Source organism: Nicotiana tomentosiformis, chromosome 6 (genome assembly GCF_000390325.3).
Source record: "Nicotiana tomentosiformis chromosome 6, ASM39032v3, whole genome shotgun sequence".
In the NCBI taxonomy this organism is placed as follows: domain Eukaryota; kingdom Viridiplantae; phylum Streptophyta; class Magnoliopsida; order Solanales; family Solanaceae; genus Nicotiana; species Nicotiana tomentosiformis.
In genome coordinates, this window is record NC_090817.1 from 3,917,703 (window position 1) to 3,989,791 (window position 72,089).

Genomic DNA, 72,089 nt, shown 5'->3' on the forward strand with positions numbered 1-72,089 from the left:
TTCTTAGGAAAAAGAAATAATTACTACTACAAGAATTATTTAAGGATCTTTTCTCCACATTAATGACAAAGATAACAATGTAGCAATACTATTTTGTTACATTACAAGAATTATTTAAGGTTCTTTTCTCCACATTAATGACAAAGATAACAATGTAGCAATACTATATTGTTTTTTTATTGTTTCAGCTTACTTGACTTTATAAGATTAGATCCATTCCTGCCTGTTCTTTGATGGGATAAAGAAGGTAAATATTTACTCGGCACACCATATTTATACCAAATAAAGCAATTTAAAAAAATTAAGCGACAATGTATATCATTTCATATATATATATATATATATATGTGTGCGCGCGCGCGCGCGTGCAAGACATTTGTTTTGTATTTATTGATTTGGCGTAAACACTGGGTATAAATAAATTCTATGCTATATAATTTTTTTATTGTATATATTTACAAATTGCTTGGTCCAATATATATCCTGTGCCAGGTCATCACCGATTAGTACTGAAAACGATTAATCAATAGTATGTACAACACAATTTATTCCAATTATATTGTTTTTTTGCAGTTGTAGCATTCATCCAATCAATTTAAATACATAGATTCATGTGTTAAATTAGCTGGTATTACAGAAGCTGACTCCTAGGCAATCAGCTAGCCAGCTGTGACATCTTAAGTTTAAGGGAAAGGTTTTAAATTTGCCATGTACGTTTAGAAATTGCTAATATTGCCGTCAATCTATCACACTTTTGGTTTATTCATACCCTTGTTATTACCAAATTATCTCATACTTACCCTTATCAGTGACAGTGCCTAATGTGAAATGAGTGGACTATATGTGATTTTTTCGAAAAAAAAAAGATCCAACTTTACTGCTCAAATATTAATTATGGTTTAAAATGATCCTTAAATTGAAGTGTTATTAGGAGTCAAGGGAAAAATTGAGACTTGAGCGAGGTAATATTAGACAACAAAATGTACGAGAAGGTAGAGTTCTATTTCAGATAGTATAAGAGTAAATTTGACCCTTTTTATAAGTTTGATAATTCTGCACTCATGACTTCTTTAATAATATGCTCAATTATTCTTATTAAAACACTGCTTGGTTAGAATTTTTGTCATTCTTTTCGCTGTAAGATTCTTATATGGTAGTGGATAAGCACATTCTTTGGTTGCTAATACTTAAGTTTGATGTTTGAAAATGTAAATAACTTATGTTTGCATTTACTTTACAGGGTCAAGTTCTTCTTTTTTCACTGACACTGTTAGTTTAAAGTTAAACATATGGGATCAACATGCAATTTTATAGTCAGAAAAGTTAGTATTTTGTTTGTCTGATAGGCAAATGTAATTTTGCTTTTGGCCAAAAAGACAGGATTGGAAAGGTAAGATTAGACACCTATATCTTCCTTTTGATTATTTAAATGGAACTAATTGGAAGAAAGCAGTGAAAGATAAGAAAACAACTAGTAACAAACATAATCTTCTTTTGATTTGGCTGTCTTAGCACTGTTTGAGCTTCTTTTTAAATGAAAGATGCCATACACAAAAGTACAATATATATCAAGTATAAATATGGAGTCAAAAGTTAAAACTAGCTACTTGCTTCCTTTTTTTAATTCTTTTTTTAAAATAACTATAGTGTCGCACACAAAATACGAATTAATTGTGTGAGTTGAAAATTATAAGGTCCCACACTTAAATATTAGTAGATAGAAAAAACATTAAGTGATTTTTTTTATCTGTCCAAGTATTGGTGAACGAAGTTATCTAGTATCTATTGCCCGGCTCAAGCCTAAGAGAAGTTGATTTTATATGCAGATCGATTCATAAAAGATCAGACTTCCTTAAATTATTGGAGGCTTCAAAGCAAGGGTATTGATAATATGAGTTGCATATTTTTTTTTTTATTGTTCCTTATATATAAAAGATAGAAATATTTTTTAAACTATCATTTCACATAAATATTTAAAAGAATTTTATTGAATATATATATTTTAGACCTCTTATTAAGGTTTAGCTTTAGGCCACCATATCTATTGAGCCGCCCCTAATATTTATGCTGGTGGGAGGTAACATGTATCTTGTGAAAATAGTCAAGCTAACCGGAATATCATAATTATTAAAAAAAGTGGTATCCAGAACAACTGGCGTGCATTTCAACTATTGCATCGAATATATTGCTTTCAATCATTATATGTACCGGATAACTCTGTCCAGCTCTAACTGAAAACTTATTTCTTTTCCTACTTTCTGAAAGCACATGCATTATTCATGTTGGTATTGCCTGCATGCAGTCAATACCAGAATTATTGGTATTGCATATATTCCTGAAAACTTATTCATGCATGCATGCCAGAATTTTTGCTGTTTTGATGCAGGAAATTTGGGTACTCATTTTACTTTCGGGAAGTTTCTTGGGATCTGATTTTTATGGGGAAACTATTTTGATTGTACAGTCAAACATATGCGTTTGTTTTGATATTTTTTGGATGTTATTGAAATGTTCTTATAAAGAACATATATTATAACATAACATAAAAGATTGGTTGCGAGAAAACTTGGCTTTTATATTGAATAACTATTATATATGGATATTGTTATAAAGATATCTCACTATATATTTTATTTCTAAGTTGCTTAAAATTTGTGTGCACGGTTGTTCCTTTGAACTCCATAGCACTCTTTTACAATATCAAATGTGGATCCAAAATTTAAAAACATATAATATTTTTAAAGCTATAGATTCGTATATACTATTTTTACAATTTTAATAGATTTTTCACTTAAATTTATATGCTGCATCGAAAGTAATGGATTAAAATTTGCTTTCAAGCTGCATCTGGCCCTGTACAATATAACAATTTCTACTTTGCTTATTTCGTTCCATCCCCCACCAACGCAGTGGCGAAGCCACATCTATCCAAGAATGATTTAATTGAATTCATTTTTGTTGAAAAACTATATTATGCATCGCAAAAATTTATGTATATGTATTAATTGTTGAATGTTACTAAGATAAAGAAGTCACCGTGCACAATTATACGAAATTTAAAAGATGTTTTAGATCATGCTTTTTGTTGAGATTTTTGTTATTTAAGATGAGATAGTCTTAAAATGAGGGTGAATGGGAAATGGAGGGAAAAATAAAATTTTTGAGTAAAATTTTAAGTTTCCCCCTCTTGACAATGAGACATTGTCCCATATTGGAAGAGGAAAAGATTTTTGGTGGGTATATATATAATTGCTTTTCTTGTAGCTCTTAAAGAGTTAAGAAGAAAGCAAGCCTCACGCCGTCGTCGTCGCTCGCTCTGCTCGGCTTCAGCTTCGGATTCGGTCGATTGATTGATTAATTTTTTTGGACCAGATTTATTTGTTAATAGTAAATATTGACGTAAGATTATCCGCATTTGTAACGGATATGTTCCAATTCGTGTATTGACCACCAGTTGCAATAGCAGCCGCCTAATGCTCTTCCCACCATGGCCAAGTGCTTGCTCCACAAACAAGCTAGTGCATGCTCCACTATGGAGGGTGGAGGGTCGTTCATCTTCAAAGCTGACTGCTATAAATATGTGCAGCAGCTGTTGAAAAAAGACACACCAAACTGAAAACGCTCAGCTTTGGCTATATAGTGCACTCCTTCCTCTCAGCATTTCCATACGATTTTCTGAGTTTCTACTCCTTTGTTCTGCATTGTTTTAACTTCAAACAAAGCAACTGTAAGTGTGATTTGCTACCGAACTTTGTGTTCGCTGAAACACTGGGGTTTGAAGTACCGCTACACCAGTGTGTGATTCGTTCTATCCTGGGAGGAAATAATCCATAACCTTGGGTACTAGGAGGGGATTAAATTTTTTAAGAAAATACTGTGAATTCAGTGGGCTCGAATTAATTACTGTTTCATTACGATAACTTATATTTTCAGAATTATTATTTACAAATACAGCAATATTGGCGGGACTAACAATCTTAAGGAATTTAATGTTTATTTCTGTATTTGTGTTATTCTTATTATTCTGCAAACTAAAACCTTTGTGGTTTTGTGTACTCCCGTTTTGGAGAGTAAAGCCTTCGTGGCGTTTTGTTGGAGATTAAAATCTACGTGATTTTTACTCCAGTTTGAAAACGTTTGTTTGTGTCATTCTTTTACAGAAAAAATGACGACTGAAAGCGAAAACCAAGCTGTTCCGACGGTGACTGCCAACGCATCGACAAGCCGAACATCGGCGTTGGCACCGGCAGAAAAACCCAAAAAAAATTTCGGGATTAATTTCAAGCGCTGGCAGCAGAAGATGTTCTTCTACTTAACTACGTTATGTCTATAGAAGTTCATCAAGGAAGATGGTCCTTATCTGCCAGATAAAACTCCAGAGAATGAACGCTTTATCGTGATTGAAGCGTGGAAGCATTCTAATTTTTTATGCAAAAATTATATTCTTAGCGGACTGGATGATAATCTGTATAATGTATACAGTGGCATGGAGACGTCAAAAGAATTGTGGAATGCGCTTGAAAAGAAATATAAAACTGAAGATGCCGGGATGAAGAAATTCGTTGCCGCAAAATTTTTGGACTACAAAATTGTAGATAGCAAGTCTGTTATTACCCAAGTCCAGGAATTGCAAGTGATTATTCATGATCTACTTGCTGAAGGTCTTGTCATCAATGAAGCATTCCAAGTAGCAGCAATGATTGAGAAGTTGCCTCCGTTGTGGAAGGACTTCAAAAATTATTTGAAACACAAACGAAAGGAAATGTCCCTTGAAGATCTCATTGTTCGGTTGAGAATCGAAGAGGACAATAAAGCTGCTGAAAGGAGAGGCCGTGGAAATTCAACAATAATGGGAGCAAATATTGTTGAAGCTAACAAAAAGAGGAAGAAGGCTTCTGGTCCGAAATACAACCCAAGCAAGAAGCGGTTCAGTGGAAACTGCTACAACTGTGGGAAAATCGGACACAAATCTACGGAGTGTCATGCTCCGAAGAAAGACAAGAAAAGGGGTCAAGCAAACATGGTAGTAAAGCATAATGATGTTGATAACTTGTGTGCCATGCTTTCTGAATGTAACTTGGTGGGAAATCCTAACAGTGGTGGTTTGATTCTGGAGCCACTCGCCATGTTTGTGCAGTTAGAGAAGCTTTTGCTACTTATGCTCCTGCTGGACCCGGAGAGACAGTTTATATAGGAAATGCTTCAACAGCAAAAGTTGAAGGATATGGGAAGATATTTCTGAAAATGACTTCTGGCAAGGTCATGACTTTGAACAATGTCCTTCATGTTCCCGAAATGAGAAAGAATTTAGTCTCTACTCGACTTCTTGTTAAGCATATTTTTAAGTGCGTTTTTGTGTCCGACAAGGTTGTCATAAGTAAGAATGAAATATTTGTAGGAAAAGGTTACCTCACCGAGGGCCTTTTCAATCTGAATGTAATGGTTGTGGAAAACAATAATAATATTTCAGCTTCTTCTTACTTACTTGAGTCAAATGATTTATGGCATGTACGTTTGGGTCATGTCAATTATAAAACCTTGCGGAAAATGATTAACTTGGAAGTACTGCCTAAGTTTGAATGCGAAAAATCAAAATGTCAAACATGTGTGGAATCTAAGTATGTTAAACATCCTTATAAGTCAGTTGAAAGGAATTCAAATCCTTTAGACTTAATTCACACAGATATTTGTGACATGAAGTCAATACCATCTCGCGGTGGAAAGAAGTATTTCATAACTTTTATTGACGATGGTACTCGATATTGCTATGTTTACTTACTGAATAGTAAAGATGAAGCAATAGACGCATTCAGGCAATACAAAAATGAAGTTGAAACACAACTTAACAAGAAAGTAAAAATGATAAGAAGTGATAGGGGTGGTGAATATGAATCTCCTTTTGAAGAAATATGTTTAGAATATGGAATTATTCATCAAACAACAGCCCTTACACGCCCCAATCTAATGGGATTGCGGAAAGAAAGAATCGCACATTAAAGGAGATGATGAACGCGTTGTTGATAAGTTGTGGTTTGCCACAGAACTTGTGGGGGGAAGCCATTCTTACGGCTAATCGAATATTAAATCGAGTGCCCCATAGCAAAACACAATCTATTCCATATGAAAAATGGAAAGGAAGGAAGCCCAACTTGAATTATTTTAAAGTGTGGGGGTGTTTGGCAAAAGTGCAAGTTCCTAAACCCAAAAGGGTAAAGATAGGACCGAAAACCGTTGATTGTGTTTTCATAGGATATGCGACAAATAGTAAAGCATATCGATTTCTGGTTCATAAATCAGAAAATTCCGACATTCATAATAATACGGTTATAGAATCAGATAATGCCGAGCTCTTTGAAAATATATATCCATATAAAAAGGAATGTGAGTCGTTTGGTGAAGGATCTAAACGACCTCGGGAAGAAACAAAAGAAAGTATATGTAATCAGGAGGATCCAAGACATAGTAAACGTCAAAGAACGTCTACTTCATTTGGACCAGATTTTGTGACTTTCTTATTGGAGAATGAGCCTCAAACATTTAAAGAAGCTATGACTTCTTCCGAATCATTGTTTTGGAAAGAGGTAGTCAATAGTGAAATAGAATCCATATTGAACAACCATACATGGGAATTGATTGATCTTCCTCCTGGAAATAAACCTTTGGGTTCTAAATGGATTTTTAAGAGAAAAATCAAAGATGATGACACTATTGATAAATTCAAGGCAAGACTCGTAGTCAAAGGGTATAGACAACGAGAAGGTCTAGACTACTTTGATACATACTCTCCAGTTACAAGAATTACGTGCATACGGATGTTAGTAGCATTAGCTGTAGTGTATGGTCTTGAAATTCATCAAATGGATGTTAAGACGGCCTTCTTAAATGGAGAGTTGGAGGAAGAAATTTACATAGAACAACCTGAAGGGTTTGTGGTTCCAGGTAAAGAAAAGAAGGTATGTAGACTTGTTAAGTCTCTTTACGGACTAAAACAAGCACCCAAACAATGGCATGCGAAATTTGACCAAACAATGTTGTCAAATGGTTTTAAGATAAATGAATGTGATAAATGTGTGTACATTAAAAATGTTCCAAATCACATAGTCATTGTTTGCCTATATGTGGATGATATGCTGATAATGAGTAATGACATTGCCAACATAAATGCTACTAAGCGTATGCTCAATAGCAAGTTTGATATGAAAGACTTGGGAGTTGCTGATTTAATTCTGGGAATTAAGATCCATAAGACTTCTCAAGGTCTGGCATTGTCACAATCTCATTATATTAAGACAGTACTTGAAAAATTCAAGCACTTGGGTTTTAAAGTTGCAAAGACTCCAATTGACGTGAATCTTGCATTAGCAAAGAATAAAGGCCAAAGCATATCACAATTGGATTATGCTCGTGTGTTGGGATGCTTAATGTATATCATGAATTATACACGACCAGATATAGCTTGTGCTATAAGTAAACTGAGTCGATATACGAGCAATCCAGGCCAATCTCATTGGATGGCAATGAAACGAGTTTTGGGATATTTAGAATATACCTAGAACTTTGACTTGTACTACAGTAAATTTCTTGCGGTGATTGAGGGATACTGTGATACAAATTAGATCACCGGTTCAACTGATTCTAAGTCCACGAGTGGATATGTATTCACTATTGGTGGAGGAGCGGTATCTTGGAAGTCGTCCAAACAAACATGTATTGCCCGCTCTACAATGGAGGCTGAATTCATGGCCTTAGATAAAGCCGGTGAAGAAGTTGAATGGCTCTGGAATTTCTTGGAAGACATTCCATTTTGGCCCAAACCGTTGGCACCAATATGCATACATTGTGATAGTCAAGCGGCAATTGGAAGGGCTAGGGAGCGTTATGTATAACGGTAAATCTCGTCATATACGACGAAGACATAAAACCGTTAAGCAATTACTCTCTAGAGGAATTATCACGATTGACTATGTAAAGTCAAGTGATAATGTGTCGGATCCACTTACAAAAGGCCTAACTAGAGAGGTAGTTGAGAAATCATCAAGGAGAATGGGGCTATGGCCGAGAACAAGTCATTGTGGCGGTAACTCTACCTAGAAGACTGGAGATCCCAAGATCTAGGTTCAAGGAGATCAAACAAAGTCATTAATGACGGTTCAACATTGTCAAATAAAATTCTAGTCCGTTCTCGTGATGAGAAAATGTTCAGTACCAAGGATAAAATATTAAAGCTTTTTAAGGATTTCTAAATTTGATACGGAGTATATCAAATAGTGTATCTACAGGATGATACGTTTAGGAATCACCTATGTAAGTGTGAAGTGTTAGCCGCTTCAAGGAGAACTTTGTAAGGTCAGTTCTCTATGCATTTATGAAACCAGGCGGTGTTCATGGCTGAAACGAACACAACAATGAGAACCAAATACGGTTAAGGGTTGATTGTGTGACTTATGTTTGTCTAGGTATACACCAAAGATCGACGGTTCAAAGATATCAAATCTACCGATTGACCGAGTATATCCGACATAAGTTCACTACGGAAAGTTCAAAGTGAAACCTACTTATCCAGATGCGATTAATCCTTGCTTGCAAATCACACAGTTTTTCCATGTATACTTCCGTGATATAGCCATTCCCCATTCATGTGGGGGATTGTTGAGGTTTTTGTTATTTAAGATAAAATAGTCTTAAAATGAGGGTGAATGGGAAATGGAGGGAAAAATAAAATTTTTGAGTAAAATTTTAAGTTTTCCCCTCTTGACAATGAGACATTATCCCATATTGGAAGAGGAAAAGATTTTTGGTGGGTATATATATAATTGTTTTTCTTGTAGCTCTTAAAGAGTTAAGAAGAAAGCAAGCCTCGCGCCGTCGTCGTCGCTCGCTCTGCTCGGCTCGGCTCGGCTCGGCTTCGGCTTCGGCTTCGGCTTCGGATTTGGTTAAATGATTGATTGATTAATTTTTTGGACCAAATTTATTTGTTAATAGTAAAGTTAACGTAAGATTATCCGCATTTATAACGGATATAAGATTATCCGTATTTATAACGGATATGTTCCAATTCGTATATTGACCACCAGCTGCAATAGCAGCCGCCTAATGCTCTTCCCACCATGGCCAAGTGCTTGCTCCACAAATAAGCTAGTGCATGCTCCACCATGGAGGGTGGAGGGTCATTCATCTTCAAAGCTGACTGCTATAAATATGTGCAGCAGCTGTTGAAGAAAGACACACCGAACTGAAAACGCTCAACTTTGGCTATACATTGCACTCCTTCCTTTTAGCATTTCCATACGATTTTCTGAGTTTCTACTCCTTTGTTCTGCATTGTTTTAACTTCAAACAAAGCAACTGTAAGTGTGATTTGCTATCGAACTTTGTGTTCGCTGAAACACTGGGGTTTGAAGTACCGCTACACCAGTGTGTGATTCGTTCTATCCTGGGAGGAAATAATCCATAACCTTGGGTACTAGGAGGGGATTAAATTCCTTAAGGAAACACTGTGAATTCAGTGGGCTCGAATTAATTACTGTTTCATTAAGATAACTTATATTTTTCAGAATTATTATTTATAAATACAGCAATATTGGCGGGACTAACACTTTCTACTTTCAATAAAGAAGAAATTTAAAAGATGTTTTGATGCCTTTTTGATCAAAATATATCGTGAAGTAATTTGCCAAACGAAAAGTTGGTAACGAATTCATGACTGCTTACATTGCTTTCCTATTGTAGTTACAACATTTCTCCAATATCTATATATTTTTAAAATTATTAGCCTGCAAATGAATTAATTTTCCGAACTATTTCCTTAGATATAATTTCAAGTCCGTTATATATTTTCTAATATTGGGAGCTCAATTGGTAAGCAAGCTAATTATCCTTAATTTCCTTTATATTTCTAAAAAGAATATTTAGTAGAACATACATATTCAAGTTTCCCTAAATTGCAAGTCCTAAGACCTTTTGTAATTATAAATACACAAGAATTTTCACTCAAAAAGCTTAGAAAACATTTAGTTGTCACCACCAAGGATTGTGGTGAGATAGATAGAATTCTTTTACTATTAATGAGAGATTTAGAGTTCGAGTTCTGGGAATAAAATAAAATTATGATAGAGAGTACTTCCCCCTTTAACAGCCTTACGCGATGTGAGTCTGGATTAATCAGTATCCCAATGTAGATACCAAATACTGGATGAAAAAAAAAATATTTTTGTTGGTCATCTAGGCCATTCGATATTCTCAGAATATCATAAGAATAGGAGATTCATAATCCTTCCTATTTCTCACAATCATTTTGTGATTTCTTGCCATTAATTGGGATCCTCTGGCAGATAAATCATGGTTTCTCTCATGCAAATTAGTACACATAATTGTATTTGTATCAGAATTAATAATTAAAGAAGTACCAGCATACTTATTATGCCAGCAACTTTCCGCTCACATTTGCCTTGCAAGTTGGCCATCGATGATTATCTCAATTAATTATCAAATAATAACTCTGACATTGATTTGGAATAAATACTAAAATCCTCCATTATTAACTAGCTATAGCAATAAACAAAATCAACTACCAAAACTTTGGCATTTGTCTCATAAAAGGAAAAGGAAGAAACCGAAAGCAAAAAACATATCACTGAAATCGGGCATACTTTTAAGCCAATTTTATGAGGGAAAAAGATTTTGGATACACATATCTCCTTGCCCATAAATCACTACTTAAAAAAAAATAGGAATTAGCAACGGACAAATTTTATAGTTAAACAGAAAAATTCGTCGTTAATCTTATTTAGCGACATATTAGTGGCAAATTATTGCTGAGATCCCTACATTAATGGCGGAATGAAACCCTACATTTAGAGAGAAGAAGAAGAAGGAAGCAGAAGATGTTTCAGAGAGTTGAAAAAATGAACTGTTTCATTCATCTGTAAACTAACTGAGAGCTAGCTTATATACATTATTTTACTAAGCTAATTAACTGACTAATAACCGACTATAAGTACAATTAAATAGACTAAATTACCCCTGTCTATTTCTATACACAGCTAAGTCACTTCTTGCATTTCAACACTCCCCCCAAGCTAGGTGGTATGAATATATCAAGTACACCTAGCTTGAACAGTAGATATTCATGTTGTGCTCTAAACCCTTTGTTAAGTCATCGGCAAGTTGATCTTAGTTGGAACATACTCTGTCTTGACTAACCCCTTTTGAAATGACAGTCAATTTCGATATGTTTAGTCCTTTCATGAAAGACTGGGTTTGCCGCTATTTGGATTGCTACTTTACTATCAGTGAAAATGCTTACAAGCAATTCTACCTTAACTCCAATGTCTTTGATCAAGCCAAGGATCCATATGAGTTCTGCTACAGTAAATGCAATACTTCTGTACTCTAACTCAGTAGAGCTTCTTGATATGGTGCTTTGTTTCTTTGATTTTCATGGCACTAGTGTGTCCCCAAACTTAATCATAAATCTGGTTACAGACTTCCTGGTGAATGGACAAGCTGCCTAGTCAGCATCACAATATGCTGTGACATGAAAGGACTAAAAGAAATGTCAGGTCTTGTGACTGTTAAATACAAAAGCTTTCCCAAAAGTCTCTGATATCTACTAGGATCAGTCAACATATATGCATCGGTTGTTTTGGCAGCCCCTACATGCTTATCATATTCACTTATAGTGAGCTTCAGATTTGGTTCAAGTGAGGTGTTTGCAGGCTTAGCAGCTCCCAAACCCATCTCAGAGATGAGTTCTAATGCATACTTCCTCTGGTGCATGAGAATGCCAAACTCAATGCCAAGAAAGTATTTTAGCTCTCCCAAGTCATTCATCATGAAGGTATATTGTAGTGCTTTCTTGGTATCTTCAATCAACTGCAGATTTGCACCAATAAGCATCATATCATCCGCATATACTAAGATATCAATAGTCTCATTCCTAGTTCCTTTGACAAATAGAGAATAATCATAGTGACTTTGGTTGAAACCAAACTGTAATAATGCCTTAGATAGCTTGCTTGTTCCCATACAAGGATTTGAGGAGTCTGCAGACTGGCCTCAACTTCCCCTGACTCTTAAATCCTTGTGGCAGAGTCATGTAAATCTCATCATGTAGATCTACTTGTAGGAAAGCATTGTAGACATCCATTTGATGGATGTGCCAATGTGCAGCAGCAACAATGGAGAGAATAGTCCTGACAATCACCATTTTGACTACAGGAGAGAAAGTCTCTTGATAGTCAATACCTTCCTTTTGGCTATAGCCTTTGGCAACCAACCGAGCCTTGAATCTTTCAACCTCCCTTGAAGCTTTGTAATTCACCTTATAGATCCACTTGCAACCTATAGGTTTCTTACCCTCAGGCAAGCTTACCACATACCATGTGTGATTGTCTTCAAGAGCAATAATTTTAGCCTTCATTGCCTCTACTCATCTTGGATCTTTAACAGCTGCCTCATAGGAAGAAGGTTCAACTATAGTTAAAGTGGCTGCAATGTAAGCATGATACTTAGGAGACAGTGTGCCATAAGACAAGTAGTTTGAGATAGCATATGGAACATCTTTGTAAATGTTGAGAGAAATAAAGTTTTTCATCCAAATGGGAGTTTGTTTAGGTCTAGTGGACTTCCTTAAGGTAGGATTAATGTCTTGTGTAAGTAAATCTGCAGAGATTCTTTGAGAATAGGTGGTGGTGTCAACACACCTGGTGCTAATAGGACTTCCCACAATAGGTGACTGACATAACCAATGTGTGAGATCTTCATCCTCCACCTCTATGGTTGCAGGATCATTGAGGGTGTGAGCAATCCCAGGAGTTTCATAATGGTGTGAAAAAGAATGGGAATCAACAAATTGAGGTGGTGGAACAAACTTGCTGCTGGAAAATAGGAACACCTCCTCTCTGCATGCCACATCCCTTCTAACAACAAAAGAATGAGAAGTAAGATCATACAAGATATAGCCCTTTTGAGTAGGAGAATATCCCATATGGACTGTAGGGTTAACTCTGGATAAAAGCTTGTCTGCCTTATGGATCTGCTTTGCATAACATAAGCAGCCAATTACTCTTAAGTGGCCAAGATCGGGCTTCTTAGCATACAACCTCTCATAGGGAGAAACTCCACCTATAACTGGGAAAGGCATTCTATTAATGAGGTACATAGCTGCAAAGACATAGTTCCCCCAAAACTTGATTGGTATATGTGCTTGGAACCTAATAGCCCTAGTCACCTCTAGAATATGTTTGTACTTTCTCTCAGCTATGCCATTTTGTTGAGGGGTGTAAGCACAAGTTCTCTGATGTGCAATTCCAAGAGTCCTGAACAGACCTGCACATATTGAATTAACAAACTCTATGCCACTGTGTTAGGATTGGGAACCCGGGTAGTGCGAAATTTAGCCAAACAACGGTATAATGACAATAACAAAGACTATGGAAGTTGATAACAATGACAAGTAAAGTAGATAAATAAGACATAAATTTAACGTGGTTCGGTCAAAGTGACCTACGTCCACAAGCGGAGAAGAGCAATTTACTATAACAATAAGAGTACAAAAGAGAGTACAAAATTAGAATAAACACTCTAATTAATCCCAAATACCCTAAAATAATAACCTCACAAGATCACTCTAACGAAAGGGTTCACACAAGTGCTTTCCAACACTAACTCTCATACAAAACACTCTTAATAAAGGAAGAAAGGAAGAAACAAGATGTGATGACCCAAAATATCATCTTTAAATTTAATAAGTAATTCTGTCTTCTAGGACCTCAAAAAGCACCATTTATCATTCCTCGACTTGGTGCGCAGTCCGTAAACTTTTTCGGAAAGTTTTCATGTGAAAAATAGATTAAAATGGAAAATAGAGCTTTAAAACTCAACTCAGTTGACTTTGGTCAACATTTTGAGCAAACGGATCCGGATCAGTATTTTGAAAATTCTGGTAGCTCCTGTATCGTGATTTGGGACTTGGTAGTACGCTCGGAATTTAATTTGGAGGTCCCTAGCTCAAGTTATGACCATTTAACGGAACTAGCAATTTAAAGGCTAAATATTCCAAGTTTGACCACGGGGTTGACTTTTTGATATCGGAGTCGGAATCCGATTCTGGAAATTTAAACAGCTATGTTATGTCATTTATGACTTGTGTACCAAATTTGAAGTCATTCCGGATTCATTTAATATGTTTTGGCACGAGATTTGCAAATTGAAAGTTTAAAACTCAAAGTTCGAATCGGGGTGCGAATTGTAATTTCAGTGTTGTTTGACGTGATTTTAGACCCCGAGTCAGTCCGTATTATGTTACGGGACTTGTTGGTATATTCGAGCGGGGTCCCGAGTACCCCGAGGGTGAAACGGATTGAAATCGGAACAAGAATTGGACTTAAGCAAAAATCTAAAATTTAGGTTTTGGTATAATCGCACGTGCGGAATTTTGACCGTAGGTGCGAGCTCGCAGAAGCGATACTTCCATCGCAGATGCGGCCTTCACAGGTGCGGCCCTTTTGCGCAGAAGCGGACGTCGCAGGTGCGACATTTTGTCCGCAAATACGAAACCTCGCCTGGCAGCCCCTTTTTGCAGATGCAAGATTTTTCTCGCAGATGCGAGCTCGCATGTGCGAGCCCAGGCACCGCAGATGCGAAAATGCTGGGCAGAATACATAAAATCGGGTCTTAGCCATTTTTACTCATTTTTGAGTCTCGGATTTGGGCGATTTCAAGGGGGATTTTCATGACTTTGAACTGGGTAAGTGTTCTTTATCATATAGTGATTGTATTTCACAAATCCATGCCTATATTCATCATTTATTTCAGATTTAGATGGAAGAAATTGGAATTTTTGTAAAACTTTCCAAAAACGAAAAATTTAGATTTGAAGGTCCATTTGATATCAGAATTGGACAAATTTGGTATGGTTGAACTCGTATCGGAACGGGTGTTCGGATTTCGTGAGTTTTTCTGGGATTTGAGACGTGGGTCCCACTGCTAATATTTAATGAATTTCGGATTTTTATCCGGAAAAATTATAATTTCATATGGAATTAATTCCTATGATTAGTATTGAATATATTGAATTATTTGTGAATAGATTTGAAGCTTTCAGAGGTAAATTTAAAAGGAAAAGCTGTGGTTGAATAATTAATTGGAATTTGCAAAGAGAGGTAAATGTCGGGGTTAACCTTGACTTGAGAAAATATAACTCTTAAATTATTTGTTATGTGAATTGTATGTGAACGACGTATAGGCGAGGTGACGAGTGGCTATACGTCGTCAAATTAATTATTTGCCTGCTTACTTGAAAAATCATAAATTGTTTTTAATCATAAATTAAATATTATAATAATTATTTCTCTCTTATTCTTTGTCAAATGTTAAAGCTTGAATTCCTGCATTAATTGTTACATGTTATTTGAATTATGTGCCTTAATTGTTATTTGACATTTAGCATATTAAATATTAAAATATCTATTTGCTCCCTGATTTCCATAATAAATTGCTATTTGTCATTGTTTGCTTCATAATTAAATCATAATTATTGTATGCTTGTTGTCTTATGATTTTATGTTAATTGTTGCATTTATTGGGAAATTTCTTCTGTAAGAATTGATTGGCAAATGAATATGTTAGAGGAGCGGGTTGCACGCCGCAACAAGATTGATTATAATGAATATATTGGAGGATCGGCTTGCACGCCGCAACAGACTTATTAAAAGTCAATATTGGAGGATCAGGTTGCACGCCGCAACAGACTTATTAAAAGTCAATATTGGAGGATCGGGTTGCATGTCGCAATAGACTTATTAAAAGTCAATATTGGAGGATCGGGTTGCACGCCGCAACAGACTTATTAAAAGTTAATATTGGAGGATCGGGTTGCACGCCACAACAGACTTGTTAAAAAGTTAATATTGGAGGATCGGGTTGTACGCCGCAACAGACTAGATTAAAATGAATATGTTGGAGGAGCGGGTTGCACGCTGCAACAGAACTGAATGTGGATATACTGTGAGAGCGGGTTGCACGCTGTAACAGAAATAATGAAAATGATAATTGGTTATGACTGCTGAGTTGCCTTCAATTATTATAAATAAATTACTTGATTTATTCCTATTATTGTTGTTGTTACTAATATTGCATACAGGTTAATGTAAGTGAACCGCCTTAGCCTCGTCACTACTTCGTCGAGGTTAGGTTCAACACTTACCAGTACATGGGGTCGGTTATACTGATACTACACTCTGCACTTCTTGTGTAGATTTTGGAGTTGGTCCCAGCGGCGTACCATAGACTTGCTCGAATTTTAGCTATTAGAGGAGACTTGAGGTATAACTGTATGGCGTCCGCAGTTCTGAAGTCCCCGTCTATTGTACTTTAGCTGTGTGTTTATTTCCAGATAGCTTTAAATTATTCAGACCTTTATTTGTATTTATTCTAGAAGCTCGTGTACGTGTGACACCAATTCTGGGATGGTATTTAGACACCGTTGTTTGATGGATTATTTCACTATATTTAAAACTTTGCTTCCGCATTTGTTTCCTTGTTATTAATAAATTTAAAATTATTTTAAAAATGGATAATATTATTCTGACGTTAGCTTGCCTAGCAAGTGAAATGTTAGGCGCCATCACGGTCCGAAGGTGGGAATTTCGGGTCGTGACAGTTGGTATCATAACACTAGGTTACATAGGTCTCATGAGTCACGAGCAAGCTTAGTAGAGTTTGAAGGATCGGTACGGAGACGTCAGTACTTATCTCTTAGAGGCTACGCAGTTTAGGAACAATATCACTTCTTTCTTATTCTGTCGTGCGATTTTATTCTATCATCGATGATTGAACCATTCTACTCTTATTCTATCGCAGATGGTGAGAACACGTAATACCTCTACCGATGGACAGGTACTAGAACCCCCGGTGGCAACTATGGCCAGGGGTAGAGGTCGAGGCCGAGGTCGTGCTAGAGGCCGAGGTAGAGCTCAGTCCAGAGCTCGAGCATCTGCACATGTTGTAGAACCTCAGGTAGACCTTCGGGATGAGGTCCCAATTGAGAATGTACTAGTTGGACCAGTTCAGGTCCCGGAAGGATTCATAGCCACTCCAGTACTTCAGGACGCTCTAGTCCGTTTGGTAAGTCTTATGGAGGGCGTGGCTCAGAATGGTACATTTCCAGTGGCACCAGCCGTCTCACAGGCTGGGGGAGGAGCACAAACTCCCACTACTCCCGCTCCGGAGCAGATGGCTCCCCAGAATCAGGCTCCAGCAGCCACTCCAGTTGGGGTAGTTCAGCCAGTTGTTGCAGCACAGACCGGTGATAGGCACGCCATGTCTTTTGAGGCCTTATTGAGACTGGATAAGTTCACTAAGCTCTTTCCAGTTCACTTCAGTGGTACACCTTATGAGGACCCACATGATTATCTTGAACGCTGCCATGAGGTGCTGCGAAACATGGGTATAGTTGAGACCAATGGAGTTGATTTTGTGGTATTCCAGATAACGGGTTCCGCCAAGAAGTGGTGGAGAGATTACACATTGACCCGACCAGTCGGATCGCCTGCACTTACCTGAGAGTAGTTCTCTCAGCTATTTCTGGAGAAGTTCCTCCCTATCACACTGAGAGAGGAATTTCGCAAGTAATTCGAGCGTCTACAACAAGGCAATATGACTGTTACTCAGTATGAGTCCCGTTTTGTGGATTTGGCCTGTCATGCTCTCCTTTTACTACCTACGGAGGGATAGAGAGTGGGGAGGTTCATTGAGGGACTCACTCACCCTATCAGACTTCAGATGGCCAAGGAGACCAGAAGTGAGATTTATTTTCAAGTGGCTGCTAATATCGCAAGGATGATCGAGATGGTTCTTGCACAAGAAAGATAGCAGAGGTCCGATAAGAGGCCTCGTCAGTTCGGTGGTTACAGTGGTGCCTCGCCTGGAGGCCGGGGTAATTTTGGTAGGGGTCATCCTCCCAGACCATTTCATTCAGCACTTCATGTATCTCCCGGTGCTTCAGGGAGTCACGGTCCTATTATGCCTTACTCTGGGCAGCCAGTATTCAGTGCACATTCAGCTCCTATCAATGCACCACCACTCCAGAGTTACTACAGTGGTTATCCGGCCCATCTGGGTCAGCTTCAGCTTCAGCATCCACGGCATCAGGATGGGTGTTATGAGTGTGGAAACATTGGTCACATCAGGAGGTATTGCCCTAGATTGGCGAGTAACAGATCTCGGCAAGATTCTCGTGCCATCATACCGGCACCGGTTGCTTCACCGCCTACTCAGCCAGCTAGAGGTAGGGGTCAGGTAGTTAGAGGTGGAGGTCAGGCCATTAGAGGTGGAGGTCAGGCCATTAGAGGTGGAGGTTAGACCGTTAGAGGTGGAGGCCAGCCAGTTAGATGCTGTCCCAGTGATGCAGTTCAGAGTGGTGGGACCTAACCTCGATTTTATGCTTTTCCAGCTAGGCCTGAGGGCGAGTCATATGATGCTGTGATCACAGGTATTATTCCAGTTTTCCATAGAGATGCTTCAGTTCTATTTGATCCAGGATATACTTATTCCTATGTGTCCTCCTATTTTGCTTCATATTTGGTTGTGCCTTATGATTCTATGAGTGCTTCTGTGTGTGTATCTACACCGGTGGGAGACTCTGTTGTAGTAGATCATGTCTATCATTTGTGTGTGGTTACTATTGGTAATCTTGAGACCAGTGTGGATCTTCTACTTCTTGATATGGTAGATTTTGATGTCATCTTGGGTATGGATTCGCTGTCTCCTTACCATGATATATTGGACTTTCATGCCAAGACAATGACCCTAGCTATGCCGAGGTTACCTCGGTTAGAGTGGAAAGGAACTTTGGCCATTCTGCCAGCAGGGTTATTTCTTATATGAAAGCTTGGCGTATGGTAAAGAAAGGGTGTCTAGCCTATTTGACTTATATTCGCGATCCCAGTGCGGATGTCCCTTCTATGGACTCAGTACCAGTTGTTCATGAATTTCTAAAAGTATTTCCTGCAGATTTGCCGGGGATGCTACCCGACAGAGATATTGAATTTTGTATTGATTTGGCTTCGGGCACTCAGCCCATTTCTGTTCCACCATACTGTATGGCCCGCTAGAGTTGAAAGAATTGAAAGAGAAGATACAAGACTTGCTTGATCAGGGATTCATTAGACCAGTGTCTCGCCCTGGGGTGCACTAGTATTATTTGTAAAGAAGAAAGATGGCTCTATGCGGATGTGTATAGATTATCGACAGTTGAACAAGGACACTATCAAAAACAAATATCCGCTGCCAAGAATTGATGACTTATTTGATCAGCTTCAGGGTGCCAAGGTATTTTCAAAAATTGATTTGAGATCTGGTTACCATCAGTTGAAGATTAGGGCATCTGATGTCCCTAAGACAGCTTTTCGGACTCAGTACGGGCATTACGAGTTCCTAGTGATGTCATTTGGGTTGACAAATGCTCCAGCAGCATTTATGGATTTGATGAATCGGGTGTTCAAGCCTTATTTGGATTCTTTTGTGGTTGTATTCATTGATGATATCTTGATTTACTCCAGCAGTCGAGAGGAGCATGAGCAGCATCTTCGAAGTGTGCTTCACACCTTGAAGAATAATCAGTTATATGCCAAATTTTCAAAATGTGAGTTTTGGTTAGACTCAGTTGCCTTTTTGCCACATATTTTATCAGCAAAAGGCATAAAGGTGGATCCTAAGAAGATTGAGGCTGTTCAGAATTGGCCTAGACCTACTTCGGTTACAGAGATCCGGAGTTTCCTGGGTTTGGCAGGTAATTATCTTCGGTTCATGGAAGGATTTTCATCTATAGCAAGCACATTGACCAGACTAACCTAGAAGGGTGTTCCATTCAGATGGTCAGACGAGTGTGAGTTGAGCTTTCAGAAGCTCAAGACCGCTTTGACTACGGCGCCTGTATTGGTATTACCCATAGGTTCAGGATCGTATGCGGTATATTGTGACGTATCTCACATTGGGCTTGGTGCAGTATTAATGAAAAATGGCAAGGTAATCGCATATGCGTCGCGGCATTTGAAAGTTCACGAGAAGAATTATCCTGTTCATGACTTAGAATTGGCAGCCATTGTTCATGCGCTGAAGATTTGGAGGCATTACCTCTACGGTGTCTCGTGTGAGGTATTTACTGATCATCGTAGCCTTCAGTATCTGTTCAAACAAAAAGATCTTAATTTGAGGCAGAGAAGATGGTTGGAGTTGTTGAAAGACTATGATATCACCATTTTGTATCACCCCGGAAAGGCCAATGTGGTGGTCGATGCTTTGAGTAGAAAGGCTGTAAGTATGGGCAGTCTTGCGTATATTCTGGTTGGTGAGATGACATTAGCTGCAGATGTTCAGACTTTGGCTAATCAGTTGGTGAGGTTAGATGTTTCAGAACCCAGTCGGGTTCTAGCTTGTACAGTCACTCGGTCTTCTTTATATGAGTGCATCAGAGAGAGGCAATATGATGATCCTCATTTACTTGTCCTTAAGGACACGGTGCGGCACGATGATGCTAAACAGGTTGCTGTGGGGAAAGATAGAGTTCTGCGAATGTAGGGCCGTATTTGTGTGCCTAATGTGGATGGGCTTCGTGAATTAATTCTCGAAGAGGCACATAGTTTCAGGTATTCTATTCATCCAGGTACCGCTAAAATGTATCAAGATTTGCGGAAACATTACTGGTGGAGGAGAATGAAAAAGGATATAGTTGCACATATAGCTCGGTGTCTGAATTGTCAGCAAGTTAAGTACGAGCATCAGAGACCTGATGGTTTGCTTCAGAAGTTAGAAATTCCTGAGTGGAAGTGGGAGTGTATCACTATGGATTTTGTTGTTGGGCTCCCACGGACTCAGAGAAAATTTGACGCAGTTTGGGTCATTGTGGACAGGTTGATCAAGTCAGCCCATTTCATTCCAGTGGCAGTTACCTATTCTTCAGAAAGGTTAGCTGAAATTTATATTCGTGAGATTGACCGCCTTCACGGTGTGCCCGTGTCTATTATTTCAGATCGAGGTACGCAGTTTACCTCACATTTCTGGAGGGCTGTACAGCGTGATTTAGGCACGCAGGTGGAGTTGAGTACAACATTTCATCCACAGACAGATGGACAGTCAGAGCGCACTATTCAGATATTGGAAGATATGCTCCGCGCTTGTGTTATATACTTTAGAGGTTCTTGGGATCAGTTCTTGCCACTTGCGGAGTTTGCTTATAATAATAGCTACCAGTCGAGTATTCAGATAGCTCCATATGAGGCATATCACCAGTTGGTTGGTTTGAACTGGGAGAGGCTCGGTTGTTGGGTACCGATTTGGTACAGGATGCCTTGGATAGGGTCAAGATTATTCAGGATCGACTTCGCATAACTCAGTCTAGGCAAAAGAGTTATGCCGACCATAAAGTTCGTGTTATTGCATTCATGGTTGGAGAACGAATATTGCTCCGGGTTTCACCTATGAAAGGTGTAATGAGGTTCGGAAAGAAGGGCAAGTTAAGCCCTAGGTATATCGGACCCTTTGAAATTCTTGAAAGGGTGGGTGAAGTAGCCTACAGGTTTGCATTACCACCTAGTTTATCAGCGGTTCATCCAGTGTTCCATGTGTCTATGTTCCGAAAATATCAAGGCGATCCGTCCCATGTGTTAGATTTAAGCTCAGTCCAATTGGACAAAGATTTGACTTACGAGTAGAAGCCGGTGGCTATTCTAGCCCGGCAGGTCCGACAGTTGAGGTCAAAGAGTTATCCTTCAGTTCGGGTGCAATGGAGAGGTCAGTCAGTAGAGGCATCTACCTGGGAGTCCGAGTCGGACATGCGGAGTAAGTATCCACACCTTTTCTCCAGCTCAGGTACTTTTTCTAACTCCATTCGAGGACGAACGTTTGTTTTAGAGGTGGAGAATGTTATGACCCAAAATGTTATTTTTAAATTTAATAAGTAATTTTGTGTTCTAAGACCTCGAAAAGCACCATTTATCATTCATCGATTTGCGTGCACAGTCCGTAAAATTTTCCGAAAAGCTTTCATGTGAAAAATGGATTAAAATAGGAAATAGAGCTTTAAAACTCAACTAAGTTGACTTTGGTCAACATTTTGAGTAAATGGATCCGGATCAGTATTTTGAAAATTCCAATAGCTCCGTATCGTGATTTGGGACTTGGAAATATACCCGAAATTTAATTTGGAGGTCCCTAGCTCAAGTTATGACCATTTAACAGAACTAGCAATTTAAAGGCTAAATATTCCAAGTTTGACCACGGGGTTGACTATTTGATATCGGAGCCGGAATCTGATTCTGGAAATTTGAACAGCTCTGTTATGTCATTTATGACTTGTGTGACAAATTTAAAGTCATTCCGGATTCATTTAATATGTTTTGGCACGAGATTTGTAAATTGAAAGTTTAAAACTCAAAATTCGAATCGGGGTGCGAATTGTAATTTTAGTGTTGTTTGACGTGATTTTAGACCCCGAGTCAGTCCGTATTATGTTACGAGACTTGTTGGTATATTCGAGCGGGGTACCGAGTACCCCGAGGGTGAAACGGATTGAAATCGGAACAAGAATTGGACTTGAGCAAAAATTTGAAATTTGGGTTATGGTATAATCGCACCTGCGGAATTTTGACCGTAGGTGCGAGCTCGCAGAAGCGATACTTCCATCGCAGATGTGGCCTTCACAGGTGCGGCCCTTTTGTGCAGAAGCGGACATCGCAGGTGCGACATTTTGTCCGCAAATGCGGAACCTCGCCTTTAACAAGGGGGCCTTTAACAAGATGTCAAGCTAAAGAGTTGCAAAACAAGGTCATTAGACTTCAAGTGCAAATAAAGAAGTTGTTAATTGGGATGGAGAGCTCAAGGATAAAGGATATGAGTTGTCTAGGTGTTATAATTATTTTATGGTCCAAATTCATGTCCAAGAAAAGGTGGATTAGATCCCAAAAGACATCCTCTGAAGAAGGTCCAAATCAGGCCACTATTCGACCTATTTGGAACCTAAAAATGTGTTCAAACTTGCAGCCCAATAAGTCCTACATGAAGACACGTTTTTATAACATAAAAAGGACTTACTTGCTGCCCAAGAAAGGCTCAATAGGCGTGATAGAAGTTGGGTACAAGTTGGTGCCAAGCTGCTTGCAAGTTGTCTTCAAGATTTCCAAGATCCTATTCATGATTGGTTTGGGACTTTCAAGATTCTATCCAAGATTGATTTTAACTTATTTCCATATATTTTGGTACTAGATTTATTGCTTTCCTAGGTAGTTAAGGTTATGTTTTCCTTTTCCTAAGATTGTTGGAGTTACTTTCCAAGATTGACTTGGTTTTTGTTTCCTAATGTTTTTTCTTTTCCTAAGGTATTTGGATTGGTTGTCCAAAGTAGTTTAGGACTTTATTTCCTTGTTTTTAGGTAGGAATTTCGTGACCCCCTCTCTATATAAAGGAGTGTCATCTTTGTTTTAAGATTTTAGATTATTATAGACAATATCAATAAAAATTGTGAGATTTTTCTTGCACTCTTGTGTGTGGCTACTCTTGGATTTATTCTTCAACCTTCAAGACTCAACTTAAGGTGGTAATATTAAACTCTTTCGAAATCTTAGATCACTTCTAGGTATTCAAGAAAGGTGATAAGTTTAGGCTTATTGTTGTTCTTGTTATTCTAAAGGGTCGGGTTTCACAATCTATCTCTTATTTTTAATTCTCTACCAAAGGCGATTAGTTCTTTGTTAGCTAATTGTTGTTGTTAGGATTCAACTTCAAGAATAGACTTCTTGAATTCAAGAAACTCTTTCTTGAATTCAATGTATCTTTAATTTTCCGTTATTTTTTTGTTTCTTTATTTTTTTTTAGCTTCCGCACGTTTCTTGATTTTCTTTAGTAATTCTTGGACCCCTATCTTGTTGTTATCAGCAGATGCGAGATTTTTCTCGCAGATGCGAGCTCGCATGTATGAGCCCAGGCACCGCAGAAGCGAAAATGCTAGGCAGAATACATAAAATCGGGTCTTAGCCATTTTTACTCATTTTTGAGTCTCGGATTTGGGCGATTTCAAGGGGAATTTTTACGACTTTGAACTGGGTAAGTGTTCTTTATCATATAGTGATTGTATTTCACAAATCCATGCCTATATTCATCATTTATTTCAGATTTAGATGGAAGAAATTGGAATTTTTGTAAAACTTTTCAAAAATGAAAAATTTAGATTTGAAGGTCCATTTGATATCGGAATTGGACAAATTTGGTATGGTTGAACTCGTATCGGAACGGGTGTTCAGATTTCACGAGTTTTTCCGAGATTTGAGATGTGGGTCCCACTGCCAATATTTTAATGAATTTCGGATTTTTATCCGGAAAAATTATAAATTCATATGGAATTAATTCCTATGATTAGTATTGAATATATTGAATTATTTGTGAATATATTTGAAGCTTTAGGAGGCAAATTTAAAAGAAAAATCTGTGATTGAATAATTGATTGAAATTTGCAAAGCGAGGTAAGTGTCGGGATTAACCTTGACTTGAGGAAATAGAACCCTTAAATTATTTGTTATGTGAATTGTATGTGAACGACGTATAGGTGAGGTGACGAGTGTCTATACGTCGTCAAATTAATTATTTTCCTGCTTACTTGAAAAATCACAAATTATTTTTAATCATAAATTAAATATTATAATAATTGTTTCTCTCTTATTCTTTGTCAAATGTTAATTCTTGAATTCCTGCATTAATTGTTACATGTTATTTGAATTATGTGCCTTAATTGTTATTTGACATTTAGCATATTAAATATTAAACTGTCTATTTGCTCCCTGATTTTCATAATAAATTGCTATTTGTCATTGTTTGCTTCATAATTAAATCATAATTATTGTATGCTTGTTGTCTTATGATTTTATGTTAAATGTTGTGTTTATTGGGGAATTTCTTCTATAAAAATTGATTGGTAAATAAATATGTTGGAGGAGCGGGTTGCATGCCGCAACATGATTGATTATAATGAATATATTGGAGGATCGGGTTGCACGCCGCAACAGACTTATTAAAAGTCAATATTGGAGGATCAGGTTGCACGCTGCAACAGGCTTATTAAAAGTCAATATTGGAGGATCGGGTTGCACGCCGCAACAGACTTATTAAAAGTTAATATTGGAGGATCAGGTTGCACGCCACAACAGACTTGTTAGAAAGTTAATACTGGAGGATCGGGTTGCACGCCACAACAGACTAGATTAAAATAAATATGTTGGAGGAGCGGGTTGCACGCCGCAACAGAACTGAATGTGGATATATTGTGAGAGCGGGTTGCACGCTGCAACAGAAATAATGGAAATGATAATTGGTTATGACTGCTGAGTTGCCTTTAATTATTATAAATGAATTACTTGATTTATTCCTATTATTGTTGTTGTTACTAATATTGCATACAGGTTGATGTAAGTGAACCGCCTTAGCCTCGTCACTACTTCGTCGAGGTTAGGCTCAGCACTTACCAGTACATGGGGTCGGTTGTACTGATACTATAGTCTACACTTCTTGTGCAGATTTTGGAGTTGGTCCCAGTGGTGTACCATAGATTTGCTCGGATTTCAGCTATCAGAGGAGACTTGAGGTATAACTGCATGGCGTCCGCAGTTCTGAAGTCCCTGTCTATTGTACTTTAGTTGTGTGTTTATTTTCAGTCAGCTTTATATTATTCAGACCTTTATTTGTATTTATTCTAGAAGCTCGTGCACTTGTGACACCAATTCTGGGATGGTATTTAGACACCGCTTTTTCGAACTTTGCTTCAACATTTGTTTCCTTGTTATTAATAAATTTAAAATTATTTTAAAAATGGATAATATTATTCTAACGTTGGCTTGCCTAGCAAGTGAAATGTTAGGCGCAATCACGGTCTGAAGGTGGAAATTTCGGGTCGTGACACAAGAATTGAAGACAAGTCTTGTTGGTGTGTTTAAAATGAACTAATTTCCTTCCTTTTTATAGGCAAAAAAGTCTTGGCCTCTTAGGCGTAAAAGAAGAGATACAACTTATGCAAATGATGTCCACCACATAATGCAATATTTTTGGGTCCCAAAGCATATTGCCAACAAAGTATACACTTTGCAAAGATGCTTATGCTTATGTGAGATGGACTCCATTAGCCAAAATATTGGCCATAATTACAAATCTCCACCTAGGCCTAATTTTGGCTGATTTAGTAAATTTGCTCCACCTTCTCCGCAAAAAGCCCCAATGGGCATATGTCAAAATTTAATGCCATCAAAATCAGACAAGTTATCTGCTATCGAAACTGTAGTAAGGCCTATAACAGTGGATCCCAATAAAGTATACAACGAACCAGATCTGTGTGCTTTCATGATCACAAGAGCACCATGAGAAACTTTCAGAACTCCACCTTCACCTGTATACTTGCACCCAAGAGATTCTAGAGTGCCCAAAGAGATGAGATTTTTCTTCAAGTCAGGAATATGTCTAACATCAATGAGAATTCTCACCACACCATTGTGCATTTTGATTTGGACTGTACCTTTTCCAAAAACTTTGCAGGCAGCATTGTTGCCCATCAAGACAATTCTACCTCCAATAGATTCATATGTGGTAAATAAATATCGATTGTGACACATATGATAAGAACAACCCGAATCTAAAATTCACTCATTGTTAGATTTGAAGCTATTATTAGTTGTTAACAAAATAGTTCCCTCAGTCTCATCAGCAGCTACACTTGCTTCGGCAGTGTCAGTATTTTTGTGCTCATTTTTCCTTTCCTTATGCTTTTCTTTATTTTTCAGCTTATAGCATTCAGAGATATTGTGAGCTTTCTTATGACAATAGCGACACTCTAAATTATTGTATTTGGATATAGAGTCGGATTTGCCCCTAACAAACAAGCCAACTTCTGCTTGAGTTCCACTAGCTTCCCCAGTAATATCACTATCTATCTGTTCTTTTGATTTTAAGATAGATTTAATATCCTTATAAGAGATATTATCCTTTGCATAAAGCATAGTATCTCTTATATGATTAAAAGATGGGGGTAGAGAACAAAGCAGTAACACGGCTTTATCCTCATCTTTAATTTCAGCATCTATATTACTCAAATCCATAAGAATGGAATCAAAGGTGTCAAGATGAGAGAGAATAGAGGTACCTTCACCCATACGAATTGTATAAAGTTTCTACTTCAGGTAAAATCTATTTTCCACCGTCCTCTTCATATAGAAGGTTTTTAATTTTTCCCACATGCCTTTAGTTGTGGTTTCTATAGAAACTTCACGTAAAACCTCATTTGAGAAATATAAAATGATACCTACTTTTGCCTTTTGTCTATGATGGCAAACTCTTCGTCCGTTATTTTATCCGACTTCTTCTCCTTTCATTGTAACGCCAAGTCTAAGCCATCCTAATCCATCTTTAATTGCCACATTTTGAAGTTTGCACTTCGGTCAAATTTCTCAACATAGGTCTTTGTTAGAGTCATTTTGGCTATTAAAACTAACCCGGTTAGATCCGGCTCTGATATCAATTTATTAGGATCGGGAATCCGGGTAGTGCGGAATTTAGCCAAACAGCGGTATAATGACAATAACAAAGACAATGGAAGTTGATAACAACGACAATTAAAGTATATAAATAAGACACAAATTTAACGTGGTTCGGTCAAAGTGACCTACGTCCACAAGCGGAGAAGAGCAATTTAGTATAACAATAAGAGTACAAAAGAGAGTATAAAATTAGAGTAAACACTCTAATTAATCCCAAATACCCTAAGAGAATAACCTCATAAGATCACTCCAAAGAAAGGGTTCACACAAGTGCTTCCCAACACTAACTCTCATACAAAATACTCTTAATAAAGGAAGAAAGGAAGAAACAAGAATTAAAGACAAGTCTTGTTGGTGTATTTAAAATGAACTAATTGCCTTCCTTTTTATAGGCAAAAAAGTCTTGGCCTCTTAGGTGTAAAAGAAGAGATACAACTTGTGCAAATGATGTCCACCACATAATGCAATATTTTTGGGTTCCAAAGAATATTGCCAACAAAGTCTACACTTTGCAAAGATGCTTATGCTTATGTGAGATGGACTTCATTAGCTAAAATATTGGCCATAATCACACACTGTCAATTCTGACTACCTTCAATGTCTTTTGAAACTGAGTTTGAACAAAGACAAGGAACTGTTGTAGAACAACACATACATCAGATTTGAGTCGTAAAAGAAAAATCCATATCATTCTAGAGAAGTCATCAACATCAGTCAAAAAATATCTGTTTCCATCAAATGTAGCAGTTTTATAAGGTCCCCATACATCAACGTGTATCAAGTTAAAACAAGTAGTAATCTTAATGCTACTAGAAGGAAATGTCAGTCTAGTTTGCCTAGCACAAGGGCAAACACTGCACTTATTTAGTGTAACTACTATGCTTTCCAAGCTGACTGGCAGCAGTTTCTTTAGTACTTTAGTTCACACGTGGCCAAGCCTCAATGCCACAAAGTTATATCTACAACTTCTCTTCCTTGAGCTGCTAGTGTAAATACCTTATTGGTCCTTGCATTGTGTCTATGCAACAAGTACAACTCATTATACTCCTTACCAATCGCCTTCACCTTCCCAATGGAGAGATCCTGAAATACACAAAAATCAGGAAAAAACAGGCAGAACACCATAGATCCCTGGTTGCCTTAGACACTGATAGAAGGTTATACTTGAATTGTGGTATATGAAGTACATTCCTGAGGTAGTTGTTATCAGATATAGAACTAGTTCCAACATGAGCTACATGGGAAATGTATCTATTTGGTAGAAACACTTTCCTAGGCACAATAAGTTCACTAATTGAAGACTTATTGAGCAAGTTAACATCAGATACCATATGATTTGTGGCTAATGTATCAATGATCCAATCCGACTTACTATCAGACAATAAGAAAACACTACTTGTACCTGTTGTATTGGCACTAATAGTTGAAGGGGAAACCTTGTGCAAGAGTTGTACAATTTGATCATACTACTCCTTGGTAAATGTACATGCATCAAGTCAAGGGTTATGATTCTGAACACCTAGATGAGTGGGTTGAACCTCTCTTTGAGCATGCTGAGTCTCCATGTACTGACCAGTCACCTGAGCTGACATCTTTTGAGTTGGAGAATGTACATTGATTGAACTGGTTTCAGTTACTGCATTGTATGCACTAGAGCCACCAGCTCCCCCTTTCTTCTCTTGTATTTGAAGTCTTATGGATATCCTACTATTTTGTAACAATTTTTCTTTGTATGTCCTTTCATCTTGCATACCTCACAGTAGAAATTGTAATTTTTCCTAAACTTTTGATTTCCTCCAGTTTTAGAGCTATATAGAGTAGTAGAATCATATCTTCCTGGGTTTATATTAGGAGGGGAAGCACCCAGAATACCAGAGTTAACATCAATAGCCTTTTGGATTTCATCACTGATAAGCATAGCGTATGTTTGATTCACAGTAGGTAATGGGAACATGAGTAAAATCTGACTTCTAGCTTGAAGATAGTTGGCATTTAGGCCCATGAAAAATTGATACAGCTTCAGTCTTTGGAGAAACACCACACAATCTTTAGACTTAGAGCAGTCACAATCAGGTAGTGGCACTAATGCCTCAAATTCATCCTACAGATCTTTTAACTTTGAGTAATAGGCAAAAATGGACAGAGTACCTATGGTTAAGATTGCAATGCCAGTGTGTAAATTAAAGGATCTAGAACTATTAACTTTGTCAAATCTCTCACGTAACTCCTTCAAGAGTGTTTGAGCATTCGTAGTGTATGCAATTTCACTAATCAAGTTCTGAGCAACATAATTCATTAACCAGGACAGTACTATTGCATTGCATCTCTCCCACTGGTACCAGTACTTCTCACGAAATCGTTCCTTCTTCCACTTGCCATCTACCATTCTTAGTCTGTTACGACCTAGTAGAGCAATTCGCATGGATCGATATCACAGGGAATATTTGTCTGTACCTGCCAATTGAAAAGAAATTAGAGAGATTCCACTAGTATCGCTAGGAGCGAGGTATAGTGGTTAATTGGACAGAATTGTGATTCCTTCTTCAAATTCATTGTCTGATGACATCTGAGAAGTAATTTCTGGTGTGACAGTTGTGGCTTCGTGACTGAGATCGTCAATCGCCATTGTTGAGCAATTTCAATTTCAGTTGAAACTATTTGGAGCTTGAAGAATTGATGCAGAGACGAAGAGAGATTTGTAGGAGGAGAATAGGATCAATTCACGAGCTTGGAGACGAAGCTCTCTGCTCTGATACCATGCTGAGATCCCTGCATTAATGGCGGAATGAAACCCTAGATTTAGAGAGAAGAAAAAGGAAGTAGAAGATGTTTTAGAGAGTTGAAGAAATGAACTGTTTCATTCATCTGTAAACTAACTAAGAGCTAGCTTATATACACTATTTTATTAAGCTAACTAACTTTCTAATAACTGACTATAAGTACAATTAAATAGACTAAACTACCCTGTATATTTCTACACATAACTAAGTCACTTCTTGCTTCTCAACAATTATCAAGAAATTCTATTAGGTACGATCAATTTAGCGATGAAGTTTATAGGTAATTCCAATTTTTTGGTAGTGAATGGAGACTAAAAATGGAAAGCTAAAGGAAGATGAAAAAAAGAGAGAGATGCCAATTTGAATGTACTGTGTAAATGCAAGTAAGATTTAAGTTATATATATTGAAGTGCAAAGATTATCTAAGAAGATCCACTGCTAGAAATTCGGCAAATATCGACCAGGGTCGACCGACCAACTTTGGTCAAAAAATCAATTTTTAAAATATTTTATTTTTTAATTTTTTTTACGAGACCGACCAACTTTGGTCGATTTTCTTTGGCGCAAAAATGCGGGAAACTATTTTTGAGTCCTGCGAAATTTATTTTTCAAGAAACCGACCAACTTTGGTCGATTTTTCAATTAAAATAAATAAAAATTAATATTAAAAAAATTGACCAAAATTGATCGGTTAATTCGGCCAGTCATTTAAAAAAATCGACAAACTTTGGTCGGTAATTTTACTTTTTAATAAAACCGATCAACTTTGGTCGGTTATTTTCGTGCTAAAATACAATTAAAGAGTATAAATCAAATAAAAGACAATTTTAAAATAAAATGCACTAATGGTCTAGTGGTAGAATAGTATCCTGCCATAGTACAGACCCCGGTTCGATTTTCAGATGGTGAATCTTTTAATTACATAATTAAAATACCGACCAACTTTGATCAGAAAAAACCAACCAACTTTGGTCGGTTTTTCTTTTGCAATATTATTTTTTTTGAATTTAATTGACCGACCAAAGTTGGTCGCTAATTTCCGACCAACTTTGGCCGGTATGCCTTTCCGACCCCTAAAATACCGTCCACACGTAAATGGTCGCATTTTGGTCGGTTATTGGCCATTACCGACCAACGTTGGTCGGTTTTTATCGGATTTCTAGTAGTGATCTAACAACCTAAACTTTTGAAAATCTTGAAATTTGTATTCAATTTGACTTTATAATTAGTGTAAATTATCATAAGCACTAATATATATATAGTAGAATAATTACTTCGTTAGCTGTAGTACTGTACCTGCATGAAAATCATGGAACTAGTAAGCTTATATTGATAATGTTTGTTTTGTCTGATATTGAATGGATGCCTTAAAATTTTAACCTGATGACACAATGTCTTGTAGAAGATCCAACAACCAAAGCCCCTGAATTCAACTCAATGCACAAAATTAAATTTTAGAAATCCAACAACCTAAACCTTTTGAAAATCGTTAAGTGAGGTTTTATTTCATTAGTTGTGGTCATGTACCTGCATTTAATTTCTGCAAGTAGTTAAGATTATATGTATCATGTTTTTCTCTTCTTTTTTTTTTTTTTTTTTTTCCGTTTCCCATCCGATATTTGATACCCCATTGGGGTCAGATTAATCTGGAGTCCCACTGCATAAGACCTATTAAAAGAGGAAACATTTCTTATAGATTTTTTTTCATTCCCAGGGCTATCGTGTTTTTCTTCGATAATAAATGGATGCCAGTTTTAACCTCCATCCTGATCAGAAGTCACAATTAATGTAAGGAGAAGTAGTTCTCGCAAATTGGTTGGCATTTGTGCAGGCTTAGGAACATCGAATAATTTAGTACCTCTGATTAACTTTGAAATTAAATTTATTATAGCAAAGTAGTATCTTGCTGTCAATACTTTGCGTTCCTTCAGTATTCTTATTTTAGCTTCTTTACTCTTTTATTTTTCAAATCTGTTTTGAAAATACTTTTCTTCACTCGAGAGTCTATTAGAAATAACTTCTCTATCTCACGCAAGATAGAAATAAGATTTGTGTACACCATACTGTACACTGAGTATAATATTGTTATTGTAGAGCAAAAGTAGTGTATAGTATACTTTTTGAAGTCCAAAGAGCAGCCATCCCTTATTGTTTGACCTATTAAAACTACCTTGGGGGACCTTACTCACCATTTGTAATGGGTATTCTTTGTTCAATGGTATTGTATGTCATCATTGGCATAGTAATTAAAAAGGGATTTTTAACCATTATAAAAAATTACCATGCAAAAATTATAATGCATCAGCCTTTTTTTATGATGTCTTAGGCGAATTCAGAAACGTACATTAATCTTGTAAAGTGCACCAAAATAGCTCAAGAAAACTGAATTGAAGAAAAATGACTGCCAACTTTAACTAAATTAATGCATCAAGTCGTGCAAATAGTAACTACAAAAATTTATTATTTGCAACCAATTGGCAGTGTGATCACTATGATTAGGTCTTGAGAACGTATTAATTCAAGTGAACGAATTCAGAAAAGGTGAGGAAAGAAAAGGCAAGGAAGATGACTTTATGAGATGATTATTAGATTAATTATCTATTTGAGACGGAAGCGGAGACAAAATATGGCTTTTATCGGTTCACAATTTCAATCTTACTTAGTTCTCTCTACTTTTACTGACATAACATTTTATCTGTCAATTTGACCTTTTTCACGGAAACATATGATATCAACAGAGTAGCTAAAAACAAAGTGGCAAACAATATGAACTATATCTATTATTGATGGTAAAAAGGGGAATGCCGGGGAATCTTCTCTGCCACTTAGTTATCTCAATTTTCACAATAGCATCTCCAACCCTCCCTATTTCTTCATAATGGGGCAATTTTTGCTATAATGAAGCTCCAATATTTAACGATCCAACCGATCGTTTCGACTTTTAGAACCCTGTTTTCCTAAATAAAACTCCCCGAATGTATTTTTAATAATTTATGACTTGCGGGGATGGTTGATTCGGAATTTAGATGTGTTTGAGTTGAAATCGGAACACTTGGTTCCTTAAGTTAACCTTAAAATGCCAAGTTTGACTTCGGTCAATATTTTGAGAAAAACGACTCCGGAATCGGGATTTGACGGTTCCAATAGGTTCGTATGATGATTTTGGGCTTGGGAGTATGTCCGAATCAGATTTTTGATAAACCGGGAGCGTTTTGACGCTTAATAGTAAATATCAACTATTTGAAGGTTTAAAATTCTTTAAATTTGGTTTGGAGTAGGATTTTGAGTAATTGAAGTCCGTTTGGAATTTCGAGTTTGAGAATAGTTTCGTATAGTGATTTAAGACTTGCACGCAAATTTTCGTGTCATTCCGAGTAGTTTAAGTATGTTTCGGCGCATTGGAAGTAAATTAAAGAACTTGAAAATTTTAAGTTTCAATCAATTTGGTTTGGGGTGTGATTCTTAGATTTGATGTTGTTTTACACATTCCGTGAGTTTGAGCGAGTCGGTTTTATGATTTCAAACTTGTTGGTTTGTTCGGGCGGGGCCCCGGAGGCCCCGAGTGTTAAACAGACGAGGCTCGGATCAATTTAGAAATTTTGAAGAAGAGCTGAAGCCTTCTGCTTCTGGTACGTTCGCACCTGCGCTTGGACAGCCGCATATGCGACTCTTGCAGATGCGAGGTTTATGCGCAGAAGCGAAAAAGAGAAGGGGAGGTCTGCCATCGCAGGTGCGGAATCTCAGGCGCACATGAGAACGCGCAGATGCGAGGCTTGGCAAGCGAGAGAAAACTCGCACCTGCCACTACTAGAAATTCGCTAAAAACCGACCAAAAATACCGACCAACGTTGGTCGGTTATGGCAAATTAACGACCAAAATGCGACCATTACGGTGTGGACGGTGTTTTGATGGTCGGAATGGCTTACCGACCAAAGTTGGTCGGAAATTACCGACCAACTTTGGTCGGTATATTAAAACGACCATCTGACAAGCTTAATTACTTACCGACCAACTTTGGTCGGAAACATATTTTATTAATTTAATTTTACCGACCAAAGTTGGTCGGTTTAACTAAATTATATTTTTTTTATTAATTATTAAAATTAAAAAAACCGACCAACTTTGGTCGGTAATTGAAAATATATATTTTTTAAAACTATTTAAAATTAAATATTACCGACCAACCATGGTCGGTAATCTCAACAATGCAAGAAAAATACCGACCAAAGTTGGACGGTAGTGTTGAATTCTGGGAATTCAATGTTCATTAACCGACCAACTTTGGTCGGTATTTTGAAATAATTTATTTTTTTTAATTAAAAACCGACCAACGTTGGTCGGTTTTTTTGGGATTAATTTTGGCATAAAATGCCTGTTTTGGCAGCTAAACTACCTGCCAGCATACCAATACAACAACACAACAACAACAACAACAACATAACAACAACAACAACAACACAACAACAACAGCAACAACAACAACAACAACAACAACAACAACAACAACACAATAACAACAACAACACAACAACAACAACAACAACACAACAACAACAACCAAAACATTCAATAAATACTTTAAAACTAACAAATTAAAGTTCAATTGAACATAAAAATCCAAAACCAAGTTAAAACTAATTACAACTAGTTCAAAACTGGTTCTATTTGTCTAGTTCAAAGTATATAAAAGTCAAGGGGTATTTTGTACAACATCATCATCACCGTCTGATGAACTTTCATCTACAAGACGATATAGAGAACGGTCTTGTGGAGGACGGGAAGCACGATCACGGGGAGGACGGGAGGAACGATCACGAGCAGGGCGGGAGGAACGATCACATGGAGGTCGACCCTCTGGAGATGACTCACGAGATCGGGGCAACGGAAAAGCTCCACTAGATAGGAGAGTTCTGATCTGAGCTTGCATGCCAAGGAATTGAGCATCTCTAAGCCTTTCTCTTTCCTTGGCCGCTTCTAGCTCTGATGTGAGCTTTGTCACTGTCTCCCGCATAGCGGAGAGGCTCTCCCTATTAAGTTGCTCGCCTTGCGAGGAAGTCCCTATTCCTCGCATTCCACACTTATAACGATGGAAGTTTTTAGTAGGAAGCCCGTATACCTTCCCCCATTTTGGACCGCCAACAGACTCCAACCATATTCTTTCAGCATCCTCGTCCGAAGGTTGGGTGGGCTCACCCGATTCACCAGCTGGATGACTACGGATGAATTCCTCCACGTTACTTTGGTAACGACCCTATATTATTTTAAATTAAATCAGTATTTCAAGTTGTTTATAAAAGTAAATTATAATACTTAAATAAAATTGAAAGCTTACATATGCAGTCAAGGCCCGGTCCTCGACCCACCTATCTTGATCCCTCTCTTTCTTCTTCTTCACAACATGTGTCTCCTTGAATAGCTCATCATGACTCATTGGACGCCCATACTTCTTTTCCTGAAAATAAATTAATTTAGTTAATAAACAGAATAGATATACTTAGAAAAGTAAAATAATTTAAGCAATTACGTACCAATCTTCTTTTTATTGTCCCTAGGCTGATCGCACCTCCAGTGTGCAAGGAGCCTCCCTTCTCGGATGCGCGAGCTTTCTTTCCTTTTTCGCTCCTCTCTAAGAACTCTGCGGTAAGCCATTGCCTTTGCAAATCATTCCACAAATTCTCAAGTAACCAGCCAGGCCTCTTGTTCTTCTTTCTAGCATCCGAGAAAGCATCCGCCAATCTCTTGCGAGCTTTATGATGAAAATTTGTAGCCACTTCCGCGCTATAGCGGTCTTCCCATACACACTTGCTCTGTATTTCAAAAGTTAAATATTAGATGGAAACATCATAAATATAAATTATTAAACTGTTTAAAAGAACATTTATACCTTAAATTGATTGAAAATTTGCTCCTTCAGTGAGAATGGGCAATCAGTCCAAGTCGCATAAGGGCCATCATAAAGCTTTCTGATGGCATTGGTGATTATCCTCGTAGTCTTATTACCCGGCCTGAACCTGCAATTTAACAATAAAAACACATTAATATCTTAGTAAAAATGTTACAAATCAATAGACGCAAAAATAATGAATAACACTTACCCATCACCCTCAGGGACTATGATGATCCTGCCATATCGATCATAATGCACTACCTCGTCATCACCATCCGAAGCATGTGTATCAGAGGCATGTGAAGACGGTGTAGGCGGGTCAGAGCTAATGCCTCCCAGGCGAAGGCCTGCAATAGATGGAGTCGATGATGAAGATGGTTGCGATCCCTGTGACTGCGACATAGCTGGATGCGACCCAAGTGGATGTGATACCGATGGCTGTGACCCGAGTGGCTGTGACCCGATTGGCTGTGACCTGAGTGGCTATGACATGGGTGGATGCGATCCATGTGGCTGTGATATGTAGGGATGTGATTCATGTGGATGTGATGCAGATGGCTGTGAGGCAGCTGGACTGTATGTCGCACGTATAGTCCTGTGGCCCTGTGATGGAAGACTGGGTGTCTGAATGAATGTGTACGGCTCGTGATGCTGTGGCAGCTCAGTATAGTCGTGTGGTGGAGGATAAGACATAGGCATCTCTGAAAAGGGTGGACAAGAGAGAGTATTATTTTCTACCCTCCTCTTTCCCTTCCTACCCTTTTCTCGACCCCGAGAACTAGTAGGGTCATTGTTACCTTGACCCTTGCCTGTCATCTGCATAATATAATACATATTTAGATTGAAACATATAAGAAACTAGCTATAAAACGAGAGTGCTTTAAAAAAACAACTTTTTAATCCTCATCGACGTATTGTTCCTCGTCCGAGAATTCTTCGTCCTCACTTGTTTGAGCTTCATCAGTTGATTCCTCGTCCTCATTTTCTATAATTGTTACTTCTTTCCAATATGCGTTCAGGATGTTCCAAATCATTTTCTAACTGATCGTCCACTATTTGGTGAATATTGGAGATATCGTTTTGATATGCAACATCTAACACATTCTCGACTTCCACCCTACCTACAGGCTTAGTTTTTATTACAACCCACCAATCGGACTTATTCCGCCGCAATGGATAAGGAGCATAATACACTTGCCTAACGTTATGTGCAATTATGAAAGGATCATAGCGATCATACTCCCTCGTATGATTAACCTCAATTATGTTGTATTGGTTGTGTACTCTTGTACCTCTTGTTGGATTTGGGTCAAACCACTTGCATCTAAAGAGTATCAATTTCTTATATGGCCAACCTGTATATTCTAGTTGTAATATTTCTTTGACCACACCATAATAATCAATATCTCCAACTTGGTTGCCATCACCACCTTGAACCCACACCCCGCTGTTGTTGCTATTTTTATTTTTAGAGCAATCCTCTGTATGAAACTTATAACCATTCACTACGTACTTAGACATTGTTGTGACCTGAAGCCCAGGTCCCCAAGATATATCTTTCAAAAATTAATTTACACCATTATTTGGATTATTTACCTACATAGAGTTAAAAAAGTCATAAGTTAGCACAACTTATGAATCAATTTTTATACATTCACTACATATGTGTATATATATACACACTTACAAACTGTTTGAACCACGTATCAAATCTCGTATATACAGCATCATAGCCAAATTGACCCACGAAGTGACTGTGACATATCAAATATTTTTAGTAGTTGCATCAATATGTAGTCACAGTAAATTTTACATTTTGATAACTAATAAATCAATACTTACTTGAGAAATGGTACAACTTCGGGACAATTTAGCAACACATGAAGTGTAGCTGACTTGTACTCCATATCACTCAAACTTCTCTTTCTAACATCCTTAGAACATCGGCCTGGTTGATTGAATATGGACATTGGTGGATATAATGGATCATTCACACATTCGACTGTGTGCCTATTGGGCCTATTCCTAGAACATGGCACGTTACTCTCAAAATAATAAGAACAAAAATGTGCAGTTTCCTTTGCAAGATAGGCTTCGCATATAGATCCTTCAATCTTATTCCTCTGCTTAACAAATTATTTGCATTTGCCAATTGTCCTACATAATCTCATGTTAGCCAATAACATTCAAATAAAATAGAATATTACATCAAACTTATAATATTACCTCTCAAAGGGATACATCCATCTGCATTGAACAGGCCCTCCAAGTCGTGCCTTGTGTACAAGGTGTATTGGAAGGTGTTCCATCACATCAAAGAAACCACATGAGAATATTTTTTCCATCTTACTAGAAATTACACGGATGTTCTGGTCCATCCGAAGTAGGTTTTCTTCCCTTAATGTGGTAGAACACAAGTCTTTGAAAAACAAACTAATCTCTGTGATGGGTTTCCAGATTCTTTCAGGCAAACCACAAAATGCAATAGGCACTAAGGTCTCCATGAAAACATGGCAGTCATGACTTTTCAAATGGCTCAACTTCCCTACCTCCATATCTACTTTTTTTCCAAGATTCGACGCATAACCCTCAGGCATCTTTAATTTCGTAACCCAATCACAAATTTGTCGTCTTTCCTCCAAAGTGAATGTGTAACTTGCTTTGGGCTTGAACACCTTACCATTGTTTGCTGTCTGCAAGTATAATTCAGGCCGCCTGCAATATTCTTGTAAGTCCATTCTAGCCTTCGGGTTATCTTTTGTCTTACCTTTAACATCCATCACTGTGTTGAACAAATTATCAAAATAATTCTTCTCAATATGCATGACATCAAGGTTGTGTCGGAGAAGATTATCCTTCCAATAAGGCAACTCCCAAAATATACTCTGTTTCGTCCAATTATGATTAACACCATATCCGGGGAATCTATAAGGTGGAGCCTCAGTAACTTTACTGAAGTTCTGGACCCTCTCCCAAATTTCCTCACCTGAAAGTATCGGAGGTGGAGAATCATATTCCACTTTATTCTTTTTGAATGCATTTTTCATCCTTCTAAACTCATGATCATCAGGCAAGAATTGACGGTGACAATCAAACCATGATTGCTTTCGGCCATGTTTCAAAGTGAACGCTTTACTATTTTCCATGCAGTAAGGACAAGCTAGCTTCCCAGCAGTCATCCACCCAGACAACATTCCATACGCAGGAAAATCATTAATAGTCCACATTAAATTAGCACGCATATTAAAATTCTGCTTGGTTGATATGTCATATGTTTCAACACCATCATACCACAATTGTTTTAGCTCATCAATCAAAGGTTGCAAATATACATCAATCAAACTTTTCGGATTACGTGGACCGGGGATAATACAATTTAAGAATATATATGGACTAGTCATACACAACTCAGGTGGTAGATTATAAGGTGTAAGAAAGACAGGCCAACATGAATATGGTGTCGCAGATATAGAAAAAGGCGTGAAGCCATCGGCACACAGACCTAACCGAATGTTCCTTGGTTCACTAGCAAAATCTGGATATGTCCTATCAAAGTGCTTCCAAGCTTCTCCATCTGAAGGATGACACATAACACCAGGTGGTCTTCTATTTTCAAAATGCCATCTCATATGAGGAGCAGAACTCATCGACGCATATAACCTCTTTAACCTAGGTATAAGAGGTAAATAATGCATTGCCTTGACAGCGACCATATTCCCGCTGGAAAGCCTCTTGAAACGAGGCTTTTCGCAAAATTTACAACTGTCTAAAGTTGCATCATCTTTATAATATAACATGCAACCATCTTCACAACAATCAATTCTCATTGACGAAAGTCCTAACTTAGAAACCAATCTCTTCGCCTTATAGAAATCACCAGGTAAGTTGATATTAGGGTCAACTAGTTCACTCATAAGGTCAATGAAACAGTCCATGGCTGCTTGAGAAATATTCCAATTAGATTTGATACTTAGTAATCTAACTGCAACAGACAGCTCAGAGTGCGGACTTCCTTCACGTAGTGGACGACTAGCTTCCTCTAACTGTTCATAAAAACGTTTTGTGTCATCATTAGGAGTTTGTTCAATATTTTCATTGGGCTCACCCCCAAAAGCATCCGCAACCATATCCTGAATTCTAGAATCAAGATTTGTATTCTCCACCGACCTACTACTTTCACCAACAACCATGTTATGAAATATCCCACGGCTACCATCGATCTCTCCATGATTAGTCCACACAAAGTAATTCTCTATAAACCCCTTCCTATAAAGATGAAGCTTAACTTCCTCCGATTTTTTAAACTTCATACAATCGCACCTGACACAAGGGCACCTAATTACTCCTTCACTTTGGTATGGTGGAAGTGACATTGCATGTTTAATAAAGTCATCAACCCCTTCTACAAAATCCTCCCGCAATCCCCGCCGATTAGGATAATTTCTATTGTACATCCAAGTACGATGTTCCATCTATACAAATAAAACAAGAACAAATTAATTTATTCTACAATTATAAATTAATTATATCTTTTTTAGTTAATTCAAGATAATTATTTTTTCCTAATTACACCTATTTATATCCTAAAAGTTCAATTCATATCCAAAAGGTCCAATTCGTATCTTAAAAGTTCAATTCACAAGAACAAATCCTAAAAACTAAAATTTCAATTCATATCCTACGAGTTTAAACATAAACTAACTAAACTAAAGAAATTCAACCCATACCCTAAAAGTTTGATTCACAAGAACAAATTAATTTATTCTACAATTATAAATTAATTATATCTTTTTTAGTTAATTCAAGATAATTATTTTTTTCTAATTACACCAATTTATATCCTAAAAGTTCAATTCATATCCAAAAGGTCCAATTCATATCTTAAAAGTTCAAATCATATCCTAAAAGTTCAATTTATAAGAACAAATCCTAAAAATTAAAATTTCAATTCATATCCTACGAGTTTAAACATAAACTAACTAAACTAAAGAAATTCAACCCATACCCTAAATGTTCGATTCACAAGAACAAATTAATTTATTCTATAATTATAAATTAATTATATCTTTTTTAGTTAATTCAAGATAATTATGTTTTTCTAATTACACCAATTTATATCCTAAAAGTTCAATTCATATCCAAAAGGTCCAATTCATATCTTAAAAGTTCAATTCATATCCTAAAAGTTCAATGCACAAGAACAAATCCTAAAAACTAAAATTTCAATTCATATCCTACGAGTTTAAACATAAACTAACTAAACTAAAGAAATTCAACCCATACCCTAAACTAAACTAATTCATAAATAATTGACTTATTAACAAAACTAATTATTTAATAAAACTAATTAACAAAACTAATTAAAACAAGGCCTAAACCCTAATCCTCAATAAAATGCAATGTTCAAATAATTGAAACACTAATCAATTGAAACTAATTCATAACTAATTAACAAAACTTGGAAATAATAAATAAATGAGTTGTAATTCAAAACCTAGAATTTGTAGGAGATGGAGAAGGAGATCGAGGGGCGGCAGTGGCAGTGGCAGCGGCGACGGCACGGAGACGGCGATGGCGCGACGACGGCGAGAGTGAGGGCTGGACGGCGAGGGGGAGGCCTGGACGGTGAGGGGGAGGGGCTGGGAGAAGGAGAGAAGGGAAGGAAGAAGAGGGAAAAATTTCAGAGAAATGGAGGTTTTTCCCGTTTTTTACTTCTCTGATTTTAGAATTACCGACCAAAGTTGGTCAGTAATTTTGGTCGGTACATTAAGTGCTGACCGTTTGACCAAAAACCGACCAACTTTGGTCGGTTTTTTTATAAAAAAAATTTAAAATCTTTAACCGACCAACGTTGGTCGGTAATTTTAAATATAAATTCTTAAATATTATAAAATATTTTAAATAATAAAATAATTATTAAAATTTAAAAATTGGATCCAAATTACTGACCAACGTTGGTCGGTAATCCAAATTTTTTTTGTCTGACCAGCTATTGACCAATTTACCGACCAACGTTGGTCGGTATTTTATTTTAAAAAAATATAAATATTTTTTTTCCCCAGTTTGCGTCCAACCTGGACGGTTTTTGGTTGCATTTTTTGACCGACCAACGTTGGTCGGAAATAGTTGGTCGGTTTTTAGCAGATTTTTAGTAGTGGCTTTTCTGCAGGTGCGGAAGCCGCAGGTGCGGTACCTTTTCCACATGTACGAAAATCACTGTTGAGCAGAATGGTTAGAAATCGGGGCTCAGACATTTTGAGCCCATTTTTCCTTTATTTTCGGGCGATTTGAGAGCTTTTGAGAGAGGAATTTCAACTAACAACTTGGAGGTAAGTTAATTCTACACATCTTGAGTTAAATAATAGATTATAGGTAGATTATAACTAGTAAATCTTACAAATCAAAGATTTAGATGAAAAACCTAGATTTTTATAAAAATGAGTTTTTTACCACGAAAATAGTTATGGAATTGGGTAGAAATTATATATTCAAGTTCTTGAGATTATGGGTAACGTTTTCATCCAAAAATTTTCAGAATCCGAGCACGTGGGCCCAGAGTAAATTTTAGGAATTTTACCATTTTGTATAAGGTAGTTTATTTAATAGATAAGTTTCGAATCATTTAGCATATATTAATTATTTTGTATAATATTTGGATAGTTTCGGATTTTTCGGCATCGAATCGAGAATTCAATGCGACGTGGTAATCGGAAAGTGGACTTTGAGACAAGGTAAGTCTCTTGTCTAATCTTGTGAGGGGAAAATTATCCCATAGGAATTAAATTGAATATTGTTGCTAATTGCGGGGGCTACGTACACACGTGGCGACGGGAGTCCATGCGTAGCTACTATAAATGCTAAAGTCCGGGTAGTTTAGGACTCAAAGCATGAATTACTTGTGTAAATTATATTCCTTGACTAATTAATATTAATTGATATATATAAATATATTGTAAATTGTTAGATAAAGATATTAAAGGATGAAAATTTCAGATGCTTGATTTTCTGTTTAAATCAATTAATTGTTAAAAGAAATTATTTTCCTCCTGAATTTATCTTATAATAAATATACTCTCCTTCCGGAGGTACATAAAAATGTCCTCCTTTCTTGTGGAGCGGGCCGAACGCCTCGGCAGGATAGATGCATCTATGGATCGCGTCGCACGTCCCTCGGTAGTGTACACGACACTCTGGGTCGGGCCGTACGTCCTCGGCAGAAATCGTACTTAATAATAATAATTACACAATACCTTAATTTTTATTTCAGCTTGCGAAGGTAATTGATAAATTGGAAGTTAAGAAATTATTGTTATTCCTGTAAACGAGACTAATTGATAAATTAAAAATTTATTGAAATTGAATTGCAGCTTGCAAAGCTATTTGATAAATTGAAAGTTTTATTGAAATTGCATGATTTAATTAATAAATTAGAAAAATTATTGCATTTGAAGGATTTTTATTATTTCTGCTAATTGAATAAAATTATTGTTAACTCTGTGAACGATGCTGATTTGAATAATTATAATTTATTTCAATTATTATTATTGACCCATAGTGAGTGTCAAAGTCAGTTATCTCATCTTTACCGCTTCGAGATTAGGCTTGATACCTACTGGGTACACATTATTTTCGTACTCATACTGCACTTCCTGCACATTTTATTGTGTAGGTACATATATGTATAGCAGCCTTGTGGGCGCAGAGGTGTGGTTAATAATTGTGGGGACATAGGAGAATTGCATTCTATATTACGATCCGCAGCTAACAGAGTCTCCTTCGGAGTTATTATATTTTCCTATCTAATTTGTATTCTGGACAGATGCTGTATTTTATTTTTAATTCTCTAGTAAATGCTCATGCACTTGTGACACCGGATTTTGGAAATGGTTATGAATTGTTTAGAAATTTAGTTGCTAAAAATATTTATCATTTACTCTATGAGTTTTATCTTTACAATTTCACTGAAGAAATTTTTTTATTTCAAAAATACTAAAACGGGTAGCTAAGTTAATGGTTTATGGTTGGCTTGCCTGACAGTAGTGTCCGGCGCCATCACGACTTTTTGAATTTTGGGTCATGACACAATGCTCCCCCATTTTTGCATCCAAAATGGGGATGAATAGTGTTACTCCAAATATAGGGTGACACTATTCATCTCTTCCATTACTATTCATGATTATTATTTTTTAATTATTTAACTCTTTTAATTTATCTCTTTATATATACCTAATTATATTTATGTAATATCTTTATAATATTAATTTTACATCTTAACTTTGGCGTACAATTTTGATAAATTAATTTTTGTGCATTTATTATTTTTATGTAAAATTGTAAGTTAATTTTATTATAAGTTATAATTGTACAAAAAATATATAATCATCTACTTTAATATAAATAAGAAAATAAAATTTAAATGAAGATAATAATATAATATTGAAGAGAGAAAAGAATATTAAATAGAATATTTTTTTTTAGAGTAAAAAATAGAATAATGGTTGGAGTAACTTTACTGTATTTTAGAGTTTACTGCATTTTGGAGGAGAAAATGGAAGTAAGGGTTGAGATAGGCCTTAATTATTCAGAATTCAGAAAATTGATCAACCATAAAAGTCAAGCAAATCAGAAGAATAAAATAAATATAGAAACAGTCACCTTTCTCTAATTCAGAATTCAGAATTCTGAAATTGATAGAATTAATATGGTAAATTATCAATCTTTCTATTCCATGAAGAAATTCAAATAATTAAAGAATTCCAAAAATGGATCTAATGTCTTGTCAATAATGTCAAACATCCAATGCAGAAAAAAATAAAATTCAGAAGATGTTTTTCTTTAGGCAGTTTGGTGCACGAAGCACCAGCTTTCACACAGGAGTCCGGAGAAGGGCCGCACCCAAGGAGTGTGGTATAGGCAGCCTATCAGATGTAAGCATCAGTGGTTGATTCCACGATGAACCAATGACCTATAGATCACATGGAGACAACTTTGACGTTACTCCTACGCTCCCCTCAAAATTCAGAAGATGTTAAAAATCCATAATATTCAAAAAGTTTGATATAGCAATCAAAATGTGCAACAAGTACTGAGAGAATTCACATGGATAATGCCAAATTCTTAGAGTTGTATTACTTATTAGCATCTAACAGAAAGAGAAACATTCTAAGGCAGTTTCTAGAACTTACCCCCGAGTGAAATTTTAATAGTTCTTGATTGGCTACCTAAACATCTTTCATGACAGGACTATGCACCAAAAAAGTCCTAAGTTCACCATGTTTTCCCACAGCTTTCTTGAACTTTCAGAGCTTAATCTTATCTCATATCAATAACTCAATTGCTAGAGATGAAAATTCAGAGGGAAAGAAGTTCAAGAAAGCTGTGGAAAAGCATGATAGGACTTCAAGTAAAGCTAGTAAAAGGATATGAAACAATAAAGAGAGGAATGGAGAGAATTGTGAAGTGAAGTGAAGTGAGAAGCAATGCCCATACAAACTAAACAAATTGTCAAGGACCACAATAGCATATATAATTTGTGAAAACAACTTTATAGAGAGGGTTTCAAATACAAGTGGCTACAAAATGCTGTTTTTTTTCCATTTATCTAAGTATTAGTAGGCAAAATTATACACACTGAGATGTGTGCACAAATTGGCGGCTCAGATACCACTATTATTGGGAGAAAAAAAGAAAAACGATCCAAAATACCCCTCTATTATCGAAATATTTTAATTTTATCATCCATTATACTTTGGGGTCATTTATATATACCCTTTTTATTAGCAAGTTATCTAGTATTTACTTTTAGTCTAACAAAGCTCTAACGAATATTATAATAGAGGAGAATTTTAAACTAATGTCAAAAGTAAAACGATAAATTTGAATTTTTTAAAAAGTATTTTAACATGTGGAATCCATCGACATACGCCGGATCTCTGTTAAAAACAAGGGGAAATATAAAATGACTTGCCAAAGATAAGATTATATATAACGTCAAAGCATAACATAGAGTAAAATTAAAACATTTCATATAAAAGGTGAGTAAATTTAAATCTTTTCCCTTAATAAAATAGAGTGTAGGGTAGGGAAAATAGGTTTCATTTTTCCCACATAATGCGTACTTTGCTTTACATGTGAGTGCGCATGCCGTGGGGCAACTGAGCCAACGTAAGATGGGGTCATAAATCTTGAATAAAAACAAAGATCTTTATATCAATGTTTTCTTTCTTCTTCTGAAATTTGATACTCCATATATTTTTAAAATATTTAAAGGTTAAACCAAAATCATATAGTAATAAGAAAAAAGAAAGAGAAGAAAATAAGGGCATCCCATCCCCATCACACGTTACCATGTGGGCATGATGTTCTTTAATTTATTTATTTTTCGAACAAAAGGTATGGGATATTTTATGGTCCTCCAAATTTTATTTTCTTCTGCATTATCATAGGCTTAAAAATACTAGTAATATAAATTATCTTGTTTTAATACTCGTGTTGAGGATGTAGCTTTTCTGTTAAGGTATATTTTTTTATCACCAAGGAACTTTTGTTTTATATCCACCAGTACGTTATGATCAGTTTTGTTATGAATATATTATATAATGGATATTCATTTAGTACTCTGTTGTAAATAAGTTTATTCATATGAGACTTCGCCATAAACATATTTATCTATTTAATACTCTATTGGAAATAAGCCTCTTGAAGGAGCTTATCCTTTCGGTACTCTGTTATGGATAAATATTACCCCCGGTAGAAGATTATCTATATCTGATACAAAAACAGCTTACACAGCAGCTTGTAGTAGCAGCTTATACATTGCAGTAGCAGCTTACACAACAGCTTTTAGTAGCAGCTTACAAATAGTTTACACAACAACTTGCAGTAGCAGCTTACACAACAACTTCCTTTCTTTTATAAATAGAGGATATTTCAGTTCATTATGTACATAAGTTTGAAGTTGAACAATATATCAGTTTCTCTCTATAATTGTCTTTACTTTACAGTCTTTATTTCATAACACGTTATCAGCACGAGACTCTGCCATCTCGAGCAAATACTTTGAAAGTATCAGAGGTACGAATGTAACGACCCGGCCGGTCGTTTTGAATATTGTAACCCCGTTCTCCTATTTACTGCTCAATTTATGTCTTGCAATTAATTTATGACTTATCGGGTTAGATGGTTCGGGTCCGGAAGGAACTCGGAGTGAAATGAGACACTTAGTCTCATAATTGAAAATTTAAGTTAGAAAAGTGGACCGAATATGGACTTATATGTAAACGACCTCGGATTTGAATTTTGATGATTCCAATAGCTCCGTATGGTGATTTTTTGCTTAGGAACGTGTCCGGAATATTATTTGGAGGTCAGTAGAGGAATTAGGCTTGAAATGCCGAAAGTTTAATTTTTGAGAAGTTTGACTGGGAGGTTGACATTTTGATATTGGGGTCGGAATCTGATTCTGAAAATTGAAATACCTTTGTTATGTCATTTATGACTTGTGTGCAAAATTTGAGGTCAATCGGACGTGATTTGATAGGTTTCGAAGTCGTTTGTAGAAATTAGAAATTTCAAAGTTCATTAGGCTTGAATTGGGGTATAATTCATGATTTTAGCGTTGTTTTAGGTGATTTGAAGATTTGACTAAGTCCGTATGATATTTTAGGACTTGTTGGAATATTTGGTCGAGGTTTCGAGGGACTCAGGTGAGTTTCAGATGGTTAACGGATTGGATTTTTGACTTAGAATTCTAATGGAATTTTTCTGATGCACCATCTGGTTTCCTTCATCGCGTTCGCGAAGAGGAACTGAGAGGCTAGCAATATTTGCTCTTCGCGTTCGCGAAGAGAAGCACGCGTTCGCGAAGGGTGGACTGGGTGTGCATCGCGAACACGAGAGGTGTTACGCGTTCGCTAAGAAGAGAGGAAGCAGCTGAGGATCCTAGGCAATTGGTCTACGCGTTCGCGTAGGGGGTGTTGCGTTCACGTAGTGAGGGGGAACGAATCATCGCGTTCACGAGGGTGATGTCGCGTTTGCGAAGGAGGAATTTGGACAGGAGCAATTTTGTGCTTCGCGAACGCGAGGCACGGACCGCGTTCGCGAAGAAGAAAAGCATGGGCAGCGAGTTTAAGTTCTGAAAATTGGATCAGTTTTTGATGATTTAAAGCTCGAATTTGAGGCGATTTTGGGTGATTTTCAGAGAAAATAACGGGGTAAGTGTTCTTAACTCAATATTGGTTTAATTACCCAAATTCATGGTTGTTTTTATCATTTAATGGGTTAATTGAGTTGGAAAAAATTGAAAACCCTCTTGGTTTAAATTGAAGATTTGAGGGTCGAGTTGGGGTCGAATTTTGGTAAAATTGAAATGGTTAGACTCGTGGTTGAATGGGCTTCCGAATTTTGTAATTTTTGTCAAGTTCCGAGACGTGGGCCCCACAGACGATTTTTGAGCTAATTTTCGGATTTTTATGGAAAATTATTATTTTCTTATGGAATTAATTCCAATGAATTTTATTGACTGAAACGAATTATTTATGGCTTGATTCGAGGCGTTTGGAGACCAATTCACGAGGAAAGGACATTGCGGAATAAGAATTTCACGGCTTGAAGTAAGTAACAGTTTTATATCTGGTCTTGAGGGTATGAAACCCCGAATTTTGGTATCATGCGATTATTTTGGAGGTGACGCACATGCTAGTTGACGGGCGTGTGGGAGTGCACCGAGGGGATTGTGACTTGGTCAGTCCCGGAAAACTGTAAAGTTGAATAATTTGTTGTTAGCTATATGCTCTCTATGTATTGATAAAATTTGACTGTAAACCATGTTAGAAATCATGCTTAGTCTATGTGATAGTATTGTTGGGACCCACATAAGTCGCGTACTTGTTGAATTGCCTGCTAAATGCTATATGTACTCAGTCTCAATTTTTACTTGCATATTTTTTCTCAGTCTCTGTTATTATTATTAATACATCATATCAGTGTTGTTTGGGCTGATTTCATGATTATTGAGAGCCCGAGAGACTGGAGAGATTTATGAATGAGTGAGGCTGAAGGCCTGAATGTGAGATATTGATACTATAGCACGTGAGTTGTCTATGTAGCACGTGAGTTGGCCGTGCGGATCCTTATATTATACTATAGCACGTGAGTTGGCCGTGCGGATCCTTATATTATACTATAGCACGTGAGTTGGCCGTGCAGATCCTTATATTATACTATGGCACGTGAGTTGGCCGTGCGGATCCTTATATTATACTATGGCACGTGAGTTGGCCGTGCGGATCCAGATATTTATATTACGGCACGTGAGTTATCCGTGCAGATTATAGCGCTTGGGCTGTAGGAGCCCCTACGAATTCTGTACACCCCTAGTGAGCGCGGGTACCCATTGAGTCAGTAATGAGGGCTGGGAGCCCAGAGAGTGATGAGGGTTGGGAGCCTAGTGAGTGATTGCTTTTTTGAGAAGTTGTACTTGAATTCCATTTGTTGTTGCATTTAGTTGATATCTGTCATTGTTATGAAATTTTTGAAAAATTATTAATATACGGATTACATGAACAGGAACTGTATAAAAATTGATTTGACATTAAACTGCCTAATTTGATAGAATGTCTATTCTTTGTTGGGATTACTGGAAATGAACCATAACTGTATAGTTCGTTACTATCTTTAGTTCCTTATTTATTATTGTTACTTGCTGAGTTGGTTGTACTCATACTTCACCCTGTCCAGGTGTTCCCAAACATAGCGGGTGTTGATTCTTCCGTACAGCTAATTTTTCAAAAATTCAGAGGTAGCTGCCGTGTTTCGCAGATCTTGTCTCTCCTTCCCTATCTCTGTATTACTGTACTTTAGTACTTAGACTATTGTAGACCGTACTTTTTCAGATTTGTATTAATATTAGATGCTCATGTACTCAGTGACACCAGGTTTTGGGGAGTGTTCGTATTTATATTTGGGAGATTTTGTATTGTATTTAAATATTATATTTTCAGACATAAAAGAAATTATGGTTTAGTGAGATTAATGGCTTGCCTAGTATCGAGATAGGCGCCATCACGACGGGTGAGATTTTGGGTCATGACAAGTTGGTATCAGAGCCTAGGTTACATAGGTCTCACGAGTCATGAGCAGGTTTAGTAGAGTCTTGCGGATCGGTACGAAGACATCCGTACATATCTTCGAGAGGCTGCAGAAACCTTCGAAAAATTTCACTTTCTTGTATTCTGTCGTGCGAATTTGTTGATTCTAGAAACTAAATTTCTACTATTCTATTCTCTCACAGATAGTGAGGACACGTACTACCGTATCAGACGATCAGCCACCAGTGCCACCAGTTAGGGCCGCGAGAGGCCGGGGCCATGGTAGAGGCCGGGGCCGAGGTAGAGGTCGAGGTGTAGCTCATACCACAGTTGGAACAGCACCTGTAGTACCACCAGTTGTTCCATCTCAGGAGCAGATTCCAGATATAGTTGAGCCGACAGGATCAGCTCAGGCACCAGTTGTACCCATTGAGATTGTAGGTATTCAGGAGACTTTGGCCCAGATATTGGCAGCCTGCACTAGTCTTGCTCAGGTGGTTTCAGCTCAGGCCGCACCTGCCACTTCTCAGGCTAGGGGAGGTACTCATACCCACATTGCCTGTACTCCAGACCAGGTAGTATAGGGACTTCAGATACCGGGGGCACTACCAGCCTAACTGGTTGCAGCTGCTCAGGCCCCGGTAGTTCCTGTTATGGCAAATGATGAGCAGAGGAGACTTGAGAGAATTAAGAGGCTTCGACCTCCACCATTTAGCGGTACTGAGTTAGAGGATGCTCAGGATTTCCTGGATAGGTGCCAACGGATGCTTCAGACATCAGGTATTCTGGAGACCATTGGGGTCTCATTCACTACTTTTTAGTTTTCTGGGTCTGCACTCAGATGGTGGGAGACTTACGAGAGACATAGACCTGTTGGCGCAGCCCCCTTACTTGGCATCAGTTCTCTGTGGTATTTTTGGAGAAATCTGTACCTCAGTCCCGCAGAGAAGAGCTGCGCAGACAGTTTGAGCAGCTTGGCCAGGGTGGATATGTCTATGACGGGGTACGAGATGAAATTTTTTGAGTTGGCTCGTCACGCAATCTGGTTGGTTCCCACTGATAGGGAGAGGATTAGGAGGTTCATTGATGGCCTCACATATCAGCTGCGGTTACTTATGACTAGGGAGAGAGTATCTGGTGCTACTTTTGATGAGGAAGTGGACATTGCTCGGCAGATAGAGATGGTTCGTAGCCAGGAACGTGGAGAGAGAGAGAGAGGCTAAGAGGCCTCATGGTCCGGGTGATTACATCGGTGTTCATTCAGGGGGTCAGTTTCACCGAGGTAGGGGTCGTTCTTACAGACACGCTCAGACGGGTCGTCCAGCTCATCATGGTGCATCAGCTAGCCATGGTTCTTACAGTGCTCACTCAGGCCAGTCTTCATTCAGTGCACTACCAGCGCAGAGTTCTCATCATGCCTTTTCCGCACAAGCTTCTGCAGGTCATCCCTCGAGATATCAGGAGTAGCAATTCCGTCAGAGGAAGGGTTGTTTCGAGTGCGGAGAATTCGGTCATTTTAAGAGAGAGTGTCCTAGGCTGTTGAGTGGGGTTTCACAGCAGAGTTCTCGACCGACGACACTAGCACCAGTAGTTACACCACCTGCACTGCCATCTCGGGTTGGGGGTCAGGCAGCTAGGGGTCGCCCTAGAGGGGGAGGCCGATCAGGAGGCGGGCAGGCTCGATTCTATGCTTTTCCTGCCAGGCCAGATGCTGTTGCTTCAGACGCAGTAATCACATGTATTGTTTCAGTGTGCCACAGGGAGGCTTCTATATTATTTGACCCTGGTTCCACTTATTCATATGTATCATTGTATTTTGCTCATTATCTGGATATGCCCTGTGAGTCCTTAATTTCACCTGTTTGTGTATCTACACCGGTGGGCGATATTATTACTATGGATCATGTGTATCGGTCGTGTGTAGTAACTATTAGGGAACTGGAGACTAGAGTTGATCTCTTATTACTCGGTATGGTTGATTTCGATAATCCTGGGTATGGATTGGTTGTCTCCATGCCATGCTATTCTGGACTGTCATGCAACAATCGTGACGTTGACGATGCCAGGGTTGCCAAAGATTGAATGGAGGGGTTCTCTAGATCTTGTTCCTAGCAGGGTAATTTCTTATTTGAAGGCCCAACGTATGGTTGGAAAGGGATGCTTGTCATATTTGGCCTTTGTGAGAGATGTTGATACAGATGCTCCTATTATTGATTCAGTACCGGTCGTGTGAGACTTTCCGAATGTATTTCCTGCAGACCTACCGGGTATGCCACCCGACATGGATATTGATTTCGGTATTGACTTGGTGCAGGGCATTTAGCCCATTTCTATTCCTCCGTATCGTATGGCACCAACTGAGTTAAAAGAATTGAAAGAGAAACTTCAGGAACTCCTTGAAAAGGGGTTTATTAGGCCTAGTGTGTCACCTTGTGGTGCACCGGGTCTGTTTGTGAAAAATAAAGATGGTACTATGTGGATGTGTATTGATTATAGGCAGTTGACCAAAGTTACAATCAAGAATAAATATCCATTGTCGCGTATTGATGATTTATTTGACCAGTTTCAGGGAGCGAGGGTATTCTCCAAAATTGATTTGAGGTCTGGGTATCACCAATTAAAAATTCGGGATTCGGATATTCTAAAGACGGCATTCAGGACTCGTTATGGCCACTATGAATTTCTTGTGATGTCTTTTGAGCTAACCAATGCCCCAGCAGCATTCATGCATTTGATGAATAGTGTATTTCAGCCATATCTTGATTTATTTGTCGTGGTATTCATTGATGATATTCTGGTGTACTCACGTGGCCAGGAGGAGCATGCACAACACTTGGGTATTGTATTACAGAGGCTGAGAGAGGAGAAACTTTATGCCAAATTCTCTAAGTGTGAGTTCTGGCTTAGTTCGGTGGCATTCTTGGGACATATAGTATCCAGTGAAGGTATTAAGGTGGATCTGAAGAAAATAGAGGCAGTTCAGAATTGGCCCAGACCATCCTCAGTTACTGAGATTCGGAGTTTTCTCGGCTTGGCCGGTTATTATCGTCGTTTTATGGAGGGTTTCTCGTCTATTGCATCGCCTATGACTAAATTTACCCAGAAAGGTGCTCCATTCAGGTGGTCGGATGAATGTGAAGAGAACTTTTAGAAGCTCAAGACAGCTTTGACTACAGCTCCAATATTGGTGTTGCCTACAGGTTTAGATTCTTATACTGTGTATTGTGACGCGTCGTAGATTGGTCTCGGCGCAGTACTTATGCAAGACGGTAGGGTGATTGCCTATGCGTCCAGACAGTTAAAGGTACATGAGAAAAATTATCCAGTCCACGATCTTGAGTTGGCAACTATTGTTCATGCCTTGAAAATTTGGCGGCATTACTTGTACAGTGTCCAGTGTGAGGTGTATACAGATCATCGTAGTCTGCAACATTTGTTTAAACAGAAGGATCTTAACTTGCGGTAGCGAAGGTGGTTGGAGTTGCTTAAGGATTATGATATCACCATTCTCTGTCATCCCGAAAAGGCCAATATAGTGGACGATGTCTTGAGTCATAAGGCAGAGAGTTTGGGTAGCTTAGCATACTTACCGGTAGTAGAGAGGCCTTTAGCCTTTGATGTTCAGGCCTTGGCTAATCAGTTTGTTAGATTGGATGTTTCCGAGCAGAATCGAGTTTTGGCCTGTGTGGTTTCTCGGTCTTCTTTATATGATCGCATCAGAGAGTGCTAGTATGATGATCCACATCTGCTTGTCCTTAAGGACACAGTTCAACACGGTGATGCCAAGGAAGTCACTATTGGAGATGACGTCATATTACAGATGCAGGATGACGTCATATTATAGATGCAGGGCAGGCTATGTGCACCTAATGTAGATGGTTTGCGTGAGCTGATTCTCCAGGAAGCTCACAGTTTGCGGTACTGTATTCATCCAGGCGCCGCAAAGATGTATAAGGATTTGAGACAACACTATTGGTGGAGGCGGATGAAGAAAGATATAGTTGGGTTTGTATCTCGGTGTTTAAATTGTCAACAGGTAAAGTACGAGCACCAGAGACCGGGCGGATTACTACAGAGACTTGAAATTCCGGAGTGGAAGTGGGGGCGTATTACCATGGACTTCATAGTTGGACTCCCACGGACTTTGAGAAAGTTTGATGCTATTTGGGTGATAGTAGATCGGTTGACCAAATCTGCGCATTTTATTCCAGTCGGTACTAATTATTCTTTGGAGCGGTTGGCTGGGATTTATATTCGCGAGATTGTTCGCCTACATAGTGTGCCGGTGTCCATTATTTTAGATCGGGGTATGCAATTTACCTCATAGTTTTGGAGGGCAGTGCAGCGAGAATTGGGCACACAAGTTCAGTTGAGTACATCATTTCACCTTAGACGGACGGATAGTCCGAGCACACTATTCAGATATTGGAGGATATGCTACGCGCTTGTGTCATTGATTTTAGGGGTTCTTGGGATCAATTTCTGCCACTCATAGAGTTTGCTTACAATAATAGCTACCAGTCAAGCATTCAGATGGCTCCGTATGAAGCTTTATATGGTAGACGATGTCGGTCTCCGGTGGGTTGGTTTGAGCCTGGTGAGGTTAGACTATTGGGTACTGACTTGATTCAGGATGCTTTAGAGAAGGTCAAAGTAATTCAGGAACGGCTTCGCACGACACAGTCTAGACAGAAGAGTTATGCCAACAGGAAGGTTCGTGATGTTGTTCACATGGTTGGGGAGAAGGTTCTGCTCAATATCTCACCCATGAAGGGCGTGTTGAGGTCCGGGAAAAAGAGCAAGTTGAGCCCTCGGTATATTGGGCCTTTTGAGATACTTAAGAAAATTGGAGAGGTGGCTTATGAACTTACTTTGCCACCTAGTCTATCAGATGTTCATCCAGTGTTCCATGTATCCATGCTCCGAAAGTATGTCGGGGATCCGTCTCACATTCTGGATTTCAGTACAATACAGCTGGACGGTAATTTGACTTATGATGTGGAGCCGGTGGCTATTTTAGACCGGCAGGTTCGAAAGCTGAGGTCAAAGAACATAACATCAGTGAAGGTGCAGTGGAGAGTTCAGCCAGTCGGAGAAGCTGCTTGGGATACTGAGCAGGAGATGCGGAAAAAATATCCACACTTATTTGAGACTCCAGGTATTATTCTAAACCCGTTCGAGGATGAACGTTTGTTTAAGAGGGGGAGAATGTAACGTCCCGGCCGGTCATTTTGAATATTGTAATCCCGTTCCCCCATTTACAGCTCAGTTTATGTCTTGCAATTGATTTATGACTTATCGGGTTAGTTGGTTCGGGTCCGAAAGGAACTCAGAGTAAAATGAGATACTTAGTCTCACAATTGAAAATTTAAGTTAGAAAAGTGGATCGGATATGGACTTATGTGTAAATGACCTCGGATTTAAATTTTGATGATTCCAATAGCTTCGTATGGTGATTTTAGCCTTAGGAGCGTGTCCGGAATATTATATGGAGGTCCGTAGAGGAATTAGGCTTGAAATGCCGAAAGTTTAATTTTTGAGAAGTTTGACCGTGGGGTTGACCTTTTGATATAGAGGTCGGAATCCGATTCTGAAAATTGGAATACCTCTGTTATGTCATTTATGACTTGTGTGCAAAATTTGAGGTCAATCAGACGTGATTTGATAGGTTCCAGAGTCGTTTGTAGAAATTAGAAATTTTAAAGTTCATTAGGCTTGAATTGGGGTGTAATTCATGATTTTAGCATTGTTTGAGGTGATTTGAAGATTCGACTAAGTCCGTATGATATTTTAGGACTTGTTGGTATATTTGGTCGAGGTCCCGAGGGGCTCGGGTGAGTTTCGCATGGTTAATGGGTTGGATTTTTGACTTAGAACTCTACTGGAATTTTTCTGATGCACCATCTGGTTTCCTTCATTGCGTTCGCGAATGGAGCCTCGCATTCGCGAAGAGGAACAAAGAGGCTGGCAATATTTGCTCTTCGCGTTCGCGAAGGGTGGACTGGGTGTGCATCGCGAACGCGAGAGGTGTTACGTGTTCGCGAAGAAGAGAGGAAGCAACTGAGGACCCCAAGCAATTGGTCTACGCGTTCGCGTAGGGGGTGTCGCATTCGCGTAGTGAGGGGGAACGAATCATCGCGTTCGCGAGGGTGATGTTGCGTTCACGAAGGAGGAATTTGGACAAGAGCTATTTTGTGCTTCGCGAACGCGAGGCACTGACCGCGTTCGCAAAGAAGAAAAGCCTGAGCAGTGAGTTTAAGTTCTGAAAATGGGACTTCGTCCCATTTTCAATTTTTGACGATTTGGAGCTCGGATTTGAGGCGATTTTGGGTGATTTTCAGAGGAAATAACGGGGTAGTGTTTTTAACTCAATATTGGTTAAATTACCCGAATTCATGGTTGTTTTTATTATTTAATGGGTGAATTGAGTTGGAAAAAATTGAAAAACCTCTTGGTTTAAATTGAAGATTTGAGGGTCGAGTTGGGGTCGGATTTTGGTAAAATTGGTATGGTTAGACTCGTGGTTGAATGGGCTTCCGGATTTTGTATCTTTTGTCGAGTTTCGAGATGTGGGCCCCACGGGCGATGTTTTAGCTAATTTTTGGATTTTTATGGAAAATTATTATTTTCTTATGGAATTAATTCCAATGAATTTTATTGACTGAAACGAATTATTTATGGCTTGATTCGAGGCGTTTGGAGACCAATTCACGAGGAAAGGACATTGCGGAATAAGAATTTCACGGCTTGAAGTAAGTAACAGTTTTATATCTGGTCTTGAGGGTATGAAACCCCAGATTTTGGTATCATGCGATTATTTTGGAGGTGACGCACATGCTAGTTGACGGGCGTGTGGGCGTGCACCAAGGGGATTGTGACTTGGTTCGTCCCGGAAAACTGTAAAGTGGAATAATTTGTTGTTAGCTATATGCTCTTTATGTGTTGATAAAATTTGACTGTAAACCATGTTAGAAATCATGCTTAGGCTATGTGATAGTACTGTTGGGACCCACAGAGGTCGTGTACTTGTTGAATTGCCTGCTAAATGCTATATGTACTCAGTCTCAGTTTTTACTTGCATATTTTATCTCAGTCTTTGTTATTATTATTAATACATCATATCATTGTTGTTTGGGTTGATTTCATGATTATTGAAGCACGAGAGACTGGAGAGATTTATGACTGAGTGAGGCCGAGGGCCTGAATGTGAGATATTGATACTATAGCACGTGAGTTGTCCGTGCAGCACATGAGTTGGCCGTGTGGATCTTTATATTATACTATAGCATGCGAGTTGACCGTGCAGATCCTTATATTATACTATAGCACGTGAGTTGGCCGTGCAGATCCAGATATTTATATTATGGCACGTGAGTTGGCCGTGCGAATCCAGATATTTATATTATGGCACGTGAGTTGTCCGTGCAGATTATAGCGCTTGGGCTGTAGGAGCCCCTCCGGAGTCTGTACACCCCCAGTGAGCGCGGGTACCCATTGAGTGAGTAATGAGGGTTGGGAGCCCAGGGAGTGATGGGGGCTGGGAGCCCAGGGAGTGATGGGGGCTGGGAGCCCAGTGAGTGATTGTTGTTCTGAGAGGTTATACTTGAATTCCATTTGTTGTTGCATTTAGTTGCTATCTGTCATTGTTGTGAAATTTCTGAAAACTTGTTGATATACGGATTACATGAACAGGAACTGTATAAAAATTGATTTGACATTAAACTGCCAGATTTGATATCATGTCTATTCTTTGTTGGGATTACTAGAAATGAACTATAACTGTGTAGCTCGTTACTATCTTCAGTTCCTTTTTTATTATTGTTACTTGCTGAGTTGGTTGTACTCATACTACACCCTGCAGTTCATGTGCAGATCAAGGTATTCCCGGACATAGCGGGTGTTGATTCTTCCGTACAGCTGATTTTTCGGAGATTCAGAGGTGGCTGCCATGTTTCGCAGACCTTGTCTCTCCTTCCCTATCTCTGTATTACTGTACTTTTGGTCTTAGACAATTGTAGACCGTACTTTTCCAGATTTGTATTCATATTAGATGCTCATGTACTCAGTGACACTAGGTTTTGGGGAGTGTTCGTATTTGTATTTGGGAGATTTTGTATTGTATTTAAATATTATATTTTCAGACATAAAAAAAATTGTGGTTTAGTGACATTAACGGCTTGCCTAGTATCGAGATAGGCGCCATTACGACGGATGAGATTTTGGGTCGTGATAACGAACTTTCTTTTTCTAAATAATGTCAAATCTTTATAAACTTGAATTTGTAGCCCTGGATATATCGGGCAAAAGCTACATGTCTTGGGTGCTTGATGCTGAAATTCATGTTGATGCGATGGGTCTAGCAGACACCATCAAGGACAAAAATCAAGCATCAAACCAAGACCGTGCCAAATAAATGATATTCCTACGCCATCACCTTAATGAAGTCTTGAAAATGGAATATCTCACTGTTAAAGATCTAGTCATACTATGAAATAATTTGAAAGATAGATATGACCACCTGAAGATGGTCATTTTTTCACAGGCACGTTATGATTGGACTCATCTAAGGCTACAAGATTTTTAATCTATCAGTGAGTATAATTCTGCTATGTTCAGAACTATTTTCCAATTAAAATTATGTGGTGATAATATTACTGATCATGATATGTTAGAGAAAACTTTCACCACTTTTCATGCCTCGAATATACTCCTACAAAAGCAATATCGAGAGATGGGATTCAAAAAATATTCTGAACTTATCTCACATATTCTTATAGCCGAGCAACATAATGGGCTATTAATGAAAAACCATAAAAACTGTCCTACAAGTTCTTATCCATTCCCTGAAGTGAATGAGACGAACTTCCACCAAGCTAAGCGTGGAAGAGGTCGTGGCCCCAATTACGGTCATAGCCGTAGTCGGGGAAGAAACTCTAATCATGGTAATAATAATGTACCAAAGAACCCTCCTCACCACCAGCAGTGGAAAAGAAAGGAACAAAAGCATGAAACGGTGTAAGCAATAAATACAGAAAATAGTTGCTATAGATGTGGAGGAAAAGGGCACTGGTCACGTACTTGTCGTACGCCAAAGCACCTGGTTGAGCTTTATCAAGCCTCCCTAAAGAAGACAGAGAAAAATGTTGAAGCAAATTTTATTTCTGAAGATAATTTAGACTTCATGCATTTGGATGTAGCTGATTACTTTGCACTCCTGGAAGGAGAAATAAGTCATGTAATCGGTGATGAATCTGTAGAAATGTAAATATTTTAATATTTATTGTTTGTATTAGATAGTATGTTTATGTAATTGTTATACATAAATAAAAGTTACGCTTTGATAATGATATTTACTATAATATATTTTGTTTATGTCAGTTTGAAGAATATGGATAATCCTCAAATTATGTTTGGATCAAAGACCAATCATGAAGATATTTGTGTAATTGATAGTGGAACAACTCATGCCATATTCAAAGATAAGAAATACTTTTCTTATTTGCATAAGGAAAAAATAAATGTTTCAACAATTTCTGGTAATATTAGTTTGATTGAAGGCTCCGGAAGAGCCACTATATTTCTGTCTAAGGGAACAAAACTTATTATAGATAATGCATTATTCTCCTCCAAGTCCCGAAGAAACTTGTTGAGTTTTATAGATATCCGCCGAAATAGGTATCATGTTGAGACGATAGATGAAATGAATGTGGAATATCTTTGTATTACAAAGAATATTTTTGGCCAAAAGTGCATTGTAGAAAAGTTACCAACTTTATCTTCTGGCTTATACTATCCAAAGATTAGTACAATTGAAGCACACTCTATCGTAAACCAGAACTTTACTGATTCAAATATTTTTGTGCTTTTGCATGGCCGTTTAGGCCATCCTGGATCAATAATGATGAGACGAATTATTGAAAATTCTAGTGGACATCCATTAAAGAACGTGAAGATTCTAACAAATGATTAATTTTCTTGTGATACTTGTTATCAAGGCAAAATGATTACTAGACCATCACCAATGAAGGTTGGCATTGAATCCCATACCTTTTTAGAACGTATACATGGGGATATATGTGGACATATTCACCCACCAAGTGGTTTGTTTAGATATTTTATGGCTCTAATAGATGCATCTTCAAGATGGTCTCATGTGTGCCTATTATCATCTCGCAACATGACGTTTGCAAAGCTATTAGCCCAAATAATTCGATTAAGGGCACAATTCCCAGATTATCCTATACAGGTTATTCGCCTTGATAATGCTGGAGAATTCTCATCTCAAGCTTTTGATGATTATTATCTATCAGTTGGGATAGAAGTTGAACATCATATAGCTTATGTTCATACACAAAATGGCCTTGCAGAGTCGTTTATTAAACGCCTGCAATTGATAGCAAGACCACTACTTATGAAAATAAAATTTTCCACTACTGCTTGGGGCCGTGCTATCTTGCATGCAACATTACTTATCCGTCTCAGACCGACACATTATTATAAATACTAGTCTTAGGATACGCACGTTGTGCGTGTTACCTATCTCAATAAATATAAAATTTTAGAAAATTACATAAATATTATATTTAAGTTTGAGTTATAAAATTAAAATTAATAAAAACTTAAGTTTCTACAAGTTGTTGATCCTAATTAACTAACTTCAACGAAGGAAGAAACTGTCAAGACCAAAACACAATTTTTTTTTTTATGATCAAGAAGATATATCATATGAATTGTTTCCAACATATTAAAAAAGACAAAATTAATGTATTATTCAACCACAACATTTTGATTAATCTACTATTTCTTTATTTTGGAGGGGACTTTCTTTTTTTGTCCAAGCACACAACCATGCATCCTAATATTTTCTTTTATGGAAGTAAGAATCTAAGATTGTAATGAAATTAGTTAACGTTAATAGATTTTGAAAGGACCATATCAATCTATGAGCCAAAAATATGGAGCTTATGTTAAACAAATTTTCTAAACTTTATGCGAAATCGTTACACACCTAAATAAAGTATAGTCTTAGTTACCCTCGAAGTTGGCTATTTGATTGTTACTCCGGAATGTTAATGTGATAAAGAGCGTGGATACATACACTCTCCTTTAGGCGCGTGAAAGTGAAAAAAAATAAAAAATTAAATTTCTGATGTAATATTTTTCAATCGTTAATATAATTATTTATTTATTACAATATAATTATGTATTTATTCTTAATGCATCTAATATACAACATATTTTATCTAGTTTTGTATTTTTAATTTCCTTTTTAGATTTAATGGCTATTTGAACCAATTATATATTTTATTTTATTTTCGGGTCAAATTTATTTAAAAAAAACTTAGACTGAATTCCAACACATTAGCATAAAAATAGTTTAGCTAAAATAATAAAATACCAATTGTGTATTATCTGTTATATTTTTAGATGCAAATAACTATCTATCTTAATTGTGTATTTTTATTTTTGGGTCAAATCAATAAAAAATTGTTTTAGCTAGAGCTTTATTATTTTCTTGCTTAATTAAAAAGGAATGGCCAAAATAACGGAGTTGTAATAATTTTTAGAAATTCACAACATATTTGAAATTCTTAAAGCCACCTACTATGTTGTTTAAGTAAATAGAATAATTATTATAGTATTTGTTTTAATTCTTTTGACAGGCACACACATTTTTGTATCCCATTCAAAAAACTATTTTCTCAAAACTTGGATAACGACTTCTAGAGTCATTTAATTCCTATTGTTTTGGAAGATATTAAAAAACTTAAGTAATAATTCTTACAAAAAAATAATTTAAATAAGGAAAGAATTTATATTTATATATAAGTAAAATCTTAATCAATGTTAAATTCCTAAGTATTAAGAATTTTTACCTAACTCAAATAAGGAAAGTTTTAATAGTCAAAATTTAAATTAATTTGAAAATCCTAAATATTAAAGTCCTAATTATAAGGACTTCTTACTCAATTCTAATAAGAAAAAATTTAATAAGTAATAAATCTGATTAAATTTTAAACTCATAAATATTAGCTAGGAGAATAAGCAAATAACTATTTTGTCTAGTGTGAACTCTATTTTAAAATGGTAAAAAGACGAACGACATTTCGTTAAGGGTCTTCGTGCTTTTAATATAGTATAGATATAGATTAGAAGCACACGATGGTAATACAATATGTAATTGTGAATTATTCCTCTAAGAGGAAATGCTGTTTTCTGATTTATTTAATTCTTAACTTGGTTGCCTCTCAAAACATGTCAATAAAGGAGACATTAGTCTTTAATTTACCTTTTTAATTCATTTACTTCTCACCCAAATCTATATAATGGATTAAAGTTATAGATAGTCAAAGTATGGAATAAACTTCAATGGTAAAGTATCTTTTTAAGAAAATAATTATATAAGTTTGATATATAACGAAAAGTTTAAATATTTAATTTGGAAGAAAACTGCACATTGAATGGAATCTGAACATGCTTTATCAAATTTATAAATACACGTTCCTAATTTGTAGGTCTAAAAAAGTAGGAACAAATTATTATAAATGAATTGTTCGATCTATACAAGGTCAAATTTTAATTGACTTAATGTCCTAAATCTTAGACTTATATGTAACCGTTTAAATAAGGAAAACTTTAATAAGTAAAATTTTACTTGATTTAAAACTTCTAAATATTAGGAGATAATTTAAATGACAATCTTGTCCAATATAAAATTAAATTTTAAGGGTAAAAAAAGTAAATGACATTTCGCTAAGGGCCTTCGTGCTTTTAATATAGTATAAATAGCGTATGCGCTTTGTGCGTGTATTTCATACGAATGAGAACATAATTTTTAAAAATTATATAAACAATATATTTGAGTTATAAAATAGAAATTAAAAAAAAATATAAGTTCCTGAAAACGAATATTGATCCTACTTAGCTAGTTAGATAAAGTAAAACATTATGTTTTAAAAAAGTCATCAATGCCTTATTATGATTTTTGAAAACTTATGTAGGAATTTCTTTCTAAAATTTAAAAAGTAAACTTTTGTCTCTTAAGATATGAGAATAAAAACATTGGCAATGTAGCTCCTGGAAAATTATTGCTAAGTGAAAATGAGTCTAAAAATGATGTAGGGAATTGTCATTTGTTGATATGAATGCAAAGAAAAAGAAAACTAGTTAATGATACCTCACTAAGATACATTCTATCTTCTAGTATTTCATTCTTATTGCTTCAAAATTGTATCTCTTACCAATTTTACTCTTAAAGTTATACTATAATAACATGGCAGCAATTGTAGTTATGAAATAATTATTCAAATAAAAAATAATACTATTTTAAGTAATTAAACTTTTAATTGATTTTAAATTCTTAAATATTAAGATCTTTTATATAATTTAAATAATTAATAATTAATAAAAAAAGAGATAATTTTAGAGATATCCTCTCATATTTGACTTTGTAAGACTAATCTCCCTTGTGATTTACGATATTGTATTTATTACCTTTATTTTAATTTTTTATAACAATACTTTTAATCTATTTATCATAATAGTAAAAAGTTATCGTTTGACTAAGTTGTTCTTTCTGTTGTACTCCATTATTTAGTTAATTTTATAAACATATTTTATTACGTAGTTTTTATTTTTTGTTGAAATTATTTTAACTATCAATGCTTACATAAAAAGAAAATAAAGTAAGTGAATTCCGAAAGTATATGCATATGTAAAACTCTTAATTTTGATTTTCTTTTCTTTAACTTTTCACTTAAATTAAGTTTTGTAAAATCAATGAAAAAAAGAAATAACAATAATAAGCGAGAAGAAAGAGAAGAAAACAAAAAAACGAATAAGTAAAAAAGTGCAATCCCGAAGGAGTTAAAACAGGCAAACCTGTTTGTTTCTGTTCTTCTTTTCTTTATTTGTCTATTCTGAAAATTAATATTGGAAAATTAACATGGAAGGTTATAATTATGTTAGCTTGTCAAAATAAGGAAAGAGTTTATATAAAGTAAAGTTCTACTCGATTTTACTTTGGAACTTTCTACATATTCAGATAATGAAAAGATTTAATATTTAAAAGTTTAATTGATTTAGAACTCCTAAAAATTAGAGAAAAACTTAAATTACATTTTTGTCTAGTGCGAAATCTATATTTAAAAGGGTAAAAAAGGCGAACGACATTTCGCTAAGTGCCTTCATACTTTTAATATAGTATAGATTCTCCGTCACAATTAGTTTTTGGTAATGAACCAAATATTGCCCATTTACGAATTTTCGGATGTGCTGTATATGTGCCAGTAGCACCACCACAACGCAGTAAGATGGGCTCACAGAGAAGGTTAGAAATATATGTTGGGTTTGAATCACCCTCTATTATTCGCTATCTTGAACCATTGACAGGAGATTTATTTACTTCTCGATTTGCAGATTGTCGGTTTGATGAAACAAATTTCCCACAATTAGGGGGAGAGAAAAAGTAAATCAAACGAGAAATTGTGTGAAAAGTTTCATCATTATCTCATTTTGATCCACGTACCCCTATATATAATCATGAGGTCCAGAAGATCATTCATTTACATAATATAGCAAATCAAATGCCAGACATGTTTACTGATTTGAAAATGATAACTAAGTCACATATCCCTGCAGAGAATGTGCCTATCCGAATTGATGTCCCAGCAAGACCATCTACTAGCATGAGAGCTAGCGAACCTAAAGCACGCTTGAAGCGTGGTATGCCTTTAGGTTCTATGGATCGAAATCCTCGAAAAAGAAAATCGACAAATGATCAAAACAATACTATGAAGGGATCTCCTGAAGAGACCAAAGATCTGATTAGTCTGAGATTCCTGAAGAAATCAATGAACCCGAGATTCAAGTGAGTGGGAAGCTTTTAATAAGTTCTACTAGTGATGGAATTAATTTAAATCGATCTGAAATAGTGGTGGATAATATTTTTGCATATAATGTTGCACTTAACATTATGCAAGATAGTGAGGATCTTGAACCCCGATCTGTTGAAGAATGTCGACAAAGATCTGATTGGCCAAAATGGCAAGAGGCAATTCAATCAGAATTGAATGCACTTGTTAAAAGAGAGGTCTTTGGACCAGTAGTCTAAACACCTGCTGGTATAAAACCAGTTGGTCGTAAATGGGGTTTTGTGCGAAAAATGAATGATAAAAATACAAGGATTCTCACAACGACCTGGAGTCGATTTTGATGAAACATATTCACCAGCTATGTATGCCATAACATTTCGATATCTCATCAGTTTAGCACTACATGAAAAGCTTGAAATACATCTAATGGATTTAGTTACAGCTTATCTGTACAGTTCACTTCATAATGAAATTTATATGAAAATTCCTGAAGGATTTAAAATGCCTGAAGCAAATTCAAAATCTCAAAAAATGTATTCAATCAGATTACAAAGATCTTTGTATGGTTTAAAGCAATCTGGGCGCATGTGGTATAATCGCCTTAGTGAATATTTTCTGAAAGAGGGTTACATAAATGATGATATTTGTCCATGTATTTTTATAAAGAAAATAGCATCAGAATTTGTTATACTTGCTGTTTATGTTGATGACATAAATCTTGTTGGAACTCCAGAAGAGCTCCAAAAGGCAATTGAATATCTTAAGAAAGAATTTGAGATGAAAGATCTTGGAAAGATAAAACTTTGTCTTGGTATGCAAATTAAACATTTAGCAGACGTGATCTTTATCCATCAATCTGCCTATACATAAAGGGTCTTAAAACACTTTTACATGGACAAAGCGCACCCATTGAGTACACCAATGGTTGTTCGATCACTTGAAGTGAATAAGGATCGGTTCCGACCTCAAGAAGAGGATGAGGAACTCTTTGGTCCCGAAATACCTTATCTTAGAGCAATTGGTGCACTTATGTAGCTTGCTAATGCTACAAGGCCTAAGATAATATTTTATGTTAATTTACTAGCAAGATATAGCTCTTCTCCTACACGGAGATATTGGAACGAGATTAAACATATATTACGATATTTAAAGGGAACTCTTGATATGGGTTTATTTTATTCTAATATAGGTAGTGCAGATCTTTTTGATTATGCAGATGCAGGTTATTTATCTGATCCACATAAAGTTCGATCTCAAACCGGGTACGTGTTTACATATGGAGGTATTGTCATATCATGGCGCTCCACAAAGCAATCTATTATTGCTACTTCTTCAAATCATGCCGAGATAATAGTTATTCATGAAGTAAGTAGGGAATGCGTATGGTTGAGATCAGTAATTCATTTTATTCAAGGAAAATGTGATTTGGAATGTGATAAAAGATCCACAATTTTATACGAAAATAATATTGTATGCATAGCCCAATTAAATGGAGGATTTATAAAAGGAGATAGAACGAAGCACACTTCACCAAAATTATTCTACACACATGATCTTCAGAAAAATGATGACATTGATGTGCAACAAATCCGTGCAAATGACAATCCTGCAGATTTATTCACTAAATCATTGCCAACTTCAACTTTTGAGAAGGTGGTATACAAGATTGGAATGCAGAGACTCAAATATTTGAAATAAGATCTTTATCAGGGGAGTAAAATACGTGCTATACTCTTTTTTTCTTACTAAGATTTTTTCCACAGAGTTTTCCTTATAAGGTTTTCATTAAGACAACTAGTTATGCGTATTACTAAATATGTGCACTCTTTTTCCTTCACTAGGATTTTTTTTCCCACAGAAATTTTCCTAGTAAGGTCTTAATGAGGCACATTATCTTTTAATGAACATCCAAGGGGGAGTGTTATGAATATATTATATTATGGATGTTCATTAAGTACTTCGTTGTAAATAAGCTTCCTGAAGAAGCTTATCCATATGAGACTCCACCGTAAATATATTTATCTATTTAGTACTCTATTAGAAATAAGCCTCCTGAAGAAGCTTATCCTTTTGGTACTCCATTATGGATAAATATTATCCCCGGTAGAAGATTATAAATATTTGGTACAATGAGCTTATCCTTTCGGTACTCTGTTATGGATAAATATTACCTCCGGTAGAAGATTATCTATATCTGATACAATAGCAGCTTACACAGCAGCTTGCAGTAGCAGCTTACAAGCACCTTAGACAGTAGCTTGCAGTAGTAGCTTACAAATAACTTACACAGCAGCTTGCAGTAGCAGTTTACACAGCAGCTTGCAGTAGCAGCTTACACAACAACTTCTTTTCTTCTATAAATAGAGGTGATTTCAGTTCATTATGTACATAAGTTTGAAGTTGAATAATATATCAATTTCTCTCTATACTTGTCTTTACTTTACGGTCTTTATTTCATAACAAGTTTCGATTTATACACCTTCTTTTGTTTGTTTTTGGCGTAAGTTGAAGCTTTATTTATTATATTTAATTTACTGCATGTTGCAATAAATGGTTTAGGTAATTGTTCTTTAGAATTGTTGATCTCATTTCACTTCCAGATGTAAAGTTGGTGTTGCATTAGAAGTGTTAGGATTTCTTGTATATACATGACTTAGAAATCGAGACTTATGATTAAAGATGGAACACATTTTATTTATTCCACTACAACCTTTGAATCTTGATGGTGAAATTCTAAGTAGATTTTATATTTATATATATATATATATATATATATATATATATATATATATACACACACACGTAATTTAAACAGATTTTGAATATATAATAACAACATACCCAAAATGATTTTATAAATATGGCCCGGGAAAGATGAGATGCACACAAATTAACCTTACCCTTACCTTAGAGATTTCAAATATACATTTATTGAATATGAGATGCACACAAATTAACCTTACCCTTACCTTAGAGATTTCAAATATACATTTATTGAATTTACACTCTGACATAGTCTCTAATTATCGTATTTGGCGTGTGAATTGTAAAAAGGAGGTGTTAGTTTTTTCAGTTAGTGACACATGCATGAATAGTAAAGGTATACTATTGGTATTGGTTTAGAACCTTAGGTACAACACGAGGGGATGGGGCATATAGGGACTGGGGAGGCAGTTTTTCTCGTGTGGTTCACTGCCAAATTCAAAAAGCCAGAACAATACGTAGTAACATAAGCAACTGACTGCACTCCTCTCTGTAATGGCGTACTCGTAAGTAAATTCACGTGTGATCTGCATCCTGCAGCTTTTGCCTTTAACCTTACTATTAACTAGGATGTACATAAGTCGGGTTGGTTCGAATTTTTTAATTATCAAACTAAATTAATGGTGTCAGATTTTTAAATTTATAAACCAAACGAAACCAACAAAGTCGGATTTTTCAATCTCGATTTTTCTCATATTTTTCGGGATTTTTTGGGTTTTCGGCTTTTTTTTTCCGGTAAAGTCTTCATAGCATAAAATATGTAACTTGTGCTCCAAATATTTCTTAAGTCCTAGTAAAATACAACTATATAATATATTTTTCAAGAAACTAACACAATAATATGAGACTAGTCATAGCATTATACTAAAATATTCAATAACAAAGATAAAATAATAAAATTACATAAAACAAACATTGCTAATTAATAAGCCATAATAAAAATTAACATAATCTAAAAAATACTATACAGGTCATGCTAAAATAAGTATAGCTAATAAGTACTAATATTAATTACATAACTAAGCACTAAGAAAAGATAAGCTAAGTTATACATTTTCATTATAAACTAATGTAAAACTAAAATAATTATCCAACACTATCATCATTCCTAGTATTGAATTGAATTTCTTTTGTTAGCATTAATATTGATTTGAACTTTGTTTGAGTTACTACATTTATGGGCTTTAAAATTTATTTACCATTCAAGAATGCTAAGACTAAACTTAAAATAATAAGTTAAAAAATAAAATTATGAAAAAGTTTAAGAAATATTTATAAATTACAGTACAAAAAATATTTATATGTATAAATATTTTTCAAAATTATATAAATGTACTATCCGATTGGTTTGGTTTCGGTTTGACTTTTTTTAGTTAAAACCAAACCAAACCAATTATGGTCGGGTTTATTTTTCAATACCAAACCACATCGGGTTTTTTTTTTGGTTTGACTCGAATTATCGGTTTGGTGCCTTTATATAATGACTCGGCCAATCGTTTTTAAAGTTGTAGCCCCGTTTCCCCATTTACTGCTCATTCTGTACTTTATAACTGTATGTGACTTGCTGGGGTAATTAGTTCGGGCCCGATGATGTTTTTAGAATGAATAAAGTTTAAAACTTAAGTTGGAAAGGTTGGCTGGATGTCGACCTATGTGTAAGCAACCCCATAATAGAATTTTGATGATTTCAATAGCTCCGTATGGTGATTTTGGACTTAGGAGCATGTCCGAAATTTTATTTGGAAGTCCGTAGTTAAATTAGGTTTGAAATGGCTAAAATAGGAATTTAAGTTTGGAAGTTTGACCGAGGTATTGACTTTTTGATATCAGGGTCGGAATCCAGTTCCAAAAATTTTATAGCTCCGTTATGTCATTTATGACTTGTGTGCAAAATTTGAGGTCAATCGGACTTGATTTGATAGGTTTCAGCATCGAATATAAAAGTGGGAAGTTCCTAGTTTCATTAAGCTTGAATTGAGGTGAAATTCGTGGTTTTAGCGTTGGTTGATGTGATTTGAGGTTTCGACTAAGTCCGTATGGTATTTTAGGACTTGTTGGTATATTTGGTTGAGGTTCCGAGGGCTTCAGGCGAATTCTGGATGGCTAAGAGATTGAATTTCGGACTTGGAATGCTGCTAGAAATTTTCTGATGCTTATTCTGGTTTCCTTCTTCGTGTTCGCGAGGGGAGTCTCGTGTTCGTGAAGAGGAAATTTGGACTGGCACATTTTGTGCTTCGCGTTCACGACCGAGGGCACGCGTTCGCGAAGGGTCGAGGTGCGAAGCTTCTCGTTCGCGATCGTAGCCTCGCGTTCGCGGAGGCCAAGCCAGGCAAGGCATCACGTTCGCGAAGGCCAAGCCAGGCAAGGCATCACGTTCGCGAGGTTGCCTTCGCGTTCGCGAAGGACAATGTTTGGCAGCACAATTTTGTGCTTTGCGAACGCGAGGCACTGACCGCGTTCGCGAAGAAGAAATGTCTGGGCAGAGAGTTTAAATTCAGAAAACGGGACTTGGTCCCATTTTCCATTTTTGATGAATTGGAGCTCGGGGAGAGGCAATTTTCAAGGAAAATATTGGGATAAGTGTTCTTAACTTAATTTTGGTTAGATTACCCGAATCCATCGTTATTTTTAACATTTAATTGGTGATTTAAGTTAAAAAAAAATTTAAAAACTCTCTCGGATAGATTTGAGGATCGAATTATTATTGAAATTTAGTCATTTTGGTATGGTTAAGCTCGTAGTTGAATGTGTGTTTATATTTCCTAACTTTCGTCGGATTCCGAAACGTGGGCCACACGGGCAAGTTTTGGGTTAAATTTTGGATTTTTGTAGAAAATTTATATTTTCATATGGAATTTATTCCTACAATTTGTATTGATTGAATCGAATTAATTATGACTAGATTTGAGCCGATCAGAGTTGGAAAATCGAGGAGAAGGCATTCAACTTGACTGATTGAGCGTGGTTTGAGGTAAATGACTTGCCTAACCTTGTGTGAGGAAAATTTTCCTTAGGATTGGTATTGATATGATAATTGTGAAGTATTGAAAGTCGTGTAAACGAGGTGACGAGTGTGTACACGGACTAAATATAGAAGATTATGTCTTTAAAATGTGTAGATCACTCTTGCATATTAATTGAATTATTTTATCTTGTTATATTCTTCATCATTGATTTAATTTCTATACTTTAAATTTGTTGACCTTTTCCTGCTAATTGTTTTACCTATTTAGTAGAAACTTAGTTTCTTTTATTATGTGCATTATTTGAAGGTTGAATTTTTTTAATTTAAATATTATTAATACGAACTAATTGATATTTAAAACTTGATATTGAGGCAACGTGTTAAAAAAATTGTGAAAATATTATTTTTGCCGAGTTATTTATTCCTGAATATTTTATGAGATTTTTGTACTCATTGTGGTTGAGCCGTGAGCTCCCTATTGTGGAGAATATTGTTGTTGTTGATTTATTTTGATAAATTTGAAATATTTGAGAACTTGAGGTATAGAGTGTGATATATTGTGATATTGATACGCATGCGGTGGTATAAGGTCGGGGTGTTGAAACGCATGCGGCGAGATAAGGGTGGCTTGATACGAGTGGCTAGTAGGGGACCTACTAGAAGTTATACGGTGTGATAAGGGTGGCTAAAATACGGGATGCTATTTAGGGAAAAATATTTTCTTTAAAATTGATTATGAAGGCTCCCGCGGTGATATAAGGAAATGAGATATTATGAATTTGTTTCGGATTTGGGACTACGAGGCGGTACCTCGGGAGTGCTCTTGTTAATATTCCTTTATGGATGCATTTGCCTTTGATTATTGTCGTGATTTTCCTAAAGTTGTAAAATTTAGTTTTCTTTCCACAAGGTATTATTTACCCTTATTCTGTGTAATTTTAATGGTGATATACTACTTACTTGATTCATTTCCATTGTTATTATTGTTATTATATTGTTAAATATTTTACCATGTCTTTTATTATTCAAGTAGGGCCTGACCTGACCTCGTTACTACTCTACCGAGGTTAGGTTTGGCACTTACTGGGTGCCGCTGTGATGTACTCATACTATGCTTCTATACATCATTTTGTGCACATCCAGGTACTTCCTAGCATCCCAGAT

General features: G+C 36.7%; 1 protein-coding gene and 1 long non-coding RNA gene across 2 annotated transcripts; both read right to left on the reverse strand.

Moving 5' to 3' along the window:
* Window positions 1–28,137: 28,137 nt before the first annotated feature.
* Window positions 28,138–29,955, reverse strand: LOC104113050 (uncharacterized). Its single transcript, XM_070178111.1, has 5 exons — window positions 29,773–29,955; window positions 29,323–29,670; window positions 28,757–29,005; window positions 28,516–28,652; window positions 28,138–28,405 (listed from the first exon to the last, which is right to left on the reverse strand). The coding sequence occupies exons 1-5, from the start codon at window positions 29,953–29,955 to the stop codon at window positions 28,138–28,140; spliced, it is 1,185 nt and encodes a 394-aa protein (XP_070034212.1).
* Window positions 29,956–44,933: 14,978 nt separating this feature from the next.
* On the reverse strand, window positions 44,934–45,716 carry LOC117280307 (uncharacterized). The gene is made up of 2 exons (XR_004510821.2): window positions 45,423–45,716; window positions 44,934–45,202 (listed from the first exon to the last, which is right to left on the reverse strand). It is a non-coding gene; the product is annotated as an uncharacterized lncRNA (long non-coding RNA).
* Between the last annotated feature and the right edge of the window lie 26,373 nt (window positions 45,717–72,089).

Coding starts and splice junctions, on each gene's coding strand:
- LOC104113050 (XM_070178111.1), bottom strand. CDS start 29,955: ATGGTAGATGGCAAGTGGAAGAAGGAACGATTTCGTGAGAAGTACTGG. Junction 29,671..29,772: donor TACGTGAGAGATTTGACAAA/GTTAATAGTTCT, acceptor AAAGATCTGTAG/GATGAATTTGAGGCATTAGT. Junction 28,406..28,515: donor GTTGTAGATATAACTTTGTG/GCATTGAGGCTT, acceptor CCCTTGTGCTAG/GCAAACTAGACTGACATTTC.